This window comes from Psammomys obesus, unplaced genomic scaffold, assembly GCF_907164565.1.
Source record: "Psammomys obesus unplaced genomic scaffold, mPsaObe1.curated_primary_1811, whole genome shotgun sequence".
NCBI classification, from domain to species: domain Eukaryota; kingdom Metazoa; phylum Chordata; class Mammalia; order Rodentia; family Muridae; genus Psammomys; species Psammomys obesus.
In genome coordinates this window covers 1-56682 of record NW_026595380.1, presented here as the reverse complement: position 1 = coordinate 56682, position 56682 = coordinate 1, and the positions used below count along the sequence as shown (strand labels likewise).

Here is a 56682-nt window from a genome sequence, read left to right as displayed (position 1 = left end):
GAAACTTGATGAGAATGAGCACATTTGGTATCAACAATTTTTTTTTTTCTGCCTTTTGAGTTGTTCTCTGAGATGTAAGCATTTACTGTGGCATTGTTACCCATTGGACTGAAAGTGCTTGTGCAGTTTCTGCATAATCCAGAACAATGTCAGCTGAGCTTCTGCAGTTAGCTTCAACTTCTTGATGGCATAGCATCAGGAAGAACTTTCTGATCTTGTTGGAGGCAAGCATAAGCTTATGACTTCACTACTATGTACTGAGGCTGGGAATTTGAAGCATTGTCACTCATCCCAGCTCTCTTCTATGTGTCTGCCTGTGCAGGTAAAGAAAGAGCTTAGTGGAGCTATTGCTGGATCCAGTTGCTTAACTGAGAGAATTCCCAAGCCAGTCATGCTTTAGGCCATTCTTCTTCATTGGTCTGCTCCATGTTCATCATCCTCCGTCTTGGGAAAGTGAATAGAGTAATGGAAACTTAGAAATAAAGGTGACTCAAAGATCAAGTGTAATCCATGGGCACACCTTTCAGGTGATTAATGTGGCAATGTGTTAGAAGTCTTACATATGTACATGTCCTTTGGCTTGGTAATTGTACTGCTAGGTATGTATCGTAAGGAAAGGAAGATGTGGGTAAGGATTAATGCAAGATGTTAATAGGATACACAACACAGTATTAATTAGAATACTGAAATATTGGAAATAAGCCAAAATATTCCACGTGGGAGAAATAGTCTTTTGTAAGGATGCTCATACCAATTGCTTATCAAATGATCAACCCTGCAAATACACATATAAAGAAAAATTAAAAAGACTGAATAGATTGTATTTAGGAATATTTATGTATAGTACATACATGTGTACGCAAATAAAATGCATGTAATGCGTGTAATGAAAAGAGACCACAAATATGAAAGAGAGCAAGGAGGGGTGTATTATTTTTCAAATATAATTTTCACATTGCTACAATAAGGAACATTCAGTTCCATAAAAGAAATACTTTTCTTGGTTGAAAAAGATAACATTGTTGATATTTTTTTTATTTTTATTTTTTATTAATTACACTTTATTCACTTTGTATCCCCCCAAACCCCTCCCTCCTCCCCTCCTAATCCCACCTTCCCTCTCCCTTCTTCTTCAGGCATGCCCCTCCCCAAGTCTACTGATAGGGGAGGTCCCCCTCTCTTTCCTTCTGATCTTAGTCTATCAGATCACATCAGGAGTGGCTGCATTGTCATCTTCTGTGGCCTGGTAAGGCTGCTCCCCCCTCAGGGGGAGGTGATCAAAGAGCAGGCCAATCAGTTTATGTCAGACGCAGTCCCTCTTCCCATTACTATGGAACCCACTTGGACACTGAATTGCCATGGGCTACATCTGTGCAGGAGTTCTAGGTTATCTCCATGCTTGGTACTTGGTTGGAGTATGAGTCCCTGGAACGACCCCTGTGTTCAAATTCTCTGGTTCTGTTGCTCTCCTTGTGAAGTTCCTGTCCTCTCCAGATCTTACTATTTCCCACTTCTTACATAAGATTCCATGCACACTGCCCAACAGTTGGCCATAAGTCTCCACATCTGCTTTGATAGTCTGCAGGGCAGAGCCTTTCAGAGGCCCTCTGTGACAGGTTTCTAACTTGTTTCCTGTTTTCTTCTTCTTCTGATGTCCAGCCTCTTTGCCTCTCTGGATAGGAATTGAACATTTTAGTCAGGGCCCTCCCTCTTGGTTAGTTTCTTTAGATGTACAGATTTTAGTAGGTTTATCCTATATTATATGTCTGTATGAGTGAGTATATACCGTGTGTGTCTTTCTGCTTCTGGAACAGCTCACTCGGGATGATCCTTTCCAGTTCCCGCCATTTACCTGCAAATTTCATGATTTATTTTTAAAATGATGTTTTCTTTTGTTGTCACTGTTCACAGTAGACAATTTGGGAAAAAGCAAAAAAAAAAAGTGCATTGAGGCCTCCACTGATGCAACTGAGTAAAAGAAACTAAGACTACTTATATAGATAGGAAGGAATACCATTTTTCTGATTATAAAATACTATTGCAGAGAAAGAACCCCAGTACACTGTTGTAGGGCTACTATGCTTAACATAGTGATGATAGAATGTCATAGATATACCATGTGCTCTGCTGCACATAGAACCAAAGGAAGTGAATCAATCTGTTAAAGTCACACTGCCCACACTGTTCACAGTGACCAGGTGGAGAATCAACTTCTCTATCAACTGATTAACGGAATAGGAAAAATATACGTACACACACAGAATACTATTCAGTCATAAGAGCGGAATCCTAACATTTGCGACAATGTGCAACTACTGAGTGTCTTTAAAGAACTTACAGAATTTGAGAGTGGGGAGGAGTAGGGGGGAGGAGTAATGGGAAAAAGTTGGTCATTGGTTAAATATTGTGCTTGTATGGAGGAGTAAGCTCTGGTGTGCTGTTGCAAGTAGGTATAACCATAGACAACCGTAACGTATTGCATATCTCCAAATAGAATATAAAAATTTGAATACGCTTCCAAAAAGAATTGACAAAAGCTTAAGGTAACAAATATTAATTCCCTGAGTTGATTATTGCCTAATGCATTTGTGAATCAGAATACCACTTTCACCTCATGAATGTGTGAAAATGTTAGGCATTGACCAAAATTTTTGAATGTCATCGAAACTTTTGAGGGAACGGAAATTGGTTTGGAAACGTTGAAAAAAAATCATCTTTGATCATTAACATTCCATCACCACTACTATATTAACTTTATCCTTTTGTGCATGCCAACAGATAACACATGTACACACATGCACTTAGAATCACTATATGATTTGGTGCCCTGGTTTTTCTTGTTAGGAGATCATGAAACGCGCGCACGCGCGCGCACGCACACACACACACACACACACACACTAGGGTTTGTGAAGCCATATGATAACTTGTTGAATGATGGACCCAAAATGTAGCATTAGAATGCTCTCGCTGTGGCTGCTGCATCTTCCTAGCTTAGCTTATATGTACCCAAAGCCTTCTGGTAGGGGGTGGTGTGCTACTGGATGCAAAGCAATATGAGAGTGCTGAGTCCAAGTGGGTAGCTATGGAAACTGAATTAATACCAGCGGAAGTACTAACTACATGGTACTGAGTCTGAATCCCTGGCCAACAGAGCCAAAATCAAGGTGCAGGAGAGATGAAACACGTTCTTTTCTCCCTAAGAGAAGTCAGTAATAAAGGTAACCTTGGAAAGAAAAGACTGATTTGTTGGCAGGATACTCTACCAGCTAACAGCCCCAAATGAGGGCAGCAGCTGACAATTGGCCTGCCAACTTAGGGCAGCCAGTAGGCAGCCAATTTATTATCCACTGCTAAACATGAGTTGGGTGTGTGATCTTTTTACTACCCCTACACACTCTCAGCTGCTCTCCAGGGGTGACATGCCGTGGCAGAAGAAAGCGCCACAGACTTGCAGACTACTGAAAAGATGAGGTACAGGAAGAGATAATCACAAAGCCAGCAGTTCACATTGTTAGGGAAAGCCTTCCTATCACTCATTCTCTCTCCATTTGTAGATGCCCATCTTAGCTGTTCATCATTACGTAGTTGCATGCAGTGAGAGAACGGATGGAGTATGACTCCTTCAGTTTGCCTAACAGTTAGAAAAAGATGAGCTGTAGCACTTGCAAATTCTCCTCCAAAACTTTGGTGCTATAACAGTGTTGGCAAGCCACACCAAGGCTGTGAGATTCAGCATTTATAGTGAAGAAGAAATTAATCCTTATATGTAAAGACAGTTTCCTCATAATGTAAACTTAAAGGGGGGATGATTTATAGCACCAAACAAATGGATCGAATAGAAAGGGCTTCCAGTCTCTGAAGGTCAAAGTTTCATTCTAGAATACTTCTAGCTCATTCATCAATAGCCAGTCAATTGTTTATATAGAAGTAACTAATGGTATTTAATAGCACAACCAGAGCCCCCTGACCCTTTTCAAGAATTTTGAATGTTTATTAGATGCAAGACAGGTGGCTAGTGCTAGAAATCCAGAAGCACATGATGTTTTGCTTTTTTTTTAAAGCAAGATATTTACATAGAATACACTTACGGGAAAGGTTTGGCATTTCAGTCAAGTTTTCCCATGTTAAATCAGTACTTTTGACACTACGAATAACTGAATTTTAGAGCTGAGAAGTATTTACAGGCCCCGAACTCAGTTGTCATACCTAGCTTCTGGTAAACACAATAGTATGGAAGTAAAATGCATGGAAAGAGTCCTGATTCTTCTTTTCAGATGTGTGTGATGCTTATGGCATTCTGGCTTTCAAGCCATATAAACTCTCTTCCTGGAATTGATGATGTTTCATTCCTTAGTTTTCACCCAGTAGTTGCTTCTAGTCTCATGGATGTCTGGGATGTTTCACAGCCTTGGAAGGTAGAGCCATTAAGCATTTCCCCTTGGATAAACAGCTCCCAAGTTTTATAAGGCTTTAGGTCTTCTTAGCAGACCTCCAACAGCTTTAGCTCCATTTATGTTCCCCCAGATGGATTATGTTCGACGCCACTAGGGAAGACATAAACCAGTCTTTAAAAAGATGTTTGAAATGGTTGTTGACATAAAGAAATTCTAGGAGTGACAATAACATCACTCCATCCATTATTAGTAGTGTCTGTGTATATTGAGCATTACTTTGTGCCAGCATTAGCCATGTGAGTTGAGAGAGTAGCCTGTTTTGTAGATGGGCCATCAGAGACGTAGGTTCTTTGTTTTTTTGGCTCAACCTCGACATGTAGTTTCTAAATAGGGGTTGTGTGCTTTTCCCACCATTCAGAGCACGTTATAGTGCTGATTTCCATGCCTCAGTTGTGACCAATTGTGAGCTCAAGGAGGAGCAGCTGCTTGATCCTCCCAATATGTATGCTTAAGCTTCCAAATGGAAGATTATAAAAATCAACCTGTTCATAAATGCTTGGCTACTGCCCCTTTTCTGGCTTTCTTTTGGACCAGTAGCTTCACGGAATGAAAACAGACTCTTGGTGAGCAGTATTTTTTACACAGGTACAAGAAATTGCTGTATAGGAGCTCTAAATTCCAATTACCTGAGCCTCTGATCAGTGGGAACTCTGATTTACACTACCCTCAGCTGCTTCCCTTAGCCAACTCCCGTATTATAAGTGCTTTCATTCATGGTTATGGAGGATGATTGCTCTGGGTCATCTTCGGCAGTTAGGATTGGACCCTGATCCTGAGGAACAAGAATAAAGTTGGGGATGGGTGGTGCACAGATGGAGATGAGATCTACAGCACTTAACAGAGTTGCTGCAGATGATGCCTGCGGCCTTATAGTTAGTTGACTGTCTAATCTGGGTTCTGTTCCTTACTCTAGATGGAAATACCACAGGAAGAGAAGTAGGGAGCAGTGGAGATAGGAGAGAATTATGCCCAAGTGTAGGAGAAGTGTTAGTTTAATACAACAAATAACAGACTTTTAAAACTCCAATAGAAAATTAGTGTGCTTTGGTTGATTTTGTGTCTAATTTTAGAATTTATGGGACAACTGCCATCCTTTAAAGCCCCAAACAAAAACCAGGTGAAATAGTCCCATAAATGAGATGAATGTAAGGAGAAGTGAATTTGGGTCTCATACATTATTTCATGTTTGTTTGTTTGTTTGACTCAAGGGTGAAATAGATGAATATTTAATAACTCACTCTATGAAATGAAAGATTAAGAACTGTATTGGTATTTTAAAGTCTCCCATGCACTCAAAAAACCACAGTGGAAAGTGTCTGTATAGTAAAGGTAAATGGATAAGGAAATTTTGACTTTCTAGAAATTTTTGTAGCAGTCTGATTGGACTGGAGAAACCCTAAGGTACACAGTAAAGCTGTGTGCTTTGACTTGAGCCCATAATAAGCACTCAGTACATACTTGTCAAATTGCACGGCCATTTGAAGAGATTAAGCTGCGAGGTTTTAACTTGTTATATTAGTTTTGTAGAACTTCTCAAGCATTTATTAACCACATACCCATTCAAATATTCTTTATATCTTCAACTTAAATGGCCACATAAAAGAGTCTTTTAATGTGTGAAGGCAAGGAGATACATTTTAGGGCTAATGAGATACATTAGGATTTAGTGTATATGTGGCACCACACTAATCTCCTAAAACACATGTTGCCATAAACACACAAATAACTTATATGTTCACAGAAGCTTGGTTTTTCGAGAAAATGGGAATCACAGGAGCCAGTGTAAAGTCCATGTGGTAATGCCGGACAAAGGGATAGGTCACCGTCAAATCTGTTTCCCTCTCATTAGGTCATTTTTCTTATGCTCTACATAGCTGTGTTACAAGCAGTTGCTCAGCACCTGAGCAGAATGATTGGATTCACTGAGTACACCTTTAAGCTCAGCACTTGGGAGGGAGAGGCAGGCAGGTCTATATGTGTCTAAGGCCAGCTTGACCTGTATAGTGAGACTGTGCCTCAATAAACAAATACATGAATACAACGAATAACTTTCTCCATAGAATTTCTTTGCTGCAAAGCACTCTGGAGCCTAAAGGATCATTCTTCACAGCTTTAGAAGTTTTAAATCAAACTAAGCCAGATGGACCACTGTGTGTCTCTTGTCCTGTAAAATCATGACTGGAAGTGCCATTGATTAAAAATGCAACTGAACATTCAGATTTACTTATTAAGAGAATGCAAAAGTACAAGTCAAATCATTTGTAACACACAGTTTCTTCTGGCATATACCAATGTTATAAACAGTATGATAAAAATGTAGTATACGGAAGGACCTGTGGTTGCTGTCAGAATTTTTTTGTAGGTCATGAAGTATTAACATAACTTAAGGTTCATATACTGTTCTCAGTGACCAGGCTTTCCTTTTCTAATATGCAACTGTAGCATACTGGACATGTACTAACACAATCCTCTTACATAGTTCCTGCCCCTGATCAACAAGCACCATTTAGCAAGGATGCTGGTGAAAAGGCACAGGAAAGGACACAGACCAGGTGTCATTTGCAACTTGGAATTATGGGAAAATGCTGCATGCACTAGTCATCTATGTTAACACATAGTAAGAAAATGTATGCCCAAGAGACCACAAAATACAATTTCTATGAAGGTAATAGTAATTTTTTTTTTACAGGTGATTCATTGGAAAGAAACCACCTTCCCTGCCATTAAAGCAGTACTGCTCCCCCTTAATGCTTCACACTCAGCCCAGCCCCAAGGGCTGTTGGTGATTGCCAGTGAGTGGTGAAATGGAGACATTTTTTTCATCAGTTAGAGAAGTTGTTCTCTAACTTGAGGGCACAACAGAGTCATGCATGGCTAGAGCCACACCTGGAGTTTCTGGTTCAGTGAGTCTGGGGTGGGGCCAAGAACTTGATTTCTAACAAGTGCTTAGGTGACATCGTTGTGCTGTTGGTCCATAATGTACACTTGGATACATTTTCATGGGTTGTCATAGACAATAAAAGACCCTCCCCACATGGATTCCTCCCAGGGTTCTTCTCAAATGTTCCTATGGGGTATGGAAAGGTTCCTAGAGATGTGATAAAACATCCTTCCGGATGTGTTTGTGGGAGTGTTTTCCAGAGAAGACTGGCACATGGGCCAGTGAACTGAGTAGCAAAAGATCTGCTGTCAACAGTACAGGCAACACCATCCAAAGATGCCGGTCCTAATGGAATAATGACACGGAAGTGGGGAACCTAGTTCTTCCTGATTTCAAGGAAGTATGTTTTCTGCTGTTGGTGTCTATGCATATCAGATTTTCCTTGGTACCAGTGGCTCTGCAGGAGGCCTCCAGGCCTTTGGATTGGGCCTGTATGACAAACCCCTCTCAATTATTCTGAGGCTTTCAGATTCTTAGACTTAGGACCTACTGGTCTCCCTGGCTCTTGAGACAGTGTGTTGATAAGCGTCTCAAGATTTTGCAGTCTTTGTGGTTGTGGGAACCAATCCAATAAATCCCTTCTATAATTAGTTACTTTCTTGGTTCTGTTCCTCTGGGGAACCCTAGTACACTTTTCATAGTTCTTTGTATACTCTTATCTCACTCATAAGAGAGAGAACATTGATAGAAATGCCAGCGAGGCTGCATGGGTTTCTTTATTTGGTTCCTGTGTGGAAGGGCCCTGAAGAAAACATTGTAAACAAAAGACCAGAAGTAGTAGAAAGAAAAGGGAAAAATCCACAACTAGGGGCAAGAGAGAAGAAAACCAAAAAGGAAAATCTAAAAATATGGAACCAGACAGACTGCTAAATCTTATCCTTAAACCTCGATGAAGCAAGGATTGATGAGTTAGGGGCTCAAAGCATTACTATGGACTCTCGGCATGTACGGAAGCCCACACATATCTATCTCTCTTTCTCCAAAAGGCTGTACTCAGTCCAAGAGTTTTGAAAACCTATTTGAAATTAGCTGTCAGCCTCTGGTTTGTCCTTCCCAGCGTGGGAAGAGAATGCTTTTGTAGTGCTGTTGCATTTTGATAAGCTCACCAGTGTTCTGCCTTTGAAGTGGCATCAAATTTTCCTCTGATCCATGCTCCCTTAGACACAGTCCCTCATTTGATCAGGTCCTTACACTTTGCTGTGGTATTCATTGTATTTCCCATTTATAAACTTAATACCATGGGGTGTTTTTGTACTAGGCAAGAAATTCTTTAAGAATGATTACGGTTAGCTTATCACTCTTTAAAAACAATATTTAGGTGGACTCCTGTCTATGTGCACATGTATGAGTGCAAGTAGACATGGCATAGCATGGAGTCAAGGTCAGAGAACAACCTGGAGCCTCAGTTCTCACCTTCCAAATCTTGTTTATTACAGGATCTCCTGTTCACAACTGTGATTGTAAGGCTATCTGGCCTGGGAATTCTCTTGTGTTTCTCATCCCATTAAACTTCCAGAGAATGTTGATTTACCATTTTCATTTCAAAAATAAAATCTTTAGCACTTGGACTATGACTGTGTGTGGGGCCAAGGTATAAATTTGAAACATCCAGATACTGTCATTTATATTTTTTATTTTCTATGTCATTTTACAGATATAACAGAACTGTGATGATGTCTATTATAAATTCATCTCTGCAACCCTGAAAAGAACAACATGATGCCACAGTATGAATCCTTTAGGAACCCAAAGTTATGATAGATAACCACTAAGCTACACTAATGTTACAGAGAAAGTGCTAAGAGATTGTTTTGAGCTCTAAACACTTTCTGGCCATATCATGTAAATAAGTAAAGAAGAAAAGAGATGAAGACAACAATCTTTGAAACAACTGTCCTAATCTTAGGTCATAATTAAGGAGCATGATTTACTTTGGTTTAGAGCAATGGATCTCAACCTGTGGTTTGCAGTCTCTGGGTGTCAAATGACCTTGTCACAGGGGTTGCTTAAAACCATCCGAAAACACAGATATTTACATTTTGACTCATAATGGTAGCAAAATTAGTTATAAAGTAGCAATGAAAATAATTCCACAATATGAGGAACTACATTAATAGGGCACACCATTAGGAAAGTTGAGAAGCACTGGTTAGAGTCTTTCAGTAAAATGTTTTGGAGAAGCCTCATCTTTTAGACATACTCTGTTCATTTTTATCCAGTTTTTACTTGTTTGTTTCTAGTTGTTGCTGTTGCTGCTATTATCTGGCTTGCTTTTGTTTGTTTGTTTGTTTATTGTGTCCAGTCTCTGATCTCCTGGGTACCTGAGGTTGGTCTTGAACTCCTGATGATCCTACCTCCCAAGTGCTAGTATTACAAGTAGGCATCACCATGTCCAGCCTGCTGTTGCTTGTTGAGGGATTTCAGAATGCTATACTGATTCCTGAGAAGCTGCTGATTGAAATTTTCTTTCGTCCTTTTCTTGGATGCAGACATCTATGAAAGGGTAACTTTGTGACATGGGCTTCTTTTCATTGACAAATGATTTGAAATGCAAATTCTTAGGAAGAAGTGCCCTTTATATGCAAACATACTTTTCAGTTTAATTGAACAGTTTTTTCTTTTTTTTTTTCAGTTTATCTCATTCAGTTATTTGATTTCTAGAAAACAGCCTTTCTCATTTTTTCTCCCTCCCCCCTTCCCTTTTTTTGGTTTTCTTTCTAGAATTCTTCAAAGAACTACTTGAAAATGCAGAAAAATCCCTGAATGATATGTTTGTGAAGACATATGGCCACTTATACATGCAAAATTCAGAGCTATTTAAAGATCTATTTGTAGAGTTGAAGCGCTACTACGTGGCGGGAAATGTGAACCTGGAAGAAATGTTAAATGACTTCTGGGCTCGCCTTCTGGAGCGCATGTTCCGCCTGGTGAACTCCCAGTACCATTTTACAGACGACTACCTGGAATGTGTGAGCAAATATACAGAGCAGTTGAAGCCCTTTGGAGATGTCCCTCGGAAACTGAAGCTCCAGGTTACACGTGCGTTCGTTGCCGCCAGGACTTTCGCTCAAGGCTTAGCAGTTGCAAGGGATGTAGTGAGCAAAGTCTCCGTGGTAAGTTCTCTGTGTGTATTCTGTGTTTCGAGTTTTGGTTAGTTTGGTTTCAAGAGGGGATTGGAGAAAGGTTCGAAAACAAGTCATTAGTGTTCCATTAGCTCAGTAAGAATCTTTTCTTGGTCTCTCACCTCCCACACTTTGGCCGTATGCAAGTACTGTTTAAAATTACTCACTAGGGCTGGGATGAGCATCTTTATATATCATTGCTATTTTCTGCAGTTTCCGTGGTAGCTGTTCTTAAGTAGGATGCACATTGACTCCAAAATCTTAATTTTAAAAATTATCTAACAAATTAACCTCCGTTTTTAGTTTTCTTACAAAAGAATCTCTCTCACACTCATGCGTGTGTGTGCGCGCGCGCACACACACACACACACACACACACACACACACGTATACACGAGGCTCCATGCTTAGTTATTTTGAATGACTGTTTCAGCCCACTAGTTGCAGACTAGTAAATCATCAGTATCCACGAGAATTTGTTTCCTTATTTTAAAGTGTGCTTAGAGCTTTCATAACAATACTGTGCACCATTTAGGTTTTGATTGTGACTTTGCTATAGCATTACCAGTATAGAAAATACTATTGTAATATGTGAAAAAAAATGAACCTCCTGTAAACAAAATGAGTTGGATTAGACCAGCATTTTTCAATGTTCCATAGAAACACCTTAAAAGGGGCTTCATGAGTCTCCATGAAGTGAAGCAAAGGGAAAGGTGCTTTTTTTTTTTTTTTTTTGTATTGCTGTTTGTAAGACTGAGCAACTGTACTCTAACTGCCACCGAGATGCTTTGCTCTCCTAGATTTCCTGCAGTAGGATTTTGAGCAAGACTTCAAAGTGAAAATGGTTCACCCTTCAGTGAGATTTTCCAACTTTCTGTTTCTATAACACTGAACAGAACCCCAAGGCATTGCAGATTCTTAGCCAGTACTCTGCCATTGAACTGTACCCTTAAGCCCCTGAATGTAGTAAGAATTTTTTTTGGTTTCTTTAAAAACACAGAAATAGTATAAGAATATGTTTTTATTTTTAATCCCTGGTGTGGGGATGTGGAGCTGCTTCAAACTGTCCGCAGCAGGTGGCTATGATTCGCCTCATGCCCTAGCAGATGCATGGTTTTGCTAGCCGTTGATAGTTTCTGCGATTGTGTGATTGTTTGGAATTATGGGAACTTTTCAGAGGGTGTATAAATGCTAGAGCCCCATTAGGGAGTGTGTGGGTGTGGTTGGCCGTTGGTCATTTAGGGAGGTTGGTTGTGGTTTGCTAGTAACTGTGGTCAAAAAGAAACAAAAGGAAAGAAATTGGAATCAAGGATTTTCCTAATTCTTCTCCCTTCTATGCCCTTGTTTCCCTCATACCAGTGTTAGGGGGCGAAACTGGGGCAGGGGATAGAGTGGGAAAAAGAAGAACCCACAAAGTAGCAAAGACCAGCTACGCCCAAACACTTTTGAAGGACCTCGCACTACTACACTTATGTGAAACATCTTGGAATTTGGGACTAGAGAAGGTGTTGAGTGTTCAGAGCTTAATGGCTAACGTGTGGGGGGGGGGCCCAGCTCACTGTGGGTGCTGCTACCCCCGGGCAGCTGATCCTGGCTGGTAAAGAAAGCAGACTGAACAGACTATGGAAATCAAGCCAGTAGGTAGTACTCTACCTTGGCTTCCCTCCATGGGAACTGCGACCCAGGATGTGTAAGGCAAATCTTCCCAGGTTGCTTTTAATCATGTTTCTATCATAGCAATAGAATCCTAACCGATACATCTTTTATGACTTAGTACCAGGTAAGAAACATATATACTGGAGCAAAGTTATCTTTCCCAGACTGCTGTTGGGGCTCTTAAACTTAGACCCCCAAGTGGAGAGCCAATTTATAAGGTACTGTTCAAAACCCTGTGCCATTTAGTTATTTTGGTGATTGGACAAAAGGCCAGCATGAACACTGAACAGTGCTTACAGATACTAAAATCCCCACCAGATTGACTGTCACAGGCAGTTCATCTGCAGGTATTATGGGTGTAATTTATTACCCAAACCAAGGCACTTACTGTCTAAACCAACAGATGCTTATTAACGAACATAACCAGGCAACAGGGACCATGAACTGTTAATGAGCAACTAAGTGCACAGAATGTACTATCTCCTTAGTTACAGAGGAAGCTTATGTTTACGAGAGTGAAGCAAGTGAGTCTAAAGACTCAAATGTTACAGAAAATAGATGCTGATAGGTTGGAATTAGAAAATAGCATCTCATTTCCAGGTTGTAAATTGTTAGGAATCTCTTTGCAGAATATTTTTGTTCATCCTCTCCATTTCTTTCTGCCATGTTCATTGTCAGTGGCAAAATTTTGGTGAATCTATGATGGGTTAATTGAGGTCATTGTCAGCTCTATGCTTCTGTCAACTGCAGCAATAATTTTTAATCTTGGAGATACTTAGGTCCCAGTCCGGAAGCAGTCCACAGCATGCCATTCTTTGAGGCCCATGTCATTGGCATAGTGGTTCACGCAACACTTTTGCTCTCTTTTGGCAGTTCTTCATGTTCATTCTAAGATGAATGGGGAAGAAGGAGCCAATGTATAGTGGAACTTCCTGTATATACATGTGTGCCCATGTCTTTTGTGCACATTTAAGCGTTCAATTACGAAATTGAAGCGTACAGCCTTAAGTAAATGTTTAAAAGATACTTTATTTACTTTAACCAAATATGAGTTCTACCATTAGTTTTAGGGAAGAAGAAAAGCAACTTTTTGAACATAACTCCTTCAGAATTTCTGATTCAGAATTGAGCTCTGTTCTATATTCATTTTATACTTAAGACTTCCTAAAAGGCAGTTCATAGTTGTATAGAAATACAGAGAATGCAGGCTATGTCATCTAACTTACACAGGGCAAAAATTATTTGCCAGTTATTTGGCTAAAAACAGCATCATCAGGCTACATTAAGTATTATGTTTGTAACTGAAAACTAGTAAATAATAATAATAATAATAATAATGTAATATAATAATAGGACTTCTTTGGCTTTAGTATTGAACAACTTCTGGACTTGACTGATTTGAAACCAATACCTTCAAGTAAGTTGGTTTATATTATTTAATAATACAGTGGTAAAACACATATAGATATTAAATCAGTTCCTGAAGATGCCAAAATAAGAGTTACACCAAATCTATTTTGTATGGGATAACCCTATGTAGCAGTATGCCAGGCATATTTGCATACTTGGGAAAATATGCATTGTATTGCTATATAGAGAGTGTAGCTCTCTGTTAAGCATTTAAACTTTCATTATATGGGAAATGTAGTGAATGAGCTGACTGTCAAAACCATATTTCAAGTTAAGTAAAAAAAAATCCATATGATTAACTTATAAGTAGGATTCTCTACCAGTTTTATATTGAGTAATTTCTTTTCATGTCTCTAGGTTTCTTCACCTGCTAATCCTTGCCCAAGTGCAGTTTCTGTGGAAGAACAACTAAACATACGTAGTTTTGAGGTGCCTAATAAAATTAATGGCCTCTAGCTTGAATATGGCCTTTCAGAGTAGAAAATGTATTTGCCAGTTGAGGAGACCCAAACCACTTGGCTGCAAAGAGATCTGGAAAAGCAGTCTGGCTTTGGGCTGCCTGCTGAGTGCTTAACTCAGAAATGGCCTCCCTTTCTCTTGTTTTGTTTTATTTTGTTGGTCGGTCGGTTGGTTGGTTTTCCAAGACAGGGTTTTTGTGTGTAGCCTTGGCTGTCCTGGACTGGACTGGCTTTGTAGACTAGGCTGGCCTTGAACTCACAGCGATCTGCCTGCCTCTGCTTCCCAGAGTGCTGGGACTACAGGCTTGCGCCACGACAGCACTAGGCCTCACTTTCTCTTCATAAGTGAATGACACCTTGTTTTTCCGGCTTCTTTTTGCACTTCCAAGATGAACAATTTGGTCACCACAAAGCCCTTGAAAGGGCCATTGGCACCAGAAGCTTCCATTCCTTCCAGAGAAGGGAACTACTTGGTTGAGGTACTTTTGCCTCGCTTCACATTTGCTGGACCCAGCAGTGTCAGCCACACTTCGGAGCCTTAGAGTTCCAACTGCAGAGATACCCCCTTAGTTAGTAACAGATGGTTCCAGAGCATCCTGCTGCTAGGCATCTTTGTATTCCTTATTCCATCATTATCTGTCGTGGTTCATGAAGCATTTCTTACTTACCTGCTTGTAGCAGCAGTTTTGCCTGGAAGGATGGATTCTATTGTGGGGCTTAAGAGATGCACAAGTGGTTACATGCACCATGAAAATTAATAGCTCTTCTGCCAAAGAGATACATTCTCATGGTTTCAGTTAACACTGGCGTAATGAGTCTGTGTCTGCACCCGCACCTTAAACTACAGAGACTATAATTAGACAATAGTACTTTACTTCAAGATACATGAATGACCGTCCTGCCTTGAAAACAGTTTCTGTGGATTCCTTTTTACTTCCCTCTATTCGCCAATGATTCTGAGTACAGTATTTTGATGTTTTCCCACATCATTATAAATGTAAATAAGCTTTTAAGAAACCAAGTATGAACTTTCATTCTTCCTTTAGTAGTATTTATTTATTATTATCTTTTCTTTATTAATTACACTTTATTTACTTTGTATCCCCCCTGTGGTTCTCTCCCTCCTCCCATCCCAATCCCTCCCTTCCTCCACCCTCTGCATGCATATGCCCCTCCCAAGTATAGCACTCCCTCAAGATCCAGCCATACCACTCCTAGGCATATAGGCATATATCCAAAAGATTCTCAAGTACACAATAAAGAGTTTTTTGTTTTTTGTTTTTTTTTTTTTACTTAGACATAAAGGCTATGCCTGCAGAGGGCATGGTAGAACTCAAGTTATGGTGGGGATAGGGATAAATAGATGTACTAAGAGACAGGATAAGTGAAGGTTGCAAATACTCATAATTATATTAGTGAATTAAATCAATCTTAGGATGACAAATATTAGATATTTGCTTTGTGTTTTCTAGATTGTCTATAGATACGTCAATTATGACATAATAGTAGAAGAGAAACTGTCTAGGGGTCAAAAGGAAACTAATGGAAGGGAAAAGAGTGAGAAAGGGGGTTAGTGAGGTATGGGGAGTTACGCTTGATGAACCTGCATGAAAATATACTTAGGTAATAGTACCACATACATTGTAAGAAGTACTGCAAAGTTGAAAAAGAACAAAAATGTAGAGTCTTTCATTTATGGGAGCATAAATGAGTCTAGTGCTTTCAGAAAAAAAAATAAGACAGTTTCAGGTATTTGGACAGCTTCTGTCTACAATGTGCCAACAAACATTCTTGAGTGAAGGCAAGTTAGTCTATATATTATGCTTTGAAATTTTTCTTATCAGATCAACAGCAAGGAACGTCTTATCTTTTCTGTGTGTGTGTGTGTGTGTGTGTGTGTGTGTGTGGTGTATGTGTGTGTATACTGAGTTTGAAATGACTTAGGAAATTGGTGAATAAATTCATCATATCCCACGGCAAGTGTGGGCTTCCTATCTCCCTCTCCTACCATAATTTGGCACAATATTTCATTTTGTTTTTATTGGGTACTTACGTTACCAGGCAACAGATGAAAATCTAGACCTTTTCTGTTTGGTGTGAGTGGCTGTGAAAAAAAAAAAAAAAAAGGCAGGGGCGGGGGGAAGTGCACAGCGACAAACGCATGTTCAGAGCTGGAACAAAGTACAAGGCAATGTGTTTCTAACTTGGGTGCAGCACGCTGACTGCCATCGCTGTGTAATGTGGCTTAAAGCTCGTTGTGAATTTCTGAAATGAAATCCAGGCTGTGGGAAGAGTTCTGCTCCAGCACTTTTTTCCTTTCACAGGCTGCTCGCTGGAGTTTTTAATGTGGTGCTCGGAAAATACAGGTTATTTGGTAGAAAGGCTCAATCTATGTTTAAAAAGAGAGGCTTTGCCAAGGAGACTTTTCTCTGAAGGCCTTTTATAGCAGATATGGCATACAGATGTCATGATACATATATATGCTCAGGAAGGCCAAGAGGGGGGGTAGTTCTTCCTCCTCCTCTTTTTCTCTTCTCCCCCCACCTCTTTTCTTCATTTTTCAGCTCTAAAGATGGGACCCAGGACCTCCCTAACCCCACTGGAAGCCCACAATGAATACTTTTAAATGAAGTTAGAAAGTAAATGAATGTCTCCCCCAGTGGCCCTTACTATGGTACATTCTGAGGTGCTTCCTGGAGTTGTCTTACTACTGGGGAAAACCATTGGCCAGTTGTAAAAGGTTCTAAGAGTCTTGGAAATTGGATATTTATGTATCAGGATTGTGGGTTAATGGCTAAAATTGAGTTTGGTGTTTTGAGTTCGTACAGAAATGTTCAGTCAAGAAGCCACACCGTCTTTAGCAAAAGTGAACAACTGTAATCTTCCTTCCCTTCTTTCTTTTATAAACCTTTTTTTAGTTTTATTTTATTTTTTTTTAATTTATTTAATTTTTATATTAATCACAGGTTATTTACTTTGTATCCCAGCCGTAGCCCCCTCCCTCCTTCCCTCCCAATCCCACCCTCCCTCCCTCATCTTCTCCCTGGCCCTTTCCAAGTCCACTAATAGGAGAGGTCCTCCTCCCCTTCCATCTGATCCTAGCTTATCAAGTCTCTTCAGGACTGGCTGCAATGTCCTCTTCTGTGGCCTAGCAAGGCTGCTCCTCCCTCGGGAAGGGGGGTGTCGAAGAGCCAGCCACTGAGTTCCTGTCATAAATAGTCCCTGTTCCCCTTATTAGAGAGCCCATTTGGACACTGAGCTACCATGGGCTATATCTGAGCAGGGGTTGTAGGTTATATCTATACATGGTGCTTGGTTGGAGAAACAGTCTCATGAAAGACCCCTGTGCCCAGATATATTTGGTCCTTGTGGCGCTCCTATACTCTCCAGGTCTTACTAACTCCCCTTTCTTTCATATGATTCCCTGCACTCTGTCGAAGGTTTGGTTATGAGTCTCAATATCTGCGTTGATACACTGCTAGGCAGTCTTTCAGAGGCCCTGTGCTGTAGGCTCCTGTCCTGTTATTTGTTTTCTCCTACATCCAGTGTCCATCCCATTTGTCTTTCGAAGTGAGGATTGGTCATCTTACCCCAAGTCCTCTTCCTTATTTATCTTCTTTAGGTGTATAGATTTCAGTATATTTATCCTATCTTAAAGGTCTATGTAAGTGAGTGTATACCATGTGTGTCTTTCTGCTTCTGGGATACCTTACTCAGGATGATTGTTTCTAGGTCCCACCATTTGCCTGCAAATTTCATGATTTCCTCGTTTTTAATTGCTGAGTAGTATTCCATTGTGTAAAAGTACCACAATTTCTTCAATAAACCTTATCCTTCCTGGTAGGAATTTATTATCCCTGCTACACTTAGCTGCAGTTCTTTCAAAATTTCAGAACTTAGATAAAATATGAGGTGTTTTCCAGTTTGTTTTGCTAAAGGGGGAGCTTAGGATGGTACTAAGGATAAAAGCCAGGGTCTTGTGCTTGCTAAGCAAGTGTTCTGCCACTCATCTGCATCCCCCAGCCAAGTGAACTTCCCTCTACCATGTCCAGTGGTGCTTTCTTGAGCCTTTGAAGCCTTTCCTAGCAGGGCTGGTGAGTAATACACTATAATTATATCTCTTTGCTCACCCCTGTAGCAGCTTGGACAGTTTTCAAGGCATGGTGCTGGCACTCAGTAAGTCATTATTATTTTATTAAACAATATGTTCTCCCCTCCAAGTATCTAGTATGCACTACTCCATATAGTCATGTCCTAAATTGCCCTCTAACATCAAACTTGATTCATTTCTTCAGGAAACATGAAAAACTACACCTTATCAGTAGAAAGCATCCAGCCCTGTAGCTTGAGTGTTCACCAAGTGTGGCAGATAGTGTGTGAAGTCTGAGAAGCCCTCTGCTGCCCTCACGTTTCCTATAGTTTTTGATTCCAAAGAAGCTGGTTAGGTTTTCCACAAGGCATCTGGGGCATAGCACTTTCCTGGCATTTGTGAGACCTACATTTGATTCTCATCACTGACAAAAAATGTTGGACATCAAGGAAGTGAAGTGCATGCTCTCTCGAACCAGACTACCTGTGTCCAAGGTTCAGCTTTCAGCTCTCCTACTTACCAAAAGAACCCCATATCTGTCTGTCTGTCTCTCTCTCACATACACAGAGACAGAGACAGACAGAGAACTGTAAAGCTAAACAGGCATGTTCTTTCTGAGTGCTTTTAAACCATATTTTTGTTCAAAGATAGATGGGAGGTATATATATATATTTTTTTTCCAGTTCTGTCTTCATAAGCTTTTGAGAAATAGCTAGATCCCTTATAGAAGTCTTAAAAATAGTGACGTCTTTTGAAATATAATCATAAAGCTCCACCCATGTTCTTATTCCAGCCCTAAGGATTCTGGGAGTAATTAACATCTGGACTCAGCAGACCTTTCTGAATGAAAGAAAAAAACATAACAACTATTAGTCAAGAGATGTGCTCCAAAGTAACAATTGGATTGAGCATTTGAAGTGGCATGCTGTGCCATAGAGGATAAATACGTAACGGAGGAGGAAAGGGAGACTTTGGAGTATATTGCTCTTTTAATTAGTCCCCATGTTGCATGGTCTGCTACTTGGTTTGGGGACTTACAAAGTAAATCTATGTTAGTAGGTTTTAGAGAGAATGTAGGCGGTATTTATTGGCTCTTTTTGGGGGGGGTAGGGGAGGGGAGATGGTCACCAGGGAATAGAATGTACGTGAATTTGATTTTCTCTTTTAAAAAGGTCCCAGAGCCAGGTGTGGTTGCGTATTGCTTTAATCCCAGCAGAGGAGGGTGGATCTCTTGAGTTCAAGGCCAGCCGAGTCCCAAAATAAAATACGACATTTTATATGTATGAGAACGATCCGACCTTTCACTCCTACCCAGGAGTGTAGATACTCCACTGGGAACTTGTGGAAAAGCATCTTGCAGGGCATGGCCTGTTACTGTGTGACAGGCAGCCAAGAACCATCACTGGATCAACAGGGCATAGGGCTTTTGTCAGAGACTCCAGAGGAGAATTTTCAATGCACCGCGAGACACACATTATTAGATGTCCTTTTCTTTTCTGTACTGATTAGCACACTTTTGACTTTTTACCGACCTACTTTACCTTTTACTAAGAAGTCCTCTGGGGTTCCAGAAGAGATAGCCACTTGCTGTAGCCCAGAGGGGTGGGGATTTTACAGAGTTAGAATGAAGAGTCCATCCTTGTTACACTGCATCTACCATTGAGGCTTGGGTAGGTTGGTCAAGCTGGGGCCTAAAGCCTGGAATGCTAGTTTATTGAAATATCTTCCAGATTGGAGGGTGGTCCTGTGGGGACTCCTACTTTTTTAGCTGTTTTTAACAAACAAAACTCTTCCCTTTATACTATGGTCTCATCTAACACATGGGATTTACTTCCCAGGCCCTGAATTCCCTTCATGTGAACTAGTACGTGGTGGTCTGATTTATGACTGTGAATATTAAGAACACTTCTTTTTTTTTTTCTCTCTCTCTCTCTAACTTTAGTGTTTAACTTGTTCTTTTGTCCCGGTATTCTTACAATTTTTCCATCTCTCTTTACAGTTGTGGTATTATTTCGTGTTCCCATAGCATCTTATAGTCAAGTACCTTGCGATCATTTTTAGTAGTTATGCAACAAATCACATGTAGAACATAAGCCTGCAAAACGTTGCCAAACCCAGCTCCACAATCTTCCTTAAACTAAACACTGTGTCATGTCATTTCATTTGGTCTCTGATTTTAAACTGGAGAACTTACCAGACTCATTTAGCTTGCTTCCTAGAGTTATCTCCCCCACTCCATGAAAATAAATAATAGAACAAGTGTTTTGGAAACTGCTTCTTGAATCTAATTATCTGACTTGAACATTTTTGTTTACTTCTTAAAGATCTGTTCTATGTTGGGATTTCTTTGTGTTCTATAGAACAGGTTTCATATTCTAATAAAAAACTCTCACCTATCTTGATATCTCACAGAATAATCCCAGGCACATATTGAATGCTCCCTATCTACTTATTGACACTTTAGCTTTCTACATTTATGACACCAAGACATTATTGGCTCTTAAGAATAATGTTCAACATGCCAAGTACTCTCTCATAATTCTCCTGTTCCTCCTTTCATCCCTCCTCCTCTTCCTCTGCTGGTTTCTTCTCTCTCTAATTTTATTTTTTTTAAAGCAGGGCCTCGCTGTTTAGCCCAGACTGACTTTTACTTGCTGTCCTTTTGCCTCGGCCTCCCAAGTCTGGGATTAGAAGCATGCTCTAACACATCCAGCTGTATCGTGGGGCTTTATAAGTCATTTACGTAACCTTTACATCGCTAAGATCCAGCCATTTAGCAGTCTCTCTGATGTGGACTGGAACCAAAAATAAAGAAGAAAAGAAGCACTGCCTAAGAACAGAGTTTGCTATCTTCTGTTTATGATAGCAGGAAAACGTGACACATCTGGGGAATCTTTGTGTCGGTGTGTTTGATAAGGTGTGATACTGGAATGAAATGTGGGAGGGTGTCTGTCAGCAGGTTGTTTAATCTCATTGGCTGCATGTGCTTATCTCTGCAGTGTGAGAGCGGCATCACTGGTGTTAGGCTAGGCCCCTTCCGGTGTGACTTGGGCACCCTTTGGTCTTGAGGTTTGTTTGTTCATCTGTAGCATGAGAGGTGAATGAGTATCAAAGTCCTAATAATGAGTGACTCCAAAGGAATGAACTTTTAGCTATCCAGAAAATCTAGTTATCTAAAGGGGCCAATCCCTCAAGGACATTGGTCAGCCAGAATTTTACTGTACACTAATACACAGTTAAAGGGACTAATTTAATGCTTAGGAAAACATTTGGGACTGGTTAAGACTGTGGAAAACTTCTAACTCTTTGTAGAGAATGTTGATTTTAGTGTATACAATTACCATCTTGTTGTTTTCCCCTTTTATGCTAGAGTTCCATTGGAAATAAGCCAGAGAAGGGTGTGTGTGTGTGTGTGTGTGTGTGTATGTGTGTGTGTGTGTGTGTGTGTGTGTGTAAAAGAGAGAGAGAGAATACATATCAGATAGGAGACTGACAGTATTAATGTCTTGTTCCTATTCCTGTGGGTACTGTTGACAAGTGATACCCAAAGTAACACACCAGAGCAGGTGACATGCAGTTCCAATGCCACCCAGCATCCCAATGACACATAGCATCTCTGGGATGTATTTGCTCCCTGTGATAGAACCTGCTTCTAAAAATCTATGTTTGAAGAACTAGTTGATGATGACAGTAAAGAGTGCACTAATCCTCCAAGAAAGGCTCTAGAAGAGAAGAGGGCAGAGAGCATAGGTCAGGAACTTTCAGTTAAGTGCTATAGCACTTGATACCTAGCTGTGATCCTTTCTAACTGCTGATGGAAATGAACAACACAGCGGAACTGGCTCTTTCATGATCCCAAACAATTTTATCTTGCAGAACTAGAAAGATGACAGTAAATGCCATTTCTCTGCTGAGGTTGGCTAACCTAGTCTGACTTCAGTAGGGTTTTTATCTTTGCTGTTTGACTGCTTAGCAAACCCTGCAAAGTTTAACGTTCTTCATACCTTTCCCTAGAGAATATATTCTCTTCACTGACTGCATAGTTTGGAGCATAGAACAGTGTACACAAGGTATCCACAGGAAACACAGTTGGGGATGAAGGTGTAAAGGGCAATCTTACAGTCAGTATTTGAGAAATTGTACGCATGTTTCAATCTGGCACCGAAAAGCAATGGCGGGCTGGAGAAAGTGAAACACAAGGTCTTGAGTTCCATCTGCACTAGCACTAACAAATGTAGTACTCATGCCAACTCTAATTCCAGCTTTCTAGCACCTGTCTTCCGCTTGGCTCATCTCATTCTTGATCCACTTCTGTTACAGGCAACTTCCTAATTGGGAACAGTACTAACTCATCCTTAAGTTCATGGTTGATGCTACAATGTCAGTGGTGTCTCTTAACTCATCCATGACTTTACTTCTTTTTCTTGTCACACATTAGGTGAACCCCACAGCCCAGTGCACCCAAGCACTGCTGAGGATGATCTATTGCTCCCACTGCCGGGGCCTGGTCACTGTGAAGCCCTGTTACAACTACTGCTCAAACATCATGAGAGGCTGTTTGGCCAACCAAGGAGACCTCGATTCTGAGTGGAACAATTTCATAGGTGAGCAAGCAACTGATGTATTTGTTTTGCTAGAGATGATTCCGCTTCTGGCCACAGGGACTGTCATGATTGCCATCTGTGAAATTTTCGATTCATTTTAGTGTTAGATGTTGGCCACAGTCCAGTCTGTGCTACAAGTAGTACTTTGACGTTAGTAAAATCAGCACTTCAAGTCAGTGTCCCCTTTCAGAAGACTGTTAGGCACACCTACTTTTAATGCTACAGAGGCATCTTTTTGATCTTTTGTGTGAAAAGCTCAGTTTTGGTCCCCATCCTAGGACTGTGCTCATGTTCACAGCGGTGTACAGTCTTCACAGAGCTATGAAAGTAGAGCTTTGAAGATTGTCTCTTGGGCTGGGCAGGTGGCTCAGTTGATAAAGTGCTTGTTTGTTTCTAGAAAAGAGCCCATGTTTGATCTCCAGGATCAGAAAAAAAAAGCACTCCCAAGGCTTGGGAGGCAGAGACAGCCTGCCCATCCTAAGCTTCATGCTCCAGGCCAGTGAGAGACCCTGTCCTAAAGAAAAAAAAAAATAAGGTGACGGTAGCATTCTTGGGGAACCTGAAGTGTGCACACACACGTGTACATGGATGCACACAAGCGCTGTCCTTTCTTTGCATTGCAACCAAACCTTTGGCAAACGGGCCAGATACCCATTTGATCATTGGATCAGTACATTGATGGGGAAAATTGCTGGATTTGTTTTATGCAGGGAACTTGGCCACGGTAGAATCTCTTAATGTGAGTGGACAGAGTCTTCCTCTGATTATTTAGAAAGTAGGACTGTTGAGTATTTTTCCCACTTAGGAAAACATTACTAGAACCCAGACAGCACTCTAAGCAAACTAGCTAGGTTCTGAGAAGGGCAAATTATGATTTCGGGGAAGACACAAGCCTGATGTAAACATGGAACAGTCATCTACTTTAGCACCCAGTGTGTACATCAGTCCTGAAACCTCCATGGTCAGTATTGGAATTCACAAGGCCTCGCATTGATGGAACGTGAACAGTTTATTCTCCCATTCCCTGGTCACATTTCCAGAATTGCACATTAAAATGTCTGCATACGAACCACGTTTTCACTAAATCTCTCACATCATGGGAGCATGCATGTAATTTGCTGCCCTGGTTTTGCTTTGTTTCATTTTGTTTGTTGTGTGGGGGTCTTAATCTTTTTTCTTTCTTTCTTTCTTTCTTTCTTTCTTTCTTTCTTTCTTTCTTTCTTTCTTTCTTTCTTTCTTTCTTTCTCTCTCTCTCTCTCTTTCTCCTTCCTTTCTTCCTTTCTCCCTTTGTTCCTTTCTTCCTTTCTGTCTTCCCTCCCTCCCTCCCCCCTCCCTCCCTCCTTCCTTCCTTCCTTCCTTCCTTCTTTCTTTCTTTTCTTTCTTTTGTAGAGGGATTTGGAGTAAGAAAATTCTTTTTAGACTGAATGAGAATGAATTGCCACATTACATCTGCTTGAAAGTGCATCAATAAATTGACTCCCATATTTACTCCCATGTAAATATTAAGCACTTAAGCACAATTATGGCATAAATACCTCAAAGTTGGAAACCCTGTTAAAAATATTTTTCATACAGAAAAGTAGAATCTTATGAAAGGGGAGGCATAAAACCCTAAGGACACACAAACACAAATGATGTGATATGCCCAGAATTAAACCAGGGAAGAAATCATAAATTTCCTATGGGAATAAAAACTATGGTATTTTCCATAGGCCAGGAAGCTTTGCTTCCTTTCCTACCTAGGGGACTATGATATGGTGACCCCAATGGGAAGGATATCACAGTGACCTGACCTCATTTGGGAGCTCACTGTGGTGACCTACAATGTAAGGTCATCCCCTTACCCCCCTTCCCCATTAGCCCCTCTCCATAGGCAATTGTTGAATTTGTAATTCACCTAATTTTCCTTCATAAATTACAATTTGGGTTGGTTGTGTACTTTGTTTTGTTTTTCTTTTTTAATTTTAGTTTGCTTGCTTTGCTTTGTTTTGTTTTCCTTGCCATGTAGTCTAGGCTGACCTCCAGCCTCTGCCGCCAGATGACTGGGATTACAGCTGAACTGTGCCACAGCTAGTTAAATTTGTTCTTAAAGAAGGACGGTGGAGCATTATTTAACTTTTGCACATAGTAGGCTTTTCTCTGGGACAAGGGAATATTTTGGCATGCGGTGACAATGATTGAGCTTTACTTCTTTTCTTACTTAGGCACCTTTAGGGCAGCACGAGGACATTTCCTACCTTGTGTTCTGTTATTTTAGCCTGTCCAACAGTAACTACTACCAAGACCCTCTCACATTTATGTATTAAACTACAAATTTCTCTATAGCTTTTCTAACACATTACAGATCAAAACAGTACTCTGGCCAGCTTAATTAATGTTTTCAGCTTTAGTTTGCTGCTGAGGTTCTTATAGTGTATTTTTAAAATTGCATGTGCTGTCTGTGAAGAAATAAAACTAAACTGAAGTGGAAATGGATGAGATTTTGGAATTGATTTTCTACAGCTATTTTAAATGATTCTTTTTGGAGTGATATAGTATGTACTTGTATATAAACCTTTTTAATGGATGGATACACTACTCTTTATTCCTAATAAGATGGTGTAAAACAACAAGCATAATAGACATGTTAATCTCCTGTTCTTTTTCATGGATTTTTTTTCACAGTGATTTAATTAATTTCCTCCATGGTTGTAGAATTCAATCTTTGTTACATACATGTTTTGTGTGTGTGTGTGTGTGTGTGTCTGTCTGTCTGTCTGTGTCTCTGAGGAATTTTTCTTTGCTGTTAAAATGACTACACAGTTGCTGAATAGTCAAGGATTTGTTTTATCCATTTAAAATCACACCTTGGGGTTAAGTTAGGAAAATGCATTCAGCTGTTCCAGTCAGGTTGGGAGGCTAAAGATGTGGGCTTCTGATCATTTATTGGAGACACAATGAAAAAGGAATCACTTTCCCTAGTGAGAAGGGGGATACTTATTTTTCAGCATTGTTTTTTATGAGCATATGTTAATTATATATAATAATGGGTTTCATATGACATTTTCATACATGCATATAATGTTTTTGATCATACTCATCCCAATTACATTTACTTGTCCCTTCCCAGTACTGCTGATTCCCAAGAAAGGGATGCTCTTCTGGGTGAGTTGGGAGGGAGCATTTAGACCAGTGCCTTGAGTTGGTCTTGTGGTTGGACCAGACTCAAGACTCTTACTGCAATAGAGCAGGGATATTTTTTTTTTTCAAGTCAGCCTTGCCAGTGGGCTCTGCCTGCACCCACAACTGCATCTGTCTTTCACTACAAGTTCTAAATGCTGAAGTTGTGTCATCAGGATGGGACCAAATTTGGGTCCAGATATTGGAAATACTTTTGGAAACTCACCTTTACAACAGACTAGCCTTCAATTTTCAAAGCAAAACAAATGCCTGTCCTTCCACTACCACCAAAAGAAGTTGCTTTTCAGAAAATCATACATTATTCTTAGGTTCAACTTGTCTGTCATACTGTGCCTCTGTTAACATTCATTTGACTCAGAGCCAACCCTATTAATGTCATATGTTGCTTGCTGCCAATGGTAATTTAGTACTGGAATTGCTGACAGGGACACCAGCCAGTTCCTGGTGGGAGGCAATAGCAAAAAAAAAAAAAAAAAAAAAAAAAAAAAAAAAAAAAAAAAAAAAAAAGCGAGCGAGAGAGAAACGCCCATGCATATGAGACTTGTGGCCTCTATAAAACAGAAGAAAAACAAAACACCAAAACCAGACATCTATAGATTTTTCTTGACATTTTTTGGGGGAGGGGTGGATTGGTGGTGTGGCAGCTATAGAAGAGCCAATAGATGGCCAGTCATAACTTCCTGCAGGGTTAGAGACAGCTTTGGCTTTGGGCTGTGAGCCACAGGCAGAATGCCTCCTCCGTTGCATTCTTCAGCTGCGCAGCACGCAACGCCATGGCACCAGCTCCAACAAAGGCCCGGTTTCCATCTCCATTCCCAGGCCCTTGTGTATGGCCAACATCTCTTGAGTTTACAAAGATGCCAAATTGGGGTTTATGATTCCTTTCAGTCTTTCACCAACACATTAGCAAGCAATCTGGCCTTTCCTCACCACTAGGGGAATAAGTAAGTACAACATGAACCTCTCCTCCATTTCAACCTCTGAATTTGAGATGCTTATTACCTATTCATAATATTTTATTTGGACGCAGCAATTTGTCGGCTTGCGAAGGAATGTGCTTTCTGTATGTGGCGGTCCTGACACTTTGACAGTGCTGAACACATTTACATTGTGCTCCACTTGTTTGCAAAAGTTGCCTTTCACTAGCACATCAAAAGCATTTGTTTTCCTCTTTCCTCTGGTACAATGGCATATTCATGCTGTCAGCCTTTACGTAAAGGTTAGAGGCATCACATCATTGGTACTTCCCACAGTGCAGTCTGAAACTTCATTGACTACTTTAAAACATTGCACTTCACAGAAATCCGTTCATTGGTTGGTGACATTGGAATTGTAGTTTAGAGAAATGACTTCACACCTTAAAATGCAGTGTAGCATTTGTTGTAGGTTGAAGGTAAAAGGTTGATGACTGACTTTGATTTCATTTATATGCTGATATTTAAGGCCTTTTCTGCACTAGAAAGCTTACATAGCAGCTCAGCTGGGCTAGCAGGTAAGAGGCCACCCAGCCTTCTGAAAAAGAATACTCCTTTCTAGTTCTTGACGTTGAAGTATCTGTAGGAGTTGACAATGGAGATCTAACTCCTTCCCTTGTCATTCATTAGCACTGGAGTGTAAAGGAGAAAATCCCATTTAAAAGTTCACTGCTGGGGCTCAGCTGTTTACTGCTCTTCCAGTGGACACAAGTTGGTTTCAATCACCCAGGCCAGGTGCCCTTATACTCCAGCTCCAAGGGATCAGACAACTGTGGTTCTTCAGGCACCCACTCTCACTTGCACATACCTACATGCAGACAGACACCCACCGCACACAAATTAGTAATAATAAAACAGAAAACAATTAAGTTTAGTGCTTGCTAATAATTATGTATCCTTTTTTCTCCGTGGAGTGGATTTTGTTTAGAAGAGTTCTACTCTTGTACAAGTATCAGGAAAAAAAATACCAACTTAAAATCCCCAAAAGTACATATACCAAAAAAACCCAAAAAACAAAACAAAATGAAACAGCTTGTTTTCTTTAAGGAATCCGGTACTTGCAAGAAAATGCCACTTTCCTCTGAAATCAAAAAGTGACTTGCAAGTATCAGTGAAAGTACAAACCACAAAAGAACAATTTTTGTGCATTGTGTTTTGTCTCCTGATTTCACTAGACTGCAAAAAGGCATTCATACTACTGTTAAATCGGTTGAGACCCTCACATTTAAAAATGAGTTTATGTTAACCCCTAAATGGCATGACTCAAAGTTTCATTACTTGAAGTCATTAGAATTTCCAGAACACTTCCATTTCTATTATCCAGCTCGGCGCTTGAGGATCTGAAATGTCTTATTAAAAGAAGCAAAGCATCCGTATGCCAGGATTGTAACTGATTTATGGTATCAACTCTCGTAAATAGAACCTAAAAGGAAAAATTCCCAGGGAAGTGTATGGGAGAGTGGACATATTACTCTGTCCCCAGCCGTAGGGTGTCAGCTGGGTACTGGCTGACGTTCGAAGAAGTGAATAATCCAAATAATGGAAGGTTCCTCATTGAGTTGCCTTGCCACAGAACAAAGCACTCATCTGTCCCCTTCATACTTTACCATGCTACTGATATATAACATGCAGATGCAATTTGAAATCATGAAAATGACTAGAAAATATGAATAAACTGAAAAAAAAAATCTGTTCACTTTCTCTCAAGAAAACGAAGACAATAAAATGATGAGACTGATACACAAATCTGAGCTAACGGTTTACTCTCTGTGCTGTATTGTTTTTCTCCAAACCGTGTTAGATGCCATGCTGATGGTGGCGGAGAGGCTGGAGGGCCCTTTCAACATTGAGTCAGTTATGGATCCCATCGATGTGAAGATTTCGGATGCTATCATGAACATGCAGGATAATAGTGTGCAAGTGTCTCAGAAGGTATTGAAGGCAGGATGCTGGGCAGGACAGCTAGGGATACCCCTGTGTCTTGTATTCCGTCCCTAATAGAAATTCATTGACTTCCTCTGCAGGTTTTCCAAGGCTGTGGGCCTCCAAAGCCTCTCCCAGCTGGACGGATTTCTCGCTCCCTCTCTGAAAGTGCCTTCAGTCCTCGATTCAGACCTTATCATCCAGAGCAACGCCCAACCACAGCAGCTGGCACTAGTTTGGACCGACTGGTGAGCACTTTAGCAGGAATGGGGGTGTTTAATGGCAAAGAACTACAAACGTTTGCTCCAAGATGAACTTTTTGTTGGAAGGCATAGAAGCGTGAGTCTTACATGCTAACTTTTTTGTCTGGTTCTATTGAGTACGGCAATAAATGTGCCTCATTTTCTGCTGCGGAACATTCCTTTATAGTCAAGGAAATGGGTTGTAACAAGTGTCATCTCCATACTTTTTCTTTAATGTCACTGTGTGTTTACTGAGCATCTGTTATATACCCACTATTAGGTTATGCACAAGGGGAAGCTCAGGGCAATGAGACAGGGCTTTGGTCTCAAAAGGCCTCAACCAAAGGAGAGGGTGCTAGTCTAAGCTGCTTAGTCAGTGCCAAAATAGCTTCATAACTGAACAACTGAAAATCTTGAATTTGATTTTATATGACAACATTAACTTGTTAAGGTCATGCATGGATTTACTTGTTTGACTAATAAAATAATGCCAATTTATAACACATTATTTGCACCATACACAAAAGGTCCAGACATGACCATGTTCATCTTGTACATAAGCAAATGAAGAGGTCCCTCTGGAAGTCCTTACTTGGGCAGAAAAAGTGTCTTTACCATTGGCTACTCTTTCCTAATCACCTTCTCAAAGTAAACGTCTTCATAGAGCAAAAGAACCTTGATGTAGTTTGTCTTCGTTGTATTTTAAATATTTAAGAAACATCCATGATATGTTTTAGTATATGGGATTTTAAAGCTAAAGTGAGGTGCGGGCAGAGAGCCACATGGTCTAGGCTTCCTAATGTAAGGTGAAAAGATGTTGTGGTAGGCTAGGATGATAGGCTAGAGGCAGATTGTATATTTGGCAGCACGCTATGGCAACCTGGGAGTGCTATTACAGTAGCAGGAGGGAATGCAGAGCAGGTAGCTTGACAGGACGCTGATGTAAAAGGAGGAAGAATAATGCCAGTCAAGTTTCCTTGTGTAATGGTGGATACTTGATTCAGAACAAAGCCTGGGATGAAAAGACTGTGTTTCCAGGGTAAGGGCTGGGTGGGCTTCAGGTGGCAGTCCCATGAGGAGGTGGGCAGTGGATCCAGGTAGCTCCTTTAGAATTTCCTGTCAATTCCTCTGAGAGATTGTTTCTGAGTGTAAAGCCTTTATATTTTTCTTCAGCCTATAACTGAAACAGTGAGTTGCATATAATTCCAGAGATCTTTAGAAATGACCAAAAGGTATATCCATAAGTAGTTTGGGTTTCACTTAGTTGTTTGAGATGGCCTTATGGTAACATTGTTTGCTTGCTTGTGGTTTTTATTATCATTTTACTTCATGTGTATGAGTGTTTTGTTTGCGTGCGTGTGTGTGTGTGTGTGTGTGTGTGTGTGTGTGTGTATCACTTGTATACCTAGTAAATGGAAAGGGCACAGGAGGGCATCGGATCCTCTGAAACTGAAGTTCTAGGTAGCTGTGAGCTATCAAGTGGGTACTAGGAATAAACCCAGGTCATCTGCAAGAACAGCAAGTGCCCTTAGCCACTGGGCCATCTCTCCAGCCCTATGGTTTGTTTTAAATATGAATGTGGTTTGATCATATTCATTTCTATTACCCTTTCTTGTCCTCTTAATTAGTCTCCCTTCTGATTGTGTGTGTGTGTGTGTGTGTGTGTGTGTGTGTGTGTGTCAACTAGGCTTGCTTTCAGAAGCAAGTGTGAAGAGTTATTTACAGAATCATGGGCAACTTGTCAGTGGATATACCACTGGCAAAAATGGAGTTGGTTTTGCTTTGTATACCATGCTGATTTGGAACTCCATGTACATCAGACACCACTGACCTCAAATTTGAACCATTGCTCCCTCCTCAGACTCCCAAGTGCTGGGATCACACATGGTAGTTTTACATTTGTACAAGGTTGGACCTTTTTCCTGTTTGTTTTTTTTTTTTTTTCTGTAGGTTACTGATGTCAAGGAAAAACTGAAACAAGCTAAGAAGTTCTGGTCCTCCCTGCCAAGCACTGTTTGCAATGATGAGAGGATGGCAGCAGGAAATGGCAATGAGGATGACTGCTGGAACGGCAAGGGAAAAAGCAGGTCAGCCTCTGCTATGGAAGTAGCAGCCTCCCCCAACCTGGGTGCCTGGTGGCCCTTCCAAGATGACTCCTCAATTGTTTCCCAAAGAGAAGCAGCTCACTGTATGTGTTGATGACACAAAGTTTCTAGATATCCCTTACCATTTAGCTGTTTAAAAATGGCACCCAGATACTTAAAAAGGACTACATTTGCCAGTATTCTATTGCAATATTAAGGGCTATTAAAAAAAAAAAAAAAAAGCATTTAGTGCCTGTGGCCCTTGGCTCAGGGGCCTGACCTTATAAAGCACCACTTCTCAAAAAGTTACATTCTCTTTCTTGGTGATTCTGTGTTCCACTGTGGCACACTCTCTGATGGAGATAAGCACCCATTCAGAAGGTGGTTTATTTGACAGAATACTTGCTACAAAAAAGATATCACTTTCACAATGGTCACAGTCAGATCACAGAAAACTACACATTCTCAGTTAAGAGTTGATTATAAATGGAAGAACTGTTCCACCATGCTCAGCGAAGATCCTAAAATTGAGCAAAGTCTTTGATCTCTTATACTCACCTGTCATTTTAACGGGTTCATTTCTTACTTTTTAGGTACCTGTTTGCAGTAACAGGAAATGGATTAGCCAACCAGGGCAATAACCCAGAAGTCCAGGTTGACACCAGCAAACCGGACATACTGATCCTTCGTCAGATCATGGCCCTTCGGGTTATGACCAGTAAAATGAAGAATGCTTACAATGGAAATGATGTGGACTTCTTTGATATCAGTAAGCCTTTGTGATGTTTCAGTACGGGATTGGCTTTCATCCGACTTGGCGAGAATCTGTGCAATGAAATCTTTGTTCTCGTCTTTTCAACGTAGGTGATGAGAGCAGTGGAGAAGGAAGTGGAAGTGGATGTGAATACCAACAGTGCCCTTCAGAGTTTGAGTTCAATGCCACTGACCATGCTGGGAAGAGTGTCAATGAGAAAGCCGAGAATGTCGGCGTCCATGCCGAGGCAAAGCCCTACCTCCTCACTGTCCTTTGCATCTTGGTCTTCGTTTGGCAGAGAGAATGGAGATAACTGTCAAACTCTGAGTAATAATGTACATCATCAGAAAGCTAAAAGGCACCAGTTCTCACTTTTTGACCATCCTAATGACTTTGTTTTTTTAAATGAATGGACAAAAGTGTACAGTTTTTACAATGTGGCCACTGGTTTAAGCCTTGTTGACTTTGTTTCTCTCATTCAGTTGGGGACAGCAGGAACTCCTGCATTGAAGTTTGTTCCTGCTCCTTCAGAGTCGTGTTAAACTTGGCTAACAGTGTAGGTACAGAACTGTAGTTAGTTGTGCATTTGTGATCTTATCACTCTTGTTTTGTTTTTTTGTTTTTTTCTCTCTCATTTTATTTGTGGGGTTTTTCTTTTCCCGTTATAATTTCACCTTGTTTCTCACAAGAAAACCAGGGTCCTTTCTTGGCATGTAACATGTACGTATTTCTGAAATATTAAATAGCTGTACAGAAGCAGGTTTATTTATCATGTTATCTTATTAAAAGAAAAAGCCCAAACAAGCCGTAAAATTTCCATTTATCCCTGTTATTTTTGCTGCCTCATGTGGAGAGAAGTGGAAATACTTTGGGTTTTCTTTTCTTTCTTCCTCTTTCTTTTCTTTTCTTTTCTCTCTCTCTCTCTTTCAAGTTAGGTCAGAATGTGAAGGCACAAGTGGCCTTCTAAGCCACTTGCCAAATTGTATTCTCACCAGTACAAGGAAAGATTTAGACCTCTTTCATAGTTGGGGGCTGGAAGAGACTGCAGACCACCCATTTGGATTGAGTTGAATCCCACGCAGCTCGATTTCTTGAACCTACCCATACTTAATGTGTACCCCAGCCAGGAAAATAAAAGATTCTTGATGAAGTCTTCCCTTGAAAGATGAGAGGCATTCAGGATGCCCCATTTACCCCATGCACACACTTGGCCTTGGACGTGTTTAGTAAAAACTAGACGAGTTAGGAAGTCACACTATACCAGTTTCTGTACCCATGCTGACACTCTGTTTTTCGGTTTTTGTTTTTAAATCGCAATGGCAGTAGCAAGAGACCCACAGTCTAGTTTGGTCCCCTGTGTTAGAGTGATCCAGATTTCTGACCCACTGACCACTCTGGAAAGAGTGCCATAAAACAGAGCTGTCTGGCAGCTAGCCAGAACTGGGGTACAGCCTGGGCTCAGGGAATAGCTGTCAACACCCTTTTGAGCAGATATCTTGTCTCTGTGTATATATTTGCATTGGTTTTTTGTTTGTTTGTTTTAGGTACCAGTTTTTTTAAAGAGCGTAAGGTTATCAAATTTGATTTTTTTTTTTTTTTGCTACTCCATTTTGATCAGTTAAATGAAGGGCTCAGAGTGTTTGCAGCCGTTCTGCTATCCATCCTAGTCAAGGAGCCCCACTGAGAGGAGAACTAGGTATTCAGAGATTCATATGCTGTTTTTTGGGGGAAGAATGGGGGGGTCAGTAAAGCTGAGAAATGCACATCTTCTCAGTGACACTTAGCCATGTGGGTGAACTGGCAAAGGCCCTAACTGTTCTAGGCCAAAGACCGTCCACTGCCTTGCCCCTTTGGAAGCTCTTTCCTTGTATGCAAATGACCAGTCAGAAAACCCGGAGAATGTAGCAGATCATTTCAAAATGAGTTCTCAAGTCTTCAGAAAGACTACAACCATGCAAGTCTCTTCCTGTTCTAAAAGTCATTTAGACCCCAGGATTCTACGGAACTGAAAGCCCACAAAGAGGTGGTTTCATGTTATTGTTCAATCTTTCAGCTGAAGAGGAAATCTCTATTTTTATATCGAAGAATAATTACTTGATAGCTCAGGGTCTACATTTCATTCAAGTTTTTACACCAAATTCTACAGAATGGTCAAAATGAAATATTGGGGGCTGTTGTAAACAGAGGCTTAATTTTATTAGAAGTAGCCAGTTATTTATTAAAGCACTATGTTAATAAAATAGGCATATTCTGGCTGGTGTGTATAAGTGTTTGTTTTTTTTTTTTTTTAAGCAAATCACAGAAAACAGCTTCATTTATATAAGAGTAAAAACATTGTAAATAGCTGGGCTGCCTTGTGAGAACTTGGAAAATGTGCTGAGAGTAAGTACCTCAGTTGTGAAGAATTTCCTTTTTAGCTTAGACTGCTATAACTTTTACTTGGTAGAAATGAATCTGGTCTCTAAAATACAGCTCAAAGAGTTATCCCTTTAGACCTTGTTAGATTGTTTTTCATTTAAAACCTGAACTCTGCCCAGCTGTTTTCTTTCAATCAAGTCCTCCAAACCAATAACGTTTTCCGAATTAAATACTCTTGAAGTTTTTTTTCTGAATGCTTACTGATTTGTTTTCTTTCTTTACATTTCCCCCTGTTCCCCTTTTATTATTTAAATTGTCTCTTGCTTTTGAACTTGAGCTATGAAATAAACAAATCATAGATTTTTCCATTTAGGCCTGACTGGACAACTTTTGGCTTCTCAACAGCTGGCAGGCTTATTCTCACCACCATCACCACCACCACCCCTTGCCCTAAAAAAGGGAATAAAGGCAAGTTGAATATTTGAAAACCTTTAGAGTTTGGAGTATGAAACATAATAAAAGCCTTATGAGCAGACCTTGACTTCCCACAGTTAGCAACATGCAAAGGATCAGAGTTTTACGAAGTTATTTATAAAGTCATTTTCTTTCAAACACTTCACTTACTCTACACTTAAGGGAAAAGTTATGGAAGAGATTGTCAGAAGGAATGCAAGTAAAAAGAAAAAAATCATAACTCAGATTATGTATTTTAAAAGAGTGAGTGCCTATTATTTGAATAAAAGTAAAAGAACTGCAAAGAATTGTTTTGCACCTTAAAAATTGAATTAGACTATTTAGAGACCTAAAAGTTTACATGAAATATAAGTTGTCACTTATGATACTATATCTAATAATAAAATAAGTGTAGATGGTGCCACAAATAATTCTACATCCTATTTTGTGTTGAAAGATATGTTTATTTCCATAGTGGAAGAGTTTAATAAATTAAACATAAGATCCACTAGAGCAGCAGATCTCAGCCTGTGGATTGCAGCTGTTTGGGGGGTCAAACGAACTGTTCACAGGATCGCGTATCAGATATCCTGCATATCATATATTTACATTATGATTCATAACGAGCAAAATTAGTTATGAAGAAGCAATGAAAATAATGGTTGGACTCACTACAATATGAGGAACTGCATTAAAGGGTAACAGCATTAAGAAGCTTGAGAACCATTGTACTAGAGGAACGGCTCTGTTTGTGTATGCATGTGAGTCAGACAGAGAGAGATCTCATTGTTTGGCAAATATAAAAATACATCTTGCCTTCCTGGAAGGAACAAAAAATCACTCAAAACATTCAGCCCAGAACTTACTGGGGAAAATGTAATTGCATTCTATGATAACCTCATGAATTGAGTTTCTATAGTTTTAAACTATTCTTCTAAAACCCATTTGTACTTTTAAAACTAGTTCGAGGGGTCTGAGGATGTATCTCAGTTGATAGAATGCTTGCCCACCTTAATGTGTGAGAGCCGTGCACTCCATCTCCAGCACCCCAGAAACTGAATATGGTGGCACACATGGAGGGCAAGAACATCAGAATGTCACACTTATTTTCCTAATTACGTTAGTTGAAATATATTGATAGTGGAAGACTAATAAGGGATCCGTGAGTAACTTAAGGACTCTTACACAAGGAATATGACTCTTCACAGGCGCCATATGTCGATTTTTAGTGCATATGACCATGGATCATCTCTGTTGTTTTTCAAGAAGCCAATATTCAGATGAAGATAGGCCATTTGGAATGATTCAACCACAACTCAAGTGCACCACATTAGTGTTAAGATTCAGTCTTGTTATTATCATTTGAGACAACACTAACCAAAACTATTGGGAAGAACATGGCACAACTAGCAATGTTTGGGAATGGATTGAAGGCGCTCTTATGACCTGGAATGTACTTTGATTTTATAGTATAAAGTACCCTCTCAATGCTTTCTCAAGCTTCTGATGCTTTAAGCATTATCAGTCACCACACAGAATGGAGATCAGAGTACTAGGAAAATACGTAAATGGATTCTGGTTATTGCATGAAGTTACCCATTCCAAGTTTAAGGAACTATTTTTGTACACAAATTCAGGGTGTGTGTGTGTGTGTGTGTGTGTGTGTGTGTGTGTGTGTGTGTGTGTAAAATTGAATGTTTATGGATCACTGTTTGAAGAGACTTCTGAGCTCAGCATTTATTAGTGAAACCTACAGAAATTTATTTTTTAACACATTCATGTGTGGAATTACACAGTGCAATGTACTTTTGACATATCTTTTTCTTAAGATGGGACCTTCCTGTTTAGCTCAGGATGGCCCTCAGCTCCTTGGGTCAAGTGATCCCTCTTGCCGCCCATGTATAGTTGAAACCATATCACTATTCCTAATTCCTATTGGCTTTCTTATCCACCCGTCCTCGTTTTCCTTTCTTCCGCAGGTGGGGAGAGAGTCCAGGGTTTTGCACATGTTAATATGTTCCGTTTTCTGAACATAAGCATTCTAAGCCACACACATAGCTTTATTTTTGGCATTTCTTGACAAGTTGATAGAAAATTATTTTAAAATGCCCAAGAGCAATAGAAAGAAAAATTCATTAATCTTACCGGAGAAAAATTCATAATACATGACCCCTAAGGAGATTATGACTCTAGAAGGATTCCATAATCTTGTACTTGCATCTCTGGAAAAGCCTTTTTGTAAGAACTTCATCCTTTCTCATTCTGTTTCTTGTGTGGCAGTGCTAGAAGAGGCTCTGGTGTGCACACAGCCCCACACATACACTCTATGATTGATTGATAATGTATTTTCAGCACTTAATCTCAGGTAGACCTTACTTACCGTGACTGTCACTAGCATATGCTTAGGAAATGCAGACTGATTTTAATAATAGCCTAAAGGGAACATAATTAGAAAGGTAAGTCTCCTGCCAAGAAAGAATTATATATAAAATGCATTCATTCCAGAGCCCAAATAGATTTACCACTGCCTGTTTTTTTTTTTTCCTCACCACAGATAACCAAAAGTACACCATGAGCTGCTGTTCAAAGGGACCTGCTTTATAGTGCATTTTGGTATGGGATTGGCCACAGTCACAGTCAGTGGGTGATTTTTGTAAACATGTATATAGATCTCGGTGTTGTTTCGCTGAAATGTGTCTTTAAAGACCTTTCAGGGCCCTACTCTAAACCCTCCTTTCAAATGAAATGAGAAATGTGTTATTGTTTTTAACTCTGCTATTTCATTCTGAATCATTTGCCACCCAGCTTTGGCAGCTGCAGTTAACACTCATTTAGGCACATTTTACTGTGATGAGAAAAACAAACATTTTGCTATTTAATTAACCGTAATGTCCTGACAGAAGTAAGGTGATGTCTTAGTGTTTTATTGCTGGAAATATGGCATGACCATGATAACACTTATCAAAGAAAGCATTTAATTTGGGCTGGCTTACAGTTTCAGAGGTTTAGTCCATTGTCATCACAGTGGGCACATGGCAGTACTCAGGCAGCCATGCTGCGAGAGGAGTAGCTGTGAGTTGTACATCCTGATCTACAAACAACATGGAGAGAGAACTGGTTCTGGCATGGGTTTCTGAAACCCTAAAGCCCATCCCCAGTGACACACCTCCTCCACCACGCCTATACCTACTCCAAAAAAGCCACACCTCCTAATCTTTTCAAATAGTGCCACTTGCTGGTGACCAAGCATGCAAATCTATGTACCTATAGGAACCATTCTTATTAAACCACTAAGGTTTGAACAATGATATGTTTGGCACTTGGACTAGGCCACAGTGATCATAACACACAGTACTGAAGATTAGAGATCACACCATCATCCAGAAGATGAAAAGGCCGGAAGAAATTAATTAGGTAATTTGTCTAAGGGTGAGATGCAAAGAAGGGCAAGAAGCAGATTAGGAAGAAAGCCAGGTCTCTCAGTTTCTTTCAAATGCTGCTGATCCTTCTGTGATCTCTCATTTTACTCCACGACATCTGAATCATTAGGAAGGAATGAAGCTTGTCAAGCTGGCCACCTATAAAACCAGCCTAGTCCTGGGAGAGGGTCAGGTGAATGGCTGTGGAAAGTCCTGGGTGACTTGGCTGACCTGAATAAAGGAAGTCCAAGGCCATCTGGAGACAAATTTCTAATGTCACACAATGACTCTTTGCACTATGGACTTCCAAAACTGAAAGAAATCCAGCAGTCTTCCATGGTGCCTATGGGACATCAATAGGCCAGCTCTTAAAGAACTAATATTAAGTGGCTCTCTAGGATAGTCTCCAATGGCCATGTGTGAAAGGGTTCTAGGGGTACCTTTGTACCTGCAGTGCTGGGAAGGCTTAAGGAGCGGAATACAAATACCATGCTTTCTGTAGGGAAAATCCATACATGCTTTATCAGCTGGGACTTTTTTTTTTTTTAAGGGGGCGGGGAGGCTCAAAAGCAGTCTCTCACTACCACAAATTATGTAGTTGAGTTACCCACATTTGGGGAAATCACAGGGGTCAGCACACCCCCAGTGCAATGGGTGAGCCTTGCCACCGTGGGAAAAACCACTCTCGTGATTATGGTGTCTCTCATGCCAGGTAAGTGTCAGCTGGGACTCTTGACACAAGTCGAGTCACCTTCAGTTAAGCAAGGCCCAGTGGGCGTAGTCAGGGTCTCTTAATATCTTACCTTACCTTAAAAGTTACACCTGAATCAGAGATTGGACAAGGAATAAAAACCAACAGCACTGTTCTGGATTGTGTGTGTGTGTGTGTGTGTGTGTGTGTGTGTGTGTGTGTGTGTACATATGAGTGCAGAAAGCCAGAAGTTTGTAACATTGGCTATCTTCTCTTCCTTTACTTCTTTCCACCTTTTATTTGGAAGAAGGTTTTTCACTCACTGAACTTGGAGCTCAGTATTTCTATCCCTAAGATCACCACGCCCCCAGCCCCTGCACTGGAGTTACTGGATGGACCTCCGTGCCCACTTTTATTCATAAGTGTGGAGTATTAGAATTCAGACTCGGGTCATGCTTTCACAGCAGGCACTTAGCTGAGCCTTTAGCCCACCTAAATAGGGTGTTGTTAAAAAACAGTTTCTTCGGCTGGGTTTAGAGCACCCTAAAAAATAGAAAAGAAACTATTCAAAGACAGAATCCATGCTTTCGGCAGAAGTTTTTGTGTTTGAGACATGATCTCTAGTCAAGACTGGCCTTGTTTTTGCTTTGCAGCCAAGGAAAACTTGGATGCAGCTGATCCTCCCGTGTCCCGAGTGCTGGGGCAGGTGTGTAACACCACACCCTACTGAGAAGATATTTTCACTTGCCGTTTTCCACACAGGGAAGGAAACCAGAGCTTTTGTGACGAACACGTGTTTTGGCATGCCCGTTTGGCAGTGAACACTCCGGACTCTGCCTCCCACTCACCTACGGGGTAAAAAAACATAGGGATGGCACAAACAATCAGGGATGTAGGGCTACGCCTCCAAGTAACGAACAGGCGATGCGTGTCTTGTCAGTGTCCCCTAGATGTGTAGAACTGGGGGCTTTTGTGAGCTCAAAGAGCTGAAGGCCAACTGCTCCCTTAGAATGATTTCGTTGTGAGGAAAAGGAATTCAGTGAGTTCAAGACACCATTAGCTTATGGTGACTAGCCAACAGGAAACACAATCCTTAGGTTGCTGAGGGAATTTCCAATAAAATCACTGAAGGGGATGACATTTGACGTAGTTGTCAACGATGAGTATCCCGTATTTATTATTTCACTTCACCGTGCTCCTTAGGTTATCAACCTATATGCATATGTGGCCTCTTAGATAGATCCATATACGGCCCACATTACATAGCATTTCTTAAGTTTCTTTTATGGGGACTTAAACTTATGTCCATGAAAAGAATACAAAAATCTTTGTCATACGGAGAAACAGACTAGAGAGATGAAATACTCACAGAATGGCCAGTCATTGGAAAGCAGCAATTTGTCCTGGGTGTGTGTGGGCCTTGAAAACCCACACACAACTTGAGGCAAGACCAGAATATATAATACATATCCTTTCCTGGTCTCCACATGGGAGGGCAAGAGGAAAATTGTGAAGTGAGGTCTTTGCCCCAAGAAAGCCCCATAGTCCCACTGGAGAGACAGAGCTGGCCAGAAAACATGTCCTGAGTACAAAAGTTCTCAGCTGTCCTGCAGGGCCCTAGACAGCTGTGCACCCGATGGAGGAGGAAGGGATAAAGCTGGCCTGGATGGGTGGGTAGAATTTCAATAAACAAGAGGAAGAGAGAATTAACCTCAGAGCTCCTGTGGGAAGGATTCTTGATGGTTTCTTTCCATTGTCTGCGTGCTACCAGTTGTCTCAAATGTGCAGTCAGTCGCAGGAGGAAAGGCAGAGAAGCGAGGCTGAATGTTGCCTGTGGACCATAAAGTATAAGTGGGCAGTTAAGCTGGTAGTAAGGAAGGCAGAAAAATTACGCTTTTAAAAAACAAGGCAGATTCCCTGCACTCTGCCCAAAGGTTGGCCATAAGACTCAACATCTGTTTTGATACACTGAGGGGTAGAGCCTTTCAGAGGCCCTCTGTGGCAGGCTTCTGACTTATTCCCTGTTTTCCCCTTCTTCTGATGTCCATCCTCTTTGCCCTTCTGAATGGAGACTGAACATCTTAGCCAGAGTCTTCCTTCTTGATTAGTTTCTTTAAAACCTACAGATTTTAGTAGGTTTATCCTATATATATGTCTAATATCCACTTATGAGTGAGTATATGCCCATCAGGAGGAAGGAAAGGAAGACCTCCCCTGTCAGTGGACTTGGGGAGGGGCATGTGTGGAGAAGGGAGAGGGAGGGAGGGATTGGGAGGAGAGGAAGGAAGGAGCTACAGGGGGGATACAAAAAATAATACAAAAATACAATACAAAATTAATACAAAAAAATACCAACAAGAAATGAACCGGAGAGTGGTGGTACAGACCTGTAATCCCAGCACTGGAGACTGGGAGGATTAGGAGTTTAAGTCCAGCATCAGCTACATAGGGGATGGAGTTTGAGGCCAGTCTAAGGCTACTTGAGTTCATATCCCCCCAAAAAATGCCTAAGAAAAAGAAAAAAAAATGCTTTGTAACCTAAAGTACCATAGACATAAATAAATAGATATGAATAACATAAAAATGTGATCCTCCCAATCCCCATCCCAGACACACCTTTAAATCCTTCTAGGTGTGACACACCTTCCCCAACTCTTCAAGCATGGATTACAGCTGCCCTTATGACTCTGCTTCCAGAAGCACTCCAGGGATCCTAGATACCTTATGCCACCCTCTGCTGCTCTGGCTTGACTCTGGAAAGAAATGCAGGAAAGGACCCAGAAGTCTGCCCTTTCAGGCTGCAGCCTAAGAGTGCATGGGAGCTGGGATACTTTGTCAGCCACTAGCCACGAGGCAGTCAGTTAGTGGGATGAATGAGCATGGTATAAATCAGCCTACAAAAGAACTAGTCGGGTGGGGTGGGAGAAGCTGAGCTTTGCCTTCTGTGCCCTCCATGCCATTTTTGGTAACTGAGACCAGATGGGCAAGCAACAAAGGAGGTACTTTGCTCCCTTTGAGTTTTTCTCATGAGGGCCAATGTGGCCCTTTCCAGTGCAAAGAGTGATTGTAAGGCCAGACTAGAAATAGTTCTTTTGGGATCTGGAAAGGAGAATGGTGTTCTAAAATGAAGGGTATCCTTCATGGGCTAGGGTACAAAGAACTACTCTGTGACAGAGGGTTTCCCAGATCAGTGGCTGTTTTGCAGTATCTTGTTCACCAGGTTTTTGGGTAAAGGATGACCCCATTTCTGAGATCTGGCCATTGAACTTTACCTTCTGTGGTGAGCACAGATTGGAACTTAGGAAACAGGAACCTCTGCTGCAGGGACTCTGGGACAAACCATCAGTCCTCTTTATCCATCCTCTTGAACAGCTGGCATGGATTTAGCCTGACTTCGAAGTCTGTGTCTTCTCTCTTTCCTTTTATCATTTCATTTTCCTCCCTCTGTTTAGATGCTTTCCTTTTTCCTCACAGTCCACTTTTTACATTCATATTCTACACACACACATTTTACATATGAAATAGAATGTGTGATAGTTGTCATTCAGAGTCTTACCATTTTCCATTTTATTTAATATCCTAGTCTCTAATTTTACCCATTTTTCTGAAAATGACATTATTTTATTCTTTGTGATTGACTAAGTATTGTGTAAATATTCTACATTTTTCTTTATCCATTCATATGTTGATGCATGTCTAGGCTGCTTTCATATCTTAGCCATTGTGATTTCTGCTGCAATGAACTTGGTTGTTTGGCATTAGAGAATCTTAAGACCAAATCATTAGAAGTCAGGAACCATCTCTATAGGGCTAAACAGAAATCAGTATATTCTTTTCTAGAAATATACCAGGTTGATCTTGAATCCTTGTTGATTGATTGTTCAGTGGTTGAGCTGAATAGTTGATCAGTCAGTGCTTGCACAAATTCCAAAGACAGGAATCTCAGTATTTTTGAATATATTCTATTTTTAGGCAACTCTAAACATTAGGATATTGTGAGGGCTACAAAATGAACACAGATGTACTTGGATATTCTTTGCTGTAGTGAATAGGACCCAGGTGTTTCCCTTTACAATTTAAAAAAAAATGAAGTCGTTTTAGATAGACTTCATATTGCTCTCTTCCCAGTAAGATAAGAGCAGCCTAGCTAAGCTTGTGGCTGTCCCTGTGGAAAGGGGATATGGACAGGGAATGATGATGTCAGTGTACTACTTGCTTCTTAAGATTCACTGTAACTGGCTGCTTCATACTCCTGCTACCATGCCTCTCCTGCCATGATGGACTGGGAGTCTTTGAACTGTAAGCTGTCATAGACTCTCCCTTTAAGCTGCTCTTTGTTAGGTATTTGTTCACAGCAAAGACAAACTTAACTAATATATACCATGAAAAGATTTTTTGTTTTGTTTTGTTTTGTTTTTTGGGGGCATTTTATTTTTAGAAGGAGATCATATTACTTTTCATTATGAGATTGATTCCCAGTTGATTGATGTGACCATATCATGTCAGAATGTTATCAATCATTATATAATTTCACCTTTCATCTTTCTTTGTCTATTTCCTTTGTCTTCCAGCTTATCCTGCAACCATTTTCCTTTTTTACATTCTTTGTCTTCCTTTTGAACCCCCTTCTTTTGACCTGTCTGCCCCCAAATCAGATGTGGCTTTGAAATTATTTTTGGCTTTGTCAAAATATGTTGAATGCAGAGTCATGCTTTAAAAAAAAATGACCAAAACCTTGATCTAGGTATCTAATCTACAATTGTGTATTCAATTTCCTAGTAGTCACACTTGGCCTTTGCCTTCCTTTTACGGAGAGACCTTTGCCTTTCTAAAAGTGTCTGTTGAGGTCAGCCACTTTAGAGATGAGCTGCTCCTCCTAAAGCTCAATGGAGAGGTCCTTCACCCTGAAGCACACCTGCACCTTACCAACCACTGGAACATTTCTGCATTATGTGATTACACATATAATTTTCTTAATCTCTTTTTTTTAGACAAGGTCTCATGTAGCTCAGGCTAGACTTGAGCTTTATATGTGGCGAAGGATGACTTTGAACTTCTAATCTTCTTCCCTCTATATCCCAGGTGTCAGGATTAAAAATGTATGCCGTAGTGTCTAGGGTTTTATGCTTACTAGGCAAGCAGTCTACCAACTAAACCATATCCCCAGCTCTAGCTGTCATTTTCTTAAACCTGAAGCTAGTGAAGCCTAAGTGTAGAGCACAGGTCAAAGGTCGTTCCTCATTGTGGTAGTTTGAGTAGGAATGACTTCCATAGACTGGTGTATTTGAAATGTTGGGCCATTGGGAGTAAAACTATTAGGAGGTGTGGCTTTGTTGGAGTAGTATGGTCTTGTTGGATGAAGTGAGTCACTGACGAGGCAGGCTTTGAGGTCTTATATATGCTCAAGCTATGTCCAGTGTGACACAGTCTCCTTCTGTTACCTGCAGATCAAGACGTAGAACTCTCAGCTCTTTTTCCAGCCCGTGTCTACCTGCATACCATGTTTCCCATCATGATAGTAATGGACTAAAACTCTGAAACTGTAAACCAGCCCCAATTAAATGGTTTCCTTCATAAGAGTTGCCTTGGTCATGGTGTCTTTTCACAGAAATAAAACCCTAACTAAGGCAGCCATCATTTTAATCTTTTGCTATTAATCTAGGTGTCAGGAAAGCCATGTTTTCGCAAAGCCCCCATAGCCTCAGGTTATCACTATTGCTGAGAAATGTTATATGACTGTATAAGAAGAGGAGGGATTTTCTTTTTCTTTCTTTTCTTTTCTGTTTTTTTCTTTTTTCTTTTCTTTTCTTTTTTTTTTTTTTTGAGAAAGGATTTTTTTCTGTGTAGCCTTGGCTGTCCTGGACTCACTTTGTAGAACAGGCTGGCCTCGAACTCACAGAGATCCATTTGCCTCTGCCTCCTTGAAGTGCTGGGATCACAGGTGTGCACTACTGTGTCTGGCTTGAAGAGGAGTTTTTTTAGAATCTTCAGAACAAGGCTTCAAGTCCTGAGGACTATGTGCATAGCCAGAGCCAGGACATGTACTTGGAAGGAGGCAGAACTATTCGGGGGGAGGGGGTAGTCAAAAGCCATTGGTCTCCTGACAGTATGGACCCATGGTGGGTAGTGTGAGGCTGTGACAGGAGGTCCCATTAAGGTTAGTGTTAAGTCACATTATTAACTCCTATCAAGCTTGCTTAAAGGCTAGACTCTGTCACCTTGTCACCCATGACATACTTTCTGACACTCACAGCTGGCATGATTAAACTAATTATACCAAAATGTGCACCATCTCCAACCCACGGATTCTGAAACTCATTTAAAGATTTAAAAAAAAAAAAAAAAACACCTCACCTTTTCTCCAGTTAGCATACGGTTGAAAGCATGAGAAGCGTAATTTGAATTGGTATTTGGGTGTAGGCTACATTTTTCATTGTGGACTTAGGTCTGACTTGTAGACACCCCATCATTGACATTTTAGTTCAGAGGAGGAGAAAGACAAAGGGATTGTGATTACATGACAACAGGTAAATGTTGGACATACAAGGAGTCATGTGCTACTTACTACCTCTTAGGCACCCATGCCAGCCACTAATGAATGCTATCGCTTCATTCTTATAAGAACCCTATACAACTAGGCCATCATCTCACCTTTCCAGATGAAGACGCTGAAGCTTATTGAATTGAATGACTCTCAAGATCACAGACAAAGTGGTAGGTCCAGGATAGGCTTTTGTGGTTCATTTTTTTTACAATGAAGAACATGGAAGACAGGGCCTCTACGTAATAAGCATATAATAAGTCACTGAGCCATAACTCCACTCAGTAGAACTAGGGTTTGAAGATAGGTCTCTTTAAGTCCATTACACCAAATATGAACCAAGATGTCACATCTTTTGAGACAGACTATGACATATATAGCCCAGGCTAGCCTTGAACTCCCATCTCCACTTCCAGAGTGCTGGCTTTATAGGAATGTAGTACTGGGCCAAGCTAAAAGTCCCAACTTACAATGCGCAGGTAAATAACCTAGCTTGAGACATTGCAGCTCTCCTTCAGTAGATTTGAGGAGAGGGGTTTAAGTTTTCATTACACAGGGTTTGGGATATATAATAGCGCAATGCTTGAATGCTAGCTTTGCATGCACAAAGTTCTAGGTTAGCTTCCTCCCTGTAACAGTTTATTTTTTATGAGATTCCTTCTAAAAACAAAACAGAAACAGAAACAAACAAACAAAAGGACCCAGAGAATAGGAATGCTGCTGGTCTGAGGACCCTCTTGAGTATCAGTGACACACAGCACATTAGAGAATCCAGAATTAGTGAGGTGTACGAAATGTAGTGTTAGGTCTGAGAAAATATGTGAGAAAAGCCGGAATTGTCCCAGGCCCTTTCAGCCTCCTACCTACTCCATTCTCCATACCCCAGAGGCTCAGTGTGCTTTTCCTCCGGGAAGATCCACATTTGGACAGGAGCAAAGCTCTAAGCTGAGCCAATTGTCATTTGGGGATCTGAGGCAAGAGTGGGGAGGAAGTACAGGGTATTTGGTGACTGCTTCCAAGTGGCTCAAATCTCTCATTAGCTCAGAGAAAAATACTAGCCACTGGACTGTTCCACATCCTCATGAGAATGTGCCACCAAGATGGTCTCCAGAACCTTGCTGTGACTTGCCAAGAGGGAGATGGTTTCCATTTAGTCTATACTTTCAGCTCTTCCCCTGAGGGAAAACATGGCTCCTCTTGCTTACTGTGCTAAGAACAGGCAAGAGTCTGTCTGGTAATGTGGCCAGACTTGTCGGGTAGCTATTTGGGAAACAGATAAGCATAGTGAGCACTCAGGGTTGAGGGCACCATGAGTGGATGCCAGCCAGACCACCATGTCCCAAGCCAGCTGATTATACAGGCCGGTCCCACTCTGGAGAAGGCTGAACTAGTGAGAAAGCGGGTGCTGGTTCAGCCTTGGCCTAATATAAGATGCAAGTAAAAAAATGTGTTTGGGAATGGAGAAACCCATATTGAAAACAGGTGCTGTTTTGGCTTTTGCCTGCATTCTAAAATGGACCATCTGAGGCCCACATTGCTTTTCTGGCTCCAGAATATTAGCTCTGCTGTGGATTTGTTTAAGCCTCTGTTCTGATTTTGAGGCTCTCTTACAGTCATCAGGAGCATAGGGTTGGGATAGAGAGTCAGGCCTCACCTAGTGGTGAAAATCAAGGACAAGAATGGACAGCCTGATTCTGGAAGCAGAACCCAGTTCATATTCTGTCCTGTCAACATATGTGCCCTTAGTATGATGGGGGCAAGTTACTAAGCCAAATTGACTCTGAGACCCAGCTCTTTGTCAAGCACCACATAGACGTGTGGCAGGGATAAAGCAGTGGCTCACCTATCAGTATAAGACATAACGTGTGCCAAATATGGTAACAAGTGAAGGATAACACAACAACCAACTAAACAGTAGAGTGCAGGGTTTTCCAGAATGTTTTCTAAAAGCATTCTATTAGAACAATGACGATATTTTATAAGTCCGATTAATTAATTTATTCATTCCTTAGAGCATTTATTCACCCCTTCCATAAATCTTCCATGGGTAGAGGCCAATCAAATAGAGTTTTCTTTCCAAGTGGGGGCTACTAACTACTTTTTAAGAACATTTTTTTTTCAAACCAGTCTTATTTCACCCTATAGGTGATTTTTAGGTGCAGTCAAGAATTAGAGGCAGACAATGATCTTTTCAAGGGTTGCTACTTATAAACAAAACATATTCCATTTGTACATCCCATAATTTCCTATATCCTCTGCGAGCCCGAGTAACCTCATTTTTAATATCTTACCATTCTTATTTGCAAAAACAAAAAACAAACAAACAAACAAAAAAAAACAAAAACTAACATTTTTCTTGTATTTTGGTGATGATTTGTTAATTCAGGGCTTCCCTGAAGTAAGTATGGCTTACAATGGCTCATGTGCTGGTTCCCTGTGGGTAGGGCAAGACTCAAATAAGCTGAAAGAACAGAATTATGGTATACTTACTCAAAAGAACTTAAGGAAGTCCTCGGCCTTTGCGTATTATCTCTGATATCCCTACCCAATTTTAGTTTTGATTATTCTAAGATCACTTACTGGTTCCAATGAATTCTGCACAGTTAAGGAGAGTAACTAGAAGGCTTGTAAGAGTAGATGTTATTGCTGGCGTTACTTTTAATGTGGCTTTTAAAAGAAACTCGAAAGAAATAAATTTATTGTGAGATTTTCTAATATGTTGGGCCATATTAAGCTATCTATTGGGAATGCCATTACTGGGGAAATTGCCTACAAGATTTTTCAGTTATTGGTCTTAACCACGTACTGAAATGCAGCGAATATGGACTCATTGACATGGACAAATCCTGAGGAGTTTGCAGGTAGGTATCTGTGAGTATCCAGCAGGGAGCTAAGTGATTCTCTGAATTCGCTTGCATCTCTCTGCAGCACTTTATTTCATGGGAAAATTGGAGCAAACTCACTGAGTTTTTCCAGTTCTTTTCAAAATGTGTCCCTCTGCCTTTCTGCAGTATGTGGGCCTGAGCCTAGAGTTGGCCAGCAGAGCTATGTAGCCAAAAGGGATCTACAATTGCAGGTCATTTAGTTTATGACCATTTGGGGGTCTTAAATGTTCATGAAAGTGAATGGGCCTTTTTAATTTTGCTGCTGAGTTAGTCTTTTAATTGCTTAAAACTCCATTTTACTTTGGCTAGGGATTTGTGCTCCTGTTTCTGTTTTGTTTCATTTTGTTTTTGTTTGTTTGTTTTCTGTCTGGGCTTGATTTTCTCACTTGTATCCAATCCTATAAAGGTGATCTTTATAATGTCTCCCAGGGAACCATTCCTTGGCCATGTTCTCTGATTCCCTGGTAAACAATCAAAACCCCTGCTCCTCATCACTGACTACAGAGCAAGGTTCTTTTCCTTGTCATGCATTTTTGATCTATTCTCCTATGATTCCTGGAGGATAGCCTCCATAACATATGGCTGGAGAGAGAAGCACAAATCAAGATGTTTCATATAGCAATGAGGAATATTTCCTTTTACCAATATGTGAGTATAAAAATATACACTGTGAATTTGTCATTTGTAGCATGAACTCACCTAGGCAACCTAAGTCATAATTAAGTAGAGGATGTTTGAGACTTTTCTGGTTTCTTAGTGAAATGTCCTAATAATAATGTATTTTTAAATCCATGAGAAAGTCTTCCTATGTGTGGGTGACAATTTTAAGAAAGAGTAAAGGAGAAGAAAATGAAAACAATGGGTAGATGAAGAGTACATACATTTTATTTGAATGGAGAAATGAAGTTTTAAATTAAGCAAGTTTATTAAGTAGTTCAGTGTGTGTAAAAAAAAGTCACAAATGTCTTCCATGTGCAATAGCAAATAAGTTGTTGATAAAGTAGAGAAATGAAATTATAACCACCTGTTTAATAAGATGTTCCAGGACAAAGATGAGTGTGGGAGGAGATGTGTGTGCCCTCAACCCAAGGACTTTCTAAGACTAGATGACCAAAGTTACTAAAAGAAAAACGTGTGTTTCTTTCGAACAAACAGGTTGCAAAGTTGCAACCAGGCAGTGAACAACGCCTCTTGGTTTATAGGCATTGCTCAGAAATTCTTTAATTTAGTGCCAAGCAGGCCAAAGTGCCAAGGAGATTCATCAGTGTCACTGAAATATCTTCTAAGACAACGGAGGGACATGATATTCAGAGTTTAGAAATCTAGGGTATTTGGGCTGCAAGGCAGTTAGTTGATGGTAAGGTCATTTGAGAGAATCTAGTATTTTATAGTCATGGTTACTGACTTCTTTTGCCCACCTCCTTGGTAACAGCTTTGTCCATGACACAATTTACCTACAAGCTCTCCTGAAAGCAATGCTCTGTTATTAAAAAATAAACTCTAGGAAGAATGCTAAATATCTGTGTTCAGTTTGTATTTTGACACATTGACTTTTTTGTTTTAGGCTAAAGGTGAGTCTGGTACACAGTTATAACATGAGATGAGCTCTGTGGAGAATTTCCCTTTTCCAGGATCTCTTGATGAAATGGATAGCTCCACACTGTTGTTTATTCCCAGTGCTTACTTGGAGTGAGAACAGAGGAGCTACACAAACATGAACTCTTGTCTTTCTTTGGCTTAGCTCAAATAGATAAGAGCCAGGGATCTTCAGGCAGCAACGATTCCTCTACAGAGCAGGAATGTGAATAGGTCAATTTTTTCAGCTCTCCACATTCCGTTGTCTCTGCTTGATGCTTGGGTGAGGAGTTGGTGTACACTTATGTATAGATGGCTATACAAGTGACTCTCCTCCTTTAGGGTCTTGGGAAGATTTGGCAGAGACACTCTTTTTTACTTCTTGCCTTGGGAAATAGTGTCATCAACACAGGTTTTGAGGTGCCCCAGTCTTCTCTCCAGCCAGATCCTGCTGTTTAATCACTCCCCCAGGAACAGTGTGATTCTCCCAGCACGACTTCCTTAAAGCTTGTCAGCTAGCACAGGTTTCTTCAAGAGCAATACAGTTTAGAGCACACAAAAGATGAACAGAACTTAGAACTTAAGCAAACTTTTTTTTTTTTTTCTGGCACAGAAAGTCTAGAACAAAGGCAGCACTGTTTTATGAATGAAGAAAGAATACAAGCATACAAAGTAATCAGGGCATGGTGGTGCATGCTTTTAATCTTAGCACTTGGGAAACAGAGGCAGGCAGATCTTTGTGAGTTTGGGGCCAGCCTGGTTTACAGAGTGAGTTCCAGGACAGCCAGGATTACGTACAGAGAAACACTGTCTCAAAAAAGCAAACCAAACCAAACCAAACCAAACCAAAGAAGAAACAAGTGTACAAAGTAAATAGAAAGCCAGGTATAGTGGCACAGTGTCTTTTTTTTTTTTTTTTTTTTTTTATCTAGCGGTAGTCCAGGACGTGGCTGTAGGCCTCTGGATGAAGAATGGTGCAACTCCAGGATCAGGGTTCCATTTTTCTCAGGAATGGCTAGAGTACTTTAAGGAGAGGCCTGTTCACTAGGCAAGGCTCCCAGTCGCAAAGGGGAAGGTGGAAATTAGTTTTATATCTGGGTGTTAAAGTTATATCTTTTAAATGAGATTGTCGGTATCAGAGGCAGTGGAAATTGGGGAGCTCCAGAAGCCTGTGGTGATACTGAGGTGTTACAGCCCTTTGGCTAAGCTGCTGTGTCAATAGCAGGGATGGGTGCATGCCTGGTCAGCCTGCAGCTGAAACACAGGCCTGGTGAGGCCCAGGCACAGTGGACCATGAGGCAGGTCAGGTGAGACCCAAGCCTGGAGAGATGCAGGTCAGTGTCTGCTGAGGCTGTTCCACTTGCTGTGGCTAGCATCAAGTGGCTGTCTGACCAGTAGTCAAGCCCCAGGCAGTCCAGAAGCTTGAGATTGTCGGGCAGGCTCCAGACAGCCTAACTGGAAGCCAAGCCCTGAGAATTTAGTGGTGAATCTCCGGGGAGGAGGGGAGCCCTCCCTTCTCAGAATAAATGACGAATCTCAGGCAGCCGTGGTGGAAGGCTAGTGGTATCACAACACATGTAGCACTAAGCAGGCACCATGTTTATTTTATGTGAAATCAGGGACTTATAAACCTTGGGCAGTGGGAGAGGTTTAAAAGGTGAGTGTGTTTGATTTGCAGGGGTCAGAGGTGGCAGGGATACTTAAACTACGTGTACTGAAACAGTCCTTTCATTAGAGGGGAAAAGCAGTACTTAATTATCCTATGGGTGGGGGAAGAGCTCCAGGTAAAGTCAAAGGTCTAAGGTGGAAAGTCAAGACACCAAGGCATCTTATTAGCATAGGGTGGATATCTCCAGGAAACCCCAGGCGCTTGCTTATCAGGAAAGGGTCAGACCTGTGATCTTTCTCTGAGAGCTTTGTGACAGTCCTTACAAGATCTGGGGTACCCAGATCAGGTGGAGAGAGAATCCTGCTGAAAAAAAGGAAGTCGGCCATAATAGACTGAGTGGAGGCTACCTGGAAACTCCAGACTTCAACCTTCTCCAACAGAGTTCCACAGCACACCTGTAAGGGGGCTAAGGCAGAAGGATCAGGAGCTCAAGGCCAGCTTCAGCTACATAGAATGCTTGAGGCCCGGTTGGTACACCTGAGTTTCTGTCCCAAACAAAAACAAGCACCTAAATGTAAATAGATGCACCACAAATTTCTTAAGAGTTTATCTGAGGGACTGGCAAGATGTCTCAGTGGTTAAGAGCACTTGTTGCTCTTATACAAGACTCAAGTCCATGTTTAGTTAAAAGGACTCTCATCATGGCTTACAACATCTTTCACTCCAATACCAGGGGCTCCAATACCCTCTTGTGACCTCCACTGACACCAGACACATTCTTGATGCACAAGCAAAACACTGATGGACATAAAAAAATTTAAAAAATATAAAACAATAATAAAAAGGGTTTACCATTACACAATTATGAATTTGTTCTCTGCTTTTGATTGGTTAGCTTAAGATGTGTGATTCTTTGGAAAAAAAAATAGTTCACATTAAGTTTCATTCATACTTGCAATTTAAACAAGGTTAAGGGTACTGATGATGTCCAACTGACTGTCCACTCCAGGTTTCTTCAAGCTTGGTTTATGTTAACTCACTTTAATAGGGGTAAGTATCAGAAAACCAAGATTAACAATGCTATCTTGTCATTTGCATTTTTATTAAAGTTGACTGTTGCAAAATAAAATAAATTAGTATAGTTTTCGGGCTTTGTCTTTGCCTCTATCACATCCTCCATGTAAAACTCCCTCCAGGCACTGCTAGAGAAGCAACATTCAGGCCAACCTGCACTACATTGCAAGACTCTGATTCGTTCAAGACTCCCCAAACGCCTTGAGGAAAATAGATCAATAAGTAAAAGAAGTAAAGTACTATGACACTCTCTGCTTTCCATCATCAAACTCTGTTTGATGGGAGCATCTTAGAGGTTCCTCTTTAACCTTTTTAAGTACAGTAGCGTGTGACCTCCAGGTTCTTTTCTAAATATGCACAGTCACCTGTTTGATAACAGGATCCAGAATTCTGCTTGGGCTCAGTGTCAGGCTCACCGCTTTCCAGTTTCCGGAATCCACCCATGTGCACATTTATATTTAGTTGCCACCATTGGCATTTTCCATCTCTTACATGTTTAGCCAGCTTCCATGTGGGCTGTAGCTTTGACCTTGCAGTAATGTACTGAGCATGCATGTGACCCCAAATAAAGATCTGATTGTTCACCTGTTCAGGGCAGTCAGCAACCTCTCTGACCATGCGACTCAGGCATTCTAGACAGAAGGCTAGCTCCTCTTTAGTGTCTTGTAGTCTGTAGTTGGTCAACAGCTTTTAGGTGGGCTGATAGTTTTGTTACCTGAAATTTGGAATGTTACTTCCAAATAGACCAGCTTCCGTATTGATGCAACAGTGGATCTTCATTCTCTGGGACCAATGCAGACTGTGGAAGTGGGGAATAAGTCACGGCATTTAAAAAAAGATCTACATCTCTAAATACTTGAGCAGGATAGAGATTGGTAACTATTTCTTCCTTCGTGTGAAAGGAAGAGATTATACTGTATAAATTTTTTGGCTTAATAATGCTTTCCATAAGGTATGCTTAAAATGAGCATAGGAAATTTTTGACTTCTGTACTCAGCTCTGCATATGGACCACTATATGTTAGCATTTAGCACAACAGACTCTGGTTACCAGACAGAGCATAAGAACATGAAGCAGAGTGAGCATGGACAGCAAACTCCACAAAGGAGAGGGCCCAGATCTGTCTTGTTTTTATGTCCCAGAGCCGACAACAATACTTATTAGAGGGTAGGTGTTTCATAAGCATTTGATGATGAATGGTAGAAAGTTGAAGAAGAAGGGTGCAGGTCAACAAGCTTGCAAGTGCTAAAAGATTGACCCTTTCCATGGGGCAGCAGTGCTAATTTTAGTCATCACCTGCTGGTTGAAATCGAGCTCCAAATATTCTGCTAGGCTTGTTGGAATTAGTGGATGCTCTACTTCAAAGCCAAAGAAATAACTGAGGAGCTCTGTGTGAATAGTAACCTTTATGACCTTATTGGCAGTTGTACCTCCATGCCTCAGTACATAGTGAAGCACGTAACCAGTTCTCCTAAGAACTTGCTGAGCCTGGAGAGCTAGGTTCTCACTCAGCCTGGGCCACTAATTTATTAACAGACAAGCAAATAATTGTTCTTTAACTAGATCTTCACATCTCCCCATGTGCAACCAAGGTACTTGGCTTGCAGCTTCCTCAAACCCAGAATTCCTTTGTTTCCCAGTAGTTGAGGAAACTGAAGCCAGCTGGATGCACAGGGCTTACTGCGGTAACATGAGCACCATGGGATTTCCTGCATGACAGGAGGAAGGCAACTGTCTCTGTCAAGCAAGGGTGATCCGGTGCCATTTGGGTTTGTTTGTGAATTGCATGTGTACTTTCTGTTGACAGGAAAAGCCCACCACTGACATGGAAGTATTTCAGCTTTTTTTTTTCCAACTGAGGTAAGGTAACCTCTCACCTGCTAGGTGCCAGGCTTCCTGGCTGAAGCCCAGTAAATTGAAGTGATTCAAGCTTTCAAAAGCGCTCTATGGCTTCCTGCTTACATGCTGCCATGTAGAACATACACACAGAAGTTTCCTTAGCTGAGCCTCAGACTAAGTCTGGCTTTGTCCACGGAAGGGCCTTGGATCAGGCAGAGTGTAGACCACAGAAGACTGGCTTTCCCTTTTGGGGAAACAATCCCAAACCTCACCATGCCAGCTAGGGAACAGCTTCTGCTCATTCTTCCAGTGCAGTGGTTCTCAACCTTCCTAATACTGCGACCCTTTACTAGAGTTCCTCATGTTGGGGTGACCCCAACCATAAAATTATTTTTGTTGTTACTTTATAAATGTAATTTTGCTACTGTTATGAATCATAATGTAAATATATAATATACAGGATATCTGATATACTGTAAGGTTATGGGACAAGCTAAGTAAATAAAGATGATTAGGCTTACGACAGATCTTATATATAAAAGAGGTTTATTAGGTGGATATGAAGAGAGGGAGGGAAGGGAGAACAGGACATGATGGGGAAAGAGAGGGGGGAAGAGAGAGGAGGAAAAAGAGAGAGAGAAAAGACCAAGAGAACAAGAAAAGAGAGAACCAAGAGAGAGACCACATGGCCAGCTGGTCCCTTTAAGGGGCAAGGTAACCAGGCCTTCCAGGCAACACATGATGACATCATAAGTTGCTAGGCAACCCAGAAGCAGGTTTTGTTTCAAAATCCTAAAATATACCATCTCTGTGAAAGGGTCGTTCAGCTTCCAAAGGGTTCGCAGTCAGTGAGTTGAAAGCTGCTGTCCTGGGGGCTTGGAGCTGGAGGCAGAGGGCACAGTGATCCAAGAAGTGTCCTTGGGAGTGCACACTGCACTTTGGAGATGGCAGTTTCCCTTCAGACAGAGATTTAATGCTGGTAACACTGTCACCCAGAAAAAAAATTATTTGTAACTTCCAAGGGATCTGTTTGAGAAGAGGCTCTGCATTCCTCTACAGATTGCCTAATGAACCAGATCCAGACACTGTTGACCTGTTCGAGAGTCAGCGGTCAGTATTGTTAGTTTGAGAGTAATATATATATTTAAGTCAAGACATCCTGTCGCTAAGCATGTCTTTAAATGTACTGTGGAGTTGAGGGTGATTCTCCTGCCTGCAGCTACTGAACCCCAGAAGTATAGATATGTGCCACTTCACCCAGTTTATGTGGTGCTGGGGAGCAAAACCAGGGCTTTGTGTATGCAGACAAGAATTCTACCAATTGAGACACACCCCAGCCTTAAAACTAATCCCTCCCCTATGAGTGGACTTGGGGAGGGGCTTGCATGGAGAAGGGGGTGGGAGGGTGGGATCGGGAGGGGGGGTGGGATCGGGAGAGGAGGTGGGAGGGGCTTACGGGGGGATACAAAGTGAATAAAGTGTAATTAATAAAAATAATAAAAAAATCCTGTTCACCCAGAAAAAAAATTTCTCTCTTAAAAAAAAAAAAAAACTAATATAAAAGTAAGAAAAGGTGTCAGTATTAAGTGGCCAAGTTCACGGAGGATTTGGAAAGAGAAAATGTAACATTTGCTGATGGATCCCAACAGACCTCAGCTATTGCCCCTTAACTTTCTAGCTGCTGATGGAGAGCTCTGTCACTTGGTGAATTATGCTGCTTCCAAATTCTGTTCTGATCTCATTTGTTTTGTTTCTGATTTTATCCGTAGCCCCCTCCATCTTTCCCCCAAAGGATAGGGCAGCTTTCTTCTCTAGTTAATTTACAATGCGGGGCGATTTTGAAAGCACTTTCCCTCTGCTAGCAGCAGCAGGAGGTAGCCCGACTGCTAGAGAAGGGCTGCCCCCTCCCCAGTTCTGCTTAGTGAACTATTCAATAGGACAAGTGTTTAGGGGACACCTGTGGGTAGCTCATGGAAGCTAGAAAAGAGAGAGAAAGGCTGTCTTGGGCCTTTTTTTTTGCTTGATCCACTCCACTCCCAGGGCCTTAGGAACTTGACCGGGCAGGAAGGAGCAAAGGTGAGAACCTGAGAACAAAAGAGGACACGCAGCAATTAGAGACCCAGGAGTCTCCTATAGAAACTGCAAGATGGAGGGGTCCTTTCAGGGGTCACCTCCTGGGCTTTCCACACTGGGAGCCAGAGGCCCCCAGACTCCAAATGCTGTGCTAAGGGTTGAGTAGGGTTTGAAACTGCAGTATGAAAATTGTATCTTCTGACTTAAAGATTTTGGTTGTGGGGTGTGTGTGTGTGTGTGTGTGTGTGTGTGTGTGTGTGTGTGTGTGTG

General features: G+C 41.0%; 1 protein-coding gene and 1 non-coding gene across 2 annotated transcripts; one reads left to right on the top strand and one right to left on the bottom strand.

Moving 5' to 3' along the window:
* Positions 1 to 10119: 10119 nt before the first annotated feature.
* On the top strand, positions 10120 to 35149 carry LOC129685728 (glypican-4; the record flags this gene model as incomplete). The annotated part of the gene is made up of 7 exons (XM_055619240.1): positions 10120 to 10511; positions 22573 to 22738; positions 28694 to 28824; positions 28917 to 29063; positions 31008 to 31144; positions 31735 to 31910; positions 32006 to 35149. Coding segments are annotated over 7 exons (1352 nt in total), but the record flags the coding sequence as incomplete, so codon positions are not given.
* A 3528-nt stretch (positions 35150 to 38677) lies between these two features.
* Positions 38678 to 38845, bottom strand: LOC129685729 (U1 spliceosomal RNA). The gene has a single exon (XR_008721524.1). It is a non-coding gene; the product is annotated as a U1 spliceosomal RNA (small nuclear RNA).
* Positions 38846 to 56682: the final 17837 nt, after the last annotated feature.